The 72089-nt window shown below is 39.3% G+C and overlaps 1 long non-coding RNA gene across 2 annotated transcripts; it reads left to right on the top strand.

Moving 5' to 3' along the window:
* The first annotated feature begins 27517 nt into the window (after positions 1-27517).
* Positions 27518-70986, top strand: LOC137653635 (uncharacterized). Of its 2 annotated transcripts, none has more exons than XR_011046529.1 (5): positions 27518-27584; positions 55516-55621; positions 56644-56772; positions 69075-69232; positions 69700-70986. It is a non-coding gene; the product is annotated as an uncharacterized lncRNA (long non-coding RNA). The 2 variants fall into 2 exon arrangements; XR_011046528.1 differs by having other exon boundaries at positions 27527-27584; positions 69075-69192.
* The last annotated feature ends 1103 nt before the right edge of the window (positions 70987-72089 follow it).

Below are 72089 nucleotides of genomic sequence, written 5' to 3'. Positions count from 1 at the left end.
TTATTATTATTATTATTATTATTATTATTATTATTATTATTATTATTGCAGTTGTTGTCAATTACTTATCTTTTCAAAGTATTTGGTATCAATTTTCACCAACCGATTTCAGTTATGTTTAATTAATGATAATTTTTATTCATCCTTTTTTTTTTTCAAATACTTTGGTAATCATTATTTGATGCTTCTGCTGATAGTGGAGAAGATATCAGAAAATTTTCCGGAGAATCTTCCATATCCGGAACCAGACACCAAATTTAGCACACAGACTCGTCGGGGATTGCTCTTTTTAATAAAAAGGATGCTATTGAATTTACAGAAATATTGCATTTCGCAATAAGATCGCAAAGACTTCCCTTATCCGAATGCTCTTGATGTCAAATCATACATTTTTTTTTTTTTACTACGTAGAGTCCGAATTCAGAAATATGTACTTACCCATTGACTTCCTCATTGCAGTAGAGCAATGTCAACGCTCAATCAGGACACGCTGGATGGCACCACTGTTGTGAACCTCAGTAAGGGGCTCAGTATCAGCCGAATGATTATTTAGTGTGCCTAAATCATTATTTTAGCGTCCCAGATGCTGTCTAATAAGCCCTGGATCAATAAGCAACCATATATTACCGGTTGTACCAGCGCAGGAGAGCCGAGCTAAGATTAACATGTCTATAGCCCTTTGCACGTAGTGTCTTGGTTGCTGAACAGACTGCAAAGGACTTGAACGATACTGCATGAACGATCAAGCTAGATGTAAGTCATATATATTTATTCTCGAACCTACTATGGGTTTCACAGACAGTGCAAGTGCGATTTTTTGCAATTATTCTGTAACGAACAGTCGTATCAATACGAGATGATGCTATATGGTATTACACCCAGTGAGGAAATTTATAGGGGTATAATGAATCGTTAATTATTAATTATAAAGACACTTGCCCCTATACCAAAGGGCAAAATCTCAATCATCCAGTCACAAAACCGAACAATAATATACAGAACCTCTACCTCCACCCCCTCCCTCCCTCTCCTTTCATCCCTCACCTGCTCTCCCCCTGCTTCAAGCTATCTCTCTCCACCTCCACGCCATCCATCCCTCTCCGTTCTTTCCCTTCCCTTCATGCTCTCTTTCTGAAAAGGTAGCTTAAGTTGCAACTTATTTTGTATGATTTTTTTTTATATCAAGCACTCTATCTATCTATCTATCTTATCTAATTATGATATTTATTGTTGTAGATATGGAACAATTCAATCGGTTGTTACTTATCAGATGACTGACTGCTTTATTCACTGGTTTGCTCATCTCTCTCTCTCTCTCTCTCTCTCTCTCTCTCTCTCTCTCTCTCTCTCTCTCTCTCTCTCTCTCTCTCTCTCTCTCTTTCTAGGGTATTGGTTATGTAAATAATTGTTAGATTGATAGAAAAAAAATCGTAAAAAAATATGTTTAAATCAAAGCAACATTCAGAGAGAGAGAGAAAGAGAGAAGGAAAGACGTAGGGCAGGTGAGGGAAGAAAGGAGAGGGGAGGAAGAAATGGGGGTTGGAGGTGAAGGGGGTTGTAGGCAGGCGGAGCTCTTCCAACCTGGTGTTCGTTTTCTTGCTTGGCTAATGAGTTTTGCCTCTTGGTATAGGTACAAAAGTCTTTATTATTTACAATAAATGATTCATGATACTCCTATAAATTTCCTCACTGGGTGTAATACCCTATAGCAACATCTCGTATTGATACGACTGTTCGTTACAGAATAATTGCAAAAAATCGCACTTGCACTGTCTGTGCAACCCATAGTAGTTGTATCTCATACCTTATTCTAAATGATTGAGATCAAGGTGGTAAAAGGATAAATCCTCGGCTTCGATTCACGGAATAAAGATAATTACCATAGTATGATACCTTGAATGCCATTCACCAAGATGGCAAGTAACAGACCCAGGGCTGTAAATTCCAGACTGACTGAAGCAATTGTTGTTCTTGCCAGAAGAAGAAGAGTGAAGAGCTCAAATCACCATGTGCATAACAACCACAAAAACATAATGGCTACACTATGTGACTAATATTTCCCTCTTCCATGCAATAAATGAGATGCTTTTTGTTCTGGGTCCATCACTGTCATCAAGGCAGGCGGGAGTGCAATGGGCAGGACTGAGATGGTTGATGGTAGCTGGTCCTGAAGTCAGCCACTTGGGTACACAGTATGAGGCAAGAAGTGGGATCAAGGGGGTTCTAAACACACCATCCAGCATGACAAAACAGAATGAGCACAGTGTTCCTTGAGAGAATATAAAAGCTCTCACAAGGCATGCAAGATGTGAGCAATCTTCTCCAGGCTGAGAGTTGAGACCTGCTTTCACTTGATGCAAAGAACATTGCTCACTGAAGTTTTTTCAGAGCTGGTTAGCGCACACTTTGAGAAAGGAAATGTCAATTTCCAGGAGTTTATTAAGAGATGGGGAAGAAAAGAAGAATCCACCATCTATGAACAAATCAAAAGGAACAGGGTTGACTTTTTACTACAGGTATCAGTATCTGTTGACTCTTCAAAGCAAACAATCGTCTGTTCTCCAAGCTGTTCATATCATGCCAGGGCAGAGAGTATGACTGGAAGGAGTTCTTCCGTCATGAGAACCAATCACAGACTTCTTCCCTCCAATGATAGCAGAAAGCTCCACACATGTCAAAAATCCCACCTCATTACTATTCTTGAGAGCCAAGTTACAACCCTGGTGTAGCATTAGTAGGTGATTGGCCCTCGTGAAGTTCAAAAACTTTTGAAGAGTAACCAATGCTCGATGTACTTCTTACAATACAAGCACACTCTACCAAATACAAGAGAGCAGACATTGTTTTTTATTTCTACTGGCCATTTAGTATGAAAGCTGAAACTAGATCAAAGCGAGGATGTGGGGTGAGACTCAGGGTGACAAGGAAAGGAAAAATTCCCTTAAACTTGTGCTAGACTAAGAAAAGATAATTTGGACAAAGCTTCCACCCATTGCAGAGAGTTGTCGGTAGCAGACTAATTGTAGGTGCAAGTCGGAATGCTGCAGTCGACGAGAATGCTACTGTTTTGGTGTGACCTACACAGCACTGTGCGGCTACAGATACGAGGCTTAGAGTGTACTATTTCAGGCAGCAAGCTGAATAATATGTGGCAATTAAGTATAGTCTTACTGCCTATATGTACAGTATACAGCTACACAACCGAAGAAGGAAACAAAGAGTTAACTCATTTTTATAACCAAGCGTTCATTTTCATAATCGTTTCCCGTTCGCAATAGTAGACAAGCAATCATAAGCGAATGCTTATCATCTTTGGAGTCTGTGCGTGAGGAAAATATTTGTAATAGATTGCTTGACATTATTCCCAGGAGGATAAACAACTATATATATATATATATATATATATATATATATATATATATATAGATAGATAGATCGATAGATAGATATATATGTATGTATATATTATATATATATATATATATATATATATATATATATATATATATATATATATATATATATATAGTTTGCCTAAGTATATTATACCTAGAAAATAATGACGTCTTTTAAAAGATGAAATTGTCTTTATTCTAATTGCTTTACTGGAATTTGCGTGTTTTATTATTCACATAGGCCTATGTATTACAAAGAATTATACATATGTTTTAATGAATTGTTGCTGTCTACTATTTACTTAAACAATAATATTTGTATTATCAGTCTTAATCATTGTCTATTACCCGGTTCATTAATGTCTTTAGAAAGTTTCGTCTTTTGAGATTTACTTATTATTTAGTTAGCCCTGACTTGTGAAGCTTTGAATGCTCAGTTTGCCCCTTCTCGCCTTACTGTTATGTGACTTGAAGTTCGCACTTCTGATTTTATCATTCTTATTAAGCTTATAGGCCTAAAAATAAAATGATGAAGAGACTGTGGAGAAATTTCACAAATAGCAACTTTATGCCCAGATAGACACCTTTATTAAGTTATAAGATTTGATGCAAATATTTATTGTTGCCATCTGACATATAGCCATGCCCTAGTATGTTATAAAGCCAAGACTACAGAGCCATATTATTATTATTATTATTATTATTATTATTATTATTATTATTATTATTATTATTATTCGCGATACGTTTCTATTGTAGAATCTGCACATTACAGCTTTGGGTTAATATGTCTGACCCTATTATAGACTTCCATTCGTGAAGTAAAATTAAATAATAGAGGTAGAATTAATTATAGTTTTATTTGTTTATCATCATTTCTTCTCCCTGAATAAACCCCACGAGAGATTGGACCTACAGAATATAGGCAGCTTTGACTATAACCTGAAATTTGGCTTATAATGATTTATTGCAAGTTTCAAAACCACGTCCCCAACTAACTTTTGCTTTATACACAAAACGACACAAGCAAAATTAAATAATAACTTTGAATTCATAACCCAAATGCATATATTGTTATTATTAGACAACAGGACTAAGCTTGAATTATTTTCCCTCTTGACGCCCTCTTTCCCACTCAGTTCCAGGAATCACGGTATTTAGAGGGATTCGGGCTACATTACCGTATTTATTTTTTGTTCTGAAATACTCTAGCACGATTTCTTTAATGATCCAATATTTTTCAATGATAGAATTTTTCATAGCAGTTGACCACCGTTGTTTCATACATACACATATCTCTTAAGTGAAATATAAGGTTTATTACTAAGTGGCAACTTACGAACAACGCTTGCCCAATGCAAAAATAATTATAAGAGAGAGAGAGAGAGAGAGAGAGAGAGAGAGAGAGAAGAGAAGAGAAGGAAGAGGAGAATTCAACACCAGACCACAGAAAGCCTGTTGCTGTTTTGCTGGATAACCGGGGGACGTCAGTGGCAGGATACTCTCTTTCTATCCTGCCTGTCTCGGAACCCCAAACCGAGAGGTAGTCCTGAATCGGAAGACACCTAAGAGGAAGGATCCTCAACGGAGTCGATTTCTTAGGGCTTGACCCGACCCAGGACTCTCGGAAAACCCGAGTCTCTTTACTTTAGGTTATCCAGGAAGATACAGACATCACTGCCATTACTTATCGGAAAATATTCTCTATTTAAGAAGACTCAAACATTTTATGCAAAGTTTATAGATTTGTTGATAAATTCATAATTTCTTATAAAGGTTAATAATTAAGAATCTAGTTGCCTTTAACAATAATCATTATTATAGTTATTTATGAATTTTTGATATTTTTTTTAGCAAATAAATCAGTAGTTTTATGGCCGAGGGTAGGCACCCATTGATACTATTGCGAGAGTTATTGGGTACTGTGACGACCGCAAAATAGTACTATATCAGATTCCTCTCTGGTTAAAGCTCATTTTTCCTTTGCTTAATTTTCGAGTCAACATAATATGAATCTCTCTATTAACTTTTAAAGGACAAAATTGAATAATACTATTTTATTTTGATATGATTTCAAATGAATAGTTTATTTTTAAAATCATTTATCAAAATTTTGTGTTTAGGTCCTGTACAAAAGAGGAAAATCAAATAAATAGATGGAGAGAGTTAACTCGAGCGGCCGACCCTGCTATACAATGGGAATAATGAGGTTGAAAGATGCAGACAGTTACTTGAATAGCTAAACCCGTCTATAGACGATCCTTTGTAATGAGAGCATAGCTGTTAGGAACCTTGTTTTCAATTACGGCTCAGCAATAGCTTATTTGGAAGCAACGGGTTCTCTGGTGTTGCAATAAGTATAAAACGATTGAAACATATCTACAAATACAATATGAAGTACATCTTTCAGGGGTCGGAAATTTATTCTGAACACTGTGTCACTGAGATGTGCTTTAAAAATGAAATACTTTTCACCCCCAACTTCAGTACTCCATATTTGTTAGTCCTATGAATCTTTCCATTCCCTAACTTGAATATCCAACCTAGAATATCCATCGAACAGTCACAAATAGTTTCAAAGATTTCACTATAACTGTTATTTGTTCGTAATTATAACTGTCTAAAGTCCAAAAAATATTTATAGACCATGTTTGATACAATTCTTTGGACACTTCCATTCTACAAAATGTGAAGTGTGAAGTAGGAGATGACGAATGATGATGAAAAGAGAAGTATTGATTTAAAAACCCGAGATAGAGACGACTGGTGAAATGTAACCGTGGCTTAGGGTCAATAGGCCTAGGAAGAGATGATGACCATATATATAATGAATTTTAATTCAAACTCTATAAAATATGAAAATATTAAAACTGGTCAGTTTAATTCATGAAAAGTAACTTCACCAAAATAGTTTCTTTTAATTATTTTTTTCCCTCGGAATCTGAAGTTATCTAAATTTATGGGAAATTGCGTAATCGTTTGTACACTGAAATATATCATATTTGCTGCTACTGAAGAAACAGGAAGAATACAAATGCTGGATTTTAGAATAATGCACAAAAGCAACGATGTTCCTGCTGACTGTAATGTCAGATATGCCTACAATGCAACGTTTAAAACATGTAGATGCAGAAGCTGTAATGTCATATAGGCCTAAAATGCAACGTTTAAAACATGTAGATGCAGAAGCTGTAATGTCATATAGGCCTACAATGCAACGTTGAAAACATGTAGATGCAGAAGCTGTGATGTCATATAGGCCTACAATGCAACGTTTAAAACATATTGATGTATTGCAGAAGCCATGACTCCGTTTTCTCTCTTTACTCGGATGTTCGAATGGTATTTCTTTTAAAAAATACTCCTTTCATTATTGACTTTTTTCTTATTTTCTGAAAGAGAGATAAAGAGAACTGTTCTTGATCACTTTATTCAAATTTAAGACTTAGAGAGAGAGAGAGAGAGAGAGAGAGAGAGAGAGAGAGAGAGAGAGAGAGAGAGAGAGAGAGAGAAAATTTGCCTTCACTTAAATGAAAACTTACTATGCAGCAAATGTAAATTAAGTTAATCTGCCTTTAGGAGATATGGTTATTGTGACAGAGACTAAAAGAAAAATAGCATCTCGTCCGTCCAGGAATTTGACGCCACGAAGGAAACCGCTATCTCTTAACACTGACTTTCTTTCTTCATAATTTGGGTCATTTCACGTAGCTCATAGATAATGCCAAGGTCTTGATTAAGGTCTACAGATCTTGGTTAAGTAAAGCTTTTATGTTTAATACAGGAGGATCATCGGTCCCGTGATGGTTGAGGCGGCTCTAGATGTTGCTTTTGCTTTTGTATCCTCACTTAATCTGCTGCAACCCCAGTTCGAAATGATGATAATAATAATGATGGAAAAAGTGAAAAAACAAAATTGAAATCTCGTCGACGTAGCCTAATCCTTGGCCCAAAAGAGTTGAAAGCATTTAAAAGGAAAACATGACTAGGTTTTTATGCTTTGATATAGGAGCATTTGAAGAATCTTCTTCAACCGAACGAGGTGGCAAAACAGTCCTACTTTATGTCAGGCAGCTGACGCTTAACTGAATGTTGTAAGCTATTTTCTAATCTTTCTTTCTAGTTTGGCGCTCTGCCTTGTTTCCTTATCTGTGGCTTTCATCTAACTGATTTTATTCTTTAATTAGCGTATTTAAATTGTCTATAGATTCTTGAAACACTTGGGATTACCTCTGCTCCTCTCACTTTAGAGCAACTTGCACACAAGCAAATTACCTCCTCGATTTCAGGGACAAAATTGCTTATACAATTAGTTATCCCATATAATATGAATAATAAAATCACCTAATAATTATTATATGTTATTTCTACAAACGTACCATTCACATTAATTTCTGAAAATAAATAAAATTTTGATGGTTTTATAATTTTAAAAAATCACATAGAATTTTCTAATATCGATTTATTATGAAATTATTTTGATCGGTATTTTGCGTGTAGTTTTCAATGCATAGGTTTTACTCTAAAAATTTCCAATTTCCATGTCTGTTATTTTTGGTATCAACCATCATCATTTTTAATAAAAGCTACATTTTATGCATAGCCTAAAACAATGATAGTGGTCTTAGACCTCTTTCCAAGACTTCATTCCGTTCTTTGACCATAAACAACTGCCTTTCATGGTGTAAGTTTAAGAGTAATTTTATTATTCCCATTAACCCTGAATTCGGTTGTGATGAAATTAGTTATGACAACATGTTTTGCTTTTCCAACCATATCCTTGATTCCTGGCCGTCCTCTGAAGTTCTCATCATGTTCCAAAATGTTCTGTATTACTTTCTTTGCACAGGTCACAAACATCATCCCTGCAAGTTTATTTTGAGCAACTTTACCTTTGCTCTCATAATTAGAGATAAATTTGAAAATACCTATATTGGAAAGAAACTTTTGTTGGGCTATTTGTCAGTATGTGCGCATTGGGATGGAAGCCTACATGAAATGAGAGCATGTAATCTAGTGGTTCTAATTTTTTTCTAATTCTCGACAGTCGACTCTTTATGATTATATATATATATATATATATATATATATATATATATATATATATATATATATATATATATATATATATGTATATATATATATAGGTGTGTGTGCACTTATATAAATATGTAACGTCTTAATAGGTTTGCTGAAGGTAATCATCTACCCCCTAGTTTGCAATTTGATTTTCGTAAAGGCCTTGAAGCATGTGATGCCCTTCTTACAATCTCCAATGCTGTACAGAAATTCCTTGATTGTGGTCGGGAAGTTCGTATGATTGGCCTTGATTTTAGTGCTGCCTTTGACCGTGTTAATCATGAGGCCCGTGTTTTCAAACTGAAACAGTTGGGAGTGGGTGGGTCGTATCTTAGCATTATTATTGATTTTTTAAGTAATAGATCTCAAAGAGTTGTTGTTGATGGGCACCATAGTGATTATAGGAATGTGATATCCGGTGTTCCACAAGGTAGTGTTCTTGGCCCATTACTTTTCATACTAAATACACATGACATGTGGTTTAGCCTAGAAAACAAGCTTGTTGCATATGCAGATGACGCTACTCTCTTTGCATCAATTCCATCCCCTGAATGTAGATCTGGGGTTGGTGAATCCCTTAATAGGGATTTAGCTAGAATTATGTGCATGGTGCAAATTATGTGGTATGAAGTTGAATCCTAACAAAACTCAAAGTATGATTGTAAGTAGGTCAAGGACGGTGGCTCCTCAACATCCTGATCTCAGTATTAATGATATTTCTTTAAATTTGTATGACTCTTTCAAAATATTAGGTGTGATTCTCGACAGCAAATTTGCTATTGAGAAACATATAAGGTCTGTGTCTTCTTCAATTGCACAAAAAATAGGCTTATTGAGAAAGTCTTTCAAGATTTTCGGTGATCAATCTATTCTGAAGAAGTGTTTTGATTCTTTCATTCTACCTTGTTTTGAGTAATGTTCTCCTGTATGGTCTTCAGCTGCTGATTCTCATTTTAATTTGTTGGACAGAAACTTACGGTCTATTAAATTTCTTATTCCTGGTCTAGATATTAATCTCTGGCACCGTCGTTCAATTAGTTCATTATGCATGTTGCATAAGATTTTTCATAACTCTGACTATCCTTTATATTCAGATCTCCCTGGACAATTCTATCCTGTTCGTAATACTAGGCAGGCAGTTAATTCTAATAGCCAGGCCTTCTCCATCATGAGGCTCAATACTACGCAGTACTCTAGAAGTTTTATTCCAGCTGTTACCAAGTTGTGGAATGATCTTCCTAATCGGGTAGTCGAATCAGTAGAACTTCAAAAGTTCAAAGTTGGAGCAAATGCTTTTTTGTTGACCAGGCGGATATGAGTCTTTTTATAGTTTATTTATGACATATTTGTTTTTGATGTTGTTAATAGTTTATATATGACATGTCTGTTTTGACGTTGTTACTTTTTTTAGAATGATTTATTGTTAATTTGTTCTCTTCATTTATTTATTTCCTTATTTCCTTTCCTCGCTGGGCTATTTTTCCCTGTTGGAGCCCTTAGGCTTATAGCATCTTGCTTTTCCAGCTATGGTTGTAGCTTGGATAATAATAATAATAATAATAATAATAATAATAATAATAATAATAATAATATATATACAGTATATATATATATATATATATATATATATATATATATATATATATATATTATGTGTGTATGCACTTATATAAATATGTGTGTATATATATATATATATATATATATATATATATATATATATATATATATATATATATATATATGTGTGTGTGTGTGCACTTATATAAATATGTATATATATATATATATATATATATATATATATATATATATATATATGTGTGTGTGTGTGTGTGTGTGTGTGTGTGTGCACCTGTATGAATATGTATATATATATGCACTTATATAAATAAGTAAATATATATATATATATATATATATATATATATATATATATATTATTACTATTATTATTATTATTATTATTATTAAATGCTAAGCTACAGCCCTAGTTGGAAAAGCAGGATGCTATAAGCCCAGGGGCCCCACCAGGGAAAATAGCCCAGTGAGGAAAGGAAACATGAAAAGTAAGAATAGTAACAACATTGAAATAAATATTTCCTATATAAGCTATAAAAACTTTAACAAAACAAGAGGAAGAGAAACTAGATAGAACAGTGTGCCCGAGTGTAACCTCAAGCAAGAGAACTCTAACCCAAGACAGTGGAAGACCATGGTACAGAGGCTATGGCACTACCCAAGACTAGAGAACAATGGTTTGATTTTGGAGTGACCTTCTCCTAGAAGAGCTGCTTACCATAGCTAAAGAGTCTCTTCTACCCCTACCAAGAGGAAAGTAGCCACTGAACAATTACATTGCAGTATTTAACCCTTTGTCTGAAGAAGAATTATTTGGTAATCTCAGTGTTGTCAGGTGTATGAAGTCAGGGGAGAATCTGTAAAGAATAGGCCAGACTATTCGGTGTCTGTGTTGGCAAAGGGAAAGTAAACTGTAACCAGAGAGAAGGATCCAGTATAGTACTGTTTGGCCAATCAAAGGACTCCATAACTCTCTAGCAGTAGTATTTCAACGGGCGGCTGGTGCCCTGGCCAACCTACTACCTATATATATATATATATATATATATATATATATATATATATATATATATATATATATATATATATATATATATAGTTTGCCTAAGTATATTATACATAGAAAATAATGGCGTCATTTGAAAAATGAAATTATTTATTACCTGGTTCTTTAATATCTTTAGACATTTTCGTCTTTTGAGATTTACTGAGGATTTAGTTAGACCTTTACTTGTGAAGGTTTAAATGCTGTTTGCCCCTCCTTGCCTTATTGTTATGTGGGACTTGAAGTTGACACTTCTGATTTTATAATTCTTATGAAGCCTATAGGCCTAGAATTAAAATAAGAAGAGACTGTGGAGAAATTTCACAAATCGTAACTTTATGCCCAGATAGACACCTTTCATAAATGACAAGATTTGATGCAAATATTTATTGTTGCTACCAGACATATAGCCATACCCTAGTGTGTGTTAAAGACAAGACGACAGAGCCATATTATTATTATTATTATTATTATTATTATTATTATTATTATTATTATTATTATTATTATTACTGTTGTTGTTGTTGTTATTCGAGATACGTTGCTATTGTAGAATCTGCCCATTATAGGTGTGGGAGAATATGTCTGACCCGATCATAGCTTTCCCTTCGTAAATTAAAGTTGGATAATATAGGTAGATTTAATTGTATTTCTGGTACCGAAGATAACACACCACTTCGCTTATTCACTTATTCATTTATCATTATTACTTCTCCCTTAATAAACTCCTCAAGAGATTAGACCTATATAGGCAGCGTTGACTGTTATCTAAGCTTTGGCTTGAAATAATTTATTTTAAGTTTCGAACCACGACCCTAACTACCTTTTGCTTCATACACAAAACGACATAAGCAAAATCAAGTAATAACTTTGAATTGATAACCCAAATGCATAGATGGTTATTATTATTAGACAACAGGACTAAGCTTAGATTATTTTCCCTCTTGAAGCCCTCTTTCCCACTCCGACTATCTACAGACACAGTTCCAGGAATAGTCTCACGGAATCAAGGTGTTCAGAGGGATTCGTGTTTCATTAATGTATTACTTTTTTTCTGAAATATTATTGTAACACAATTGTTTTAACTATCTAATATTTTTTCAATAATAAAATTTTTCATAACAGTTGAGCAACTTTGTGCATTCATACTAATGTTTACAAAGTGAAATATAAGATTTATTACTAAGTGACAAGTTATGTTCAACGCTGTGCAATGCAATAATAAATGAATAGCAACAGTCTGGCTGCATACTGTAGACGGGAATTCCCCCTCCCCCCCCCCCCGACCTCGTGCCCTTTATTAGTAGAGGAAGAGAAGAAGGAAAAGGATAAGAAAGGGTTACTAATGAGAGAGAGAGAGAGAGAGAGAGAGAGAGAGAGAGAGAGAGAGAGAGAGAGAGAGAGAGAGGGGGGGGGGGGAATTCAACACCAGACCAAAGAAAGCCTGTTGCTGTTTTGCTGGATAACCGGGGGACGTCAGTGGCAGGATACTGTCTTTCTATCCTGCCTTTCTCGGAACCCCAAACCGAGAGGTAGTCCTGAATCGGAAGACACCCAAGAGGAAGGATCCTCAACGGAGTCGATTTCTTAGGGCTTGACCCGACCCAGGACTCTCGGAAAACCCGAGTCTCTTTACTTTAGGTTATCCAGGAAGATACATGCATCACTGCCATTACTGGTCGGAAAGAATTCTCCATTTAAGAAGACTCAAACATTTTATGTAAAGTTTACAGATTTGTTGATAAATTCATAATTTTTCTATAAAGTTTGATCATTAAGAATTTAGTTGCCTTTCATAATAATCATCATTATAGTTATTTATGAATTTTGAATATGCTACATATTAAGTGAGGATAGAAAAGCAAAAGCACCACCTGTAGAGCCTCCTCAACCATCATGGCACCGATGATCCTCCAGTATCAAACAAAATTTTTACTTAACCAAGATCTGTAGACCTTACTAAGACCTTGGCTTTATCAATGAGTTACGAAAAAAAATGAAAAAAGAAAATCACTATGAAGAGATAGCGTTTCCTTCTTGGTGTCTAAGTCCCAGACGGATGAGATGCCATTTTTCTTTTAGTCTGTCACAATAATCATATCTCCTAAAGGCAGATTATCTTAATTTACATTTGCTGCATAGTAAGTTTTCATTTAGGTGAAGGCATACTCATTTTTAAAAGAAATACCATTAGAACATCCGAGGAAAGAGAGAAAACGGAGTCATGGCTTCTACAATACATCAATATGTTTTAAACGTTGCATTGTAGGCATATCTGACATTATAGCTTCTGCATCTACATGTTTTCAACGTTGAATTGTAGGCCTATATGACATTACAGCTCTGCATCTACATGTTTTAAGCGTTGCATTGTAGGCATATCTGACATTATAGCTTCTGCATTTACATGTTTTAAGCGTTGCATAGTACGCCTATATGACATCACAGCTTCTGCAACTATAGAGCCTTGTATTGTAGGCCTACCTGACATTACCGGCACATCGTTGCTTTTGTGCAGTATTCTAAAATCAAGCATTTATATTCCTCTTGTGTTTCTTCAGTAGCAGCAAATATGATCTATTTCAGTGTACAAACGATTACGCAATTTCCCAGAAATTTAGACAACTTCAGATTCCAAGAGAAAAAAATAATTAAGAGAAACTATGTTGATGAGTTACTTTTCATGAATTAAACTGACCAGTTTTAATATTTTAATATTTTAAAGAGTTTGAATTAAAATTCATTATATATATGGTCATCATCTTTTCCTAGGCCTATTGACCTTAACGGCCCCGGTTACATTTCGCAGGCCGTCTCTATCTTGAGCTTTTAAATCAATACTTCTCCATTCATCATCTCCTACTTCATACATCACATGCTGTAAAATTGAAGTTTCCAAAGAATTTTATCAAACATGGTCTACTGATATTGTTTGGACCTTAGACAGTCTTAATTACGAACAAACAATAGTTATACTGAAATCTTGGAAACTATTTGTGACTGTTCAATGGAAATTCTAGGCTGGATATTCAGGTTAAGGAATGGAAATGTTTATAGGCCTAATAAATACGGAGTATTGAATTTGAGGGTGAAAAGTCTTTTTATCTTTAAAGCACATCTCAGTGACACAGTGTTCAGACTAAACTTCCGACCCCTGAAAGGTCGACTTGATATTGTTCTTGTAAACAATATGTTTTAATCGTTTAAGACTTCTTGCAACACACCAGAGAACCCGCTGCTTCCTAATGAGCTATTACTGAGCCATAATTGAAAACAAGGTTCCTAACAGCTATACTCTCATTGCAAAGCATCGACTCTAGAAGAGTTTAGCAATTCAAGTAACTGTCTGCATCTTTCAACCTCATTATCCCCATTGTATAACAGGGTCGGCCTTTCGAGTCTACTCTTCGAATCTATTTATTTGATTTTCCTCTTTTGTACAGTACATTAAAACAAAATTTTAATCAGTGATTTTATAAGTAAACTATTTTTTTGAAATCATATTTAAATAGGATTAGTGTTATCCAGTTTTGTCCTTTAAAAGTTAATAAAGAGATTCATATTGTGTTGACTCGAAAATGAAGTAAAGGGAAAATGTGCTTTATCCAGAGAGTGATCTGACAGTACCCAATAACTTTCGCAATAGTATCAATGGGTGCCTACCAATGGCCATCAAAATACTGATCTATTTGCTAGAAGAATATTCAAAATTCATAAATAGCTATAATGATGATTATTATGAAAGGCAACTAAATTTTTAATTATCAAACTTTACAAAAAAAATATGAATTTATCAACAAATCTATAAACTTTACATAAAATGTTTGAGTCTTCTTAAATGGAGAATATTTTCCGACCAGTAATGGCAGTGATGTCTGTATCGTCCTGGATAACCTAAAGTAAAGAAACTCGCGTTTTCCGAGAGTCCTGGGTCGGGTCAAGCCCTAAGAAATCGACTCCGTTGAGGATCCTTCCTCTTAGGTGTCTTCCGATTCAGGACTACCTCTCGGTTTGGGGTTCCGAGAAAGGCAGGATAGAAAGACAGTATCCTGCCACTGACGTCCCCCGGTTATCCAGCAAAACAGCAACAGGCTTTCTTTGGTCTGGTGTTGAATTCTCTCCCCTCCCCTCTCTCTCTCTCTCTCTCTCTCTCTCTCTCTCTCTCTCTCTCTCTCTCTCTCTCTCTCTCTCTCTCTCTCTCTCTCTCATTAGTAACCCTTTCTTATCCTTTTCCTTCTTCTCTTCCTCTACTAATAAAGGGCACGAGGTAGGGGGGGGGGGGATTCCCATCTACAGTATGCAGCCAGACTGTTGCTATTTATTTATTATTGCATTGGACAGCGTTAAACATAACTTGTCACTTAGTAATAAATCTTATATTTCACTTTGTAAACATGTGTATGAATGCACAAAGTTGCTCAACTGTTATGAAAAATTTTATTATTGGAAAAAATATTAGATAGTTAAAACAATTGTGCTACAATAATATTTCAGAAAAAAAGTAATACATTAATGAAACACGAATCCCTCTGAACACCTTGATTCCGTGAGACTATTCCTGGAACTGTGTCTGTAGATAGTCGGAGTGGGAAAGAGGGCTTCAAGAGGGAAAATAATCTAAGCTTAGTCCTGTTGTCTAATAATAATAACCATCTATGCATTTGGGTTATCAATTCAAAGTTATTACTTGATTTTGCTTATGTCGTTTTGTGTATGAAGCAAAAGGTAGTTAGGGTCGTGGTTTCGAAACTTGCAATAAATTATTTCAAGCCAAAGCTTAGGTAACAGTCAACGCTGCCTATATAGGTCTAATCTCTTGAGGAGTTTATTAAGGGAGAAGTAATAATGATAAATGAATAAGTGAATAAGCGAAGTGGTGTGTTATCTTCGGTACCAGAAATACAATTAAATCTACCTATATTATCCAACTTTAATTTACGAAGGGAAAGCTATAATTGGGTCAGACATATTCCCCCACACCTATAATGGGCAGATTCTACAATAGCAATGTATCTCGAATAACAACAACAACAACAACAGTAATAATAATAATAATATGGCTCTGTCGTCTTGTCATTAACACATACTAGGGTATGGCTATATGTCTGGTCGCAACAATAAATATTTGCATCATATCTTGTCATTTATGAAAGGTGTCTATCTGGGCATAAAGTTACGATTTGTGAAATTTCTCCACAGTCTCTTCTTCATTTTAATTCTAGGCCTATAGGCTTCATAAGAATTATAAAATCAGAAGTGTCAACTTCAAGTCCCACATAACAATAAGGCAAGGAGGGGCAAACAGCATTTAAACCTTCACAAGTTAGGTCTAACTAAATCCTCAGTAAATCTCAAAAGACGAAAATGTCTAAAGATATTAAAGAACCAGGTAATAAATAATTTCATTTTTCAAATGACACCATTATTTTCTATGTATAATATACTTAGGCAAACTATATATATATATATATATATATATATATATATATATATATATATATATATATATATATATATATATATAGGTAGTAGGTTGGCCAGGGCACCAGCCGCCCGTTGAGATACTACTGCTAGAGAGTTATGGAGTACTTTGACTGACCAGCCAGTACTATATTGGATCCTTCTCTCTGGTTACGGTTTACTTTCCCTTTGCCCACACAGACACCGAATAGTCTGGCCTATTCTTTACAGATTCTCCCCTGACTTCATACACCTGACAACACTGAGATTACCAAATAATTCTTCTTCAGCCAAAGGGTTAAATACTGCAATGTAATTGTTCAGTGGCTATTTTCCTCTTGGTAGGGGTAGAAGAGACTCTTTAGCTATGGTAAGCAGCTCTTCTAGGAGAAGGTCACTCCAAAATCAAACTATTGTTCTCTAGTCTTGGGTAGTGCCATAGCCTCTGTACCATGGTCTTCCACTGTCTTTGGTTAGAGTTCTCTTGCTTGAGGGTACACTCGGGCACACTGTTCTATCTAGTTTCTCTTCCTCTTGTTTTGTTAAAGTTTTTATAGCTTATGTAGGAAATGGGTAAGTACATATTTCTAAATTCGGATTCTACGCAATAAAAAAAAAATGTATGATTTGACATCAAGAGCATTCAGATAAGGCAAGTCTTTGCCATCTTATTGCGAAATGCAATATTTCTGTAAATTCAATAGCATCCTTTTTATTAAAAAGAGCAATCCCCGACGAGTCTGTGTGCTAATTTTGGTGTCTGGTTCCGGAAATGGAAGATTCTCCGGAAAATTTTCTGATATCTTCTCCACTATCAGTAGAAGCATCAAATAATGATTACCAAAGTATTTGAAAAAAAGAGGATGAATAAAAATTATCATTAGTTAAACATAACTGAAATCGGTTGGTGAAAATTGATACCAAATACTTTGAAAAGATAAGTAATTGACAACAACTGCAATAATAATAATAATAATAATAATAATAATAATAATAATAATAATAATAATAATAATAATAATAATAATAATAATTTTAATAATAATAATAGCTATAAATTCAACTGAATGATAAAGCAAGCAAAGAAGTAAAAATTATAATAAGCAAAACTTGAAGTACTCTTAAACTGTGCATGAATATCGCTCAAAAGAAGAAAAAAACGAAAGGATTTTGTGCTTTGGCCGACTATGGCCAATCCTCAGCCTATACATTACATTCCTCCCAAGAGCTTGACTCTGACATGTTTAGTTTATTAAATTAATTTCCAAAAATACATCATTTCCCCATGCCCGCAAAGTCCTTCGCCATTACTACCAATATTACTAACAATGGGATTTAATTTCTGTGTACTGCTTGGCACAACCGGGTTCAAGTCCCATTGATTTCGATCGTGGCGTTAGATAATTGAATTTCAGGATATCAAAAATTATTTCTAGGGTGGGTGTAAGTAGTGTGGAATGACAATAAAGATCCTAGCATTTGGCATAATGGTCTAAATGACACAGACAGCTGCTAACAATGTGAGCCTGTGCAAATCAAATCAGGCTTCCAATGGAATAGTTTAATGAACAATCCTTTTTCAGAGAGTCAAGCTTTATAACAGAAGACTAGCAGTGCCCATTTAATCCAATTTTGAAAAAGGGAAAAATCATACATCTTAGCATTTTTTTTAATGAGTCTGGAAAAAAAATAAGATTCAGAGGGAGGTTTTTTATGGTATGCTACAAAATTCTCCATCCACTGTCATGAAATACTTCTTGTTGCTAATTATTTCTGGACTGGTCCACCATCCCATCTAATTCACCCTGACTACAAGTAGAAAGGCGAGAGAAAAACAACAGGGCAGAAGAGAAGGAAAGAACAGAACCTCTGTAATATATATCTACGTGGAAAAAAAAAACAGATCAATAACATACTCGTAAAAGTTAACAATTACTACAGCAGAGTTAGGTAGTTCAATATTCGACTGGTCTCGCACTCCCAGACACCTGTCGTCCAGAAAGGGGTGAAATGGAAATCTCTCTCAAACACCCGGACATCCATCAATTTATATGAGTGACTGTACCTCTTACGGTAACCCTTCTCGCCAGGGTATGACTACATCTCTCCTCCCTGAGCGAGACAGAAATATATATATATATATATATATATATATATATATATATATATATATATATATATATATATATATATATATATATATATATATACATATATATATATACATATATATATATATATATATATGTATGTATATATATATATATATATATATATATATATATATATATATATATATATATATATATATATATATATATATATATATATATATATATATATAAAATCATCATCTCCTCCTACACCTGTTGACGCAAAGGGCCTCAGTTAGATTTCGCCAGTGGTCTCTATCTTGATCTTTTAAATACATACTTCTCCACATATCATCTCCCACTTCACGCTTCATAGTCCTCAGCCATGTAAGCCTGGGTTCTCCAATTCTTCTAGTGCCGGAGCGTAGTTGAAGGTTTGGTAAGCTAATCTCTCTTGGGGTGTGCGAAGAGCATGCCCAAACCATCTCCATCTACCCCTCACCATAATATCATCCACATATGGCACTCGAGTAATCTCTCTTATAGTTTCATTTCTAATCCTGTCCTGCTATTAAACTCCCAATATCCTTCTGAGGGTTTTGTTTTCAAATCTGAAAAATCTGTTGGATATTGTTTCATTGTCATACCACGACTCATATCTATACAGTAACACTGATCTCACTAAACCGATATATAGCCTGATTTTTATATGTAATGTCATGCGATTTGATTTCCAAATTTTACTTAACCGAACCATTGTCTGCCTTACTTTTTTCAATCTTTTATTAAACTCAAATTCTAAAGCTTATTAGAGATCATAGTTCCTAAATATTTAAATGAGTTTACCTTATTAATCGTTTCTCCTTCCTTCTTCTATTTATCGTGAGCCAAACCTCGTATGGTATTTCATGCATTCTGGTAAGCAAGCTTTGCAAGTTCTGTGATGTTCTGCTAACAAGGACACCGTCTTCAGCATACTCTAGGTCAGCTAATTTTCTGTTACCAATCCAGTCTAACACTTCTCCACCATCTCCAACTATTCTATGAATTACAAAATCTATAAGGAGGGTAAACAACATAGGTGACAACACATTCCCTTGGAATACTCCACTGTTCACTAGAAATTCATTTGATATGACTCCAGTGACATTAACTTTGCACTTGCTATGCTCATGAACAGACTTAATCAAATTTACATATTTAAGAGGAACTCCATAATAACGTAGGGCTCTCCACAAAATTGGACGAAAATTTCCCAACATAAAAAATCTGCAGTGGCCAGAACAGATTGGATAGCTGTACTAGTCATGGCCACCCATACTAGGTTGGTTTGCTGTGAGCGATCAGACCATTTTACGATGTAGTAGTTTGGCTAATCCGATGCAAGCCAGTTATAAACACGTATTATGTTTTTTATTAGTTACTTAGGCGTAAGGCTTAATTAAAAGCCATAACATTTTGTATATCCTGAGCATTATCGACCTTAGTTACTGTGTCTGTGGTACAAAGCATAGTTGTAACCCACATCGATAAGTTGATGCTCCTATATATTGGCCTTGACTCATGCTAGACCAGTAAATTGCATAGCGAAGGTGATTCTGTTTTTATTACGAATCAGTAAATTGGTTTATAAGTGTGACCTGATTATATATGTTAATTGGCAGGTTATATTGAATTGATGGTCCAGAGTTTGAGAGAATAAACAATCTATACTCTCTATGTCTTTACCTAGGAATATCTAAGTTAGAGAGAGAGAGAGAGAGAGAGAGAGAGAGAGAGAGAGAGAGAGAGAGAGAGAGAGAGAGAGAGAGTTTGATCATTCATACTATTACTAGTGTACGCTACCCGTCAAGAATGACGGCTATATAGCCACGCAAGCGCACCCCACTCTCACTAGGCTATGATAACCATCTCTCCCCTACCCGAGGGACGGGGAGAGCTGAGCACGTGACCGTAAAGGTATATATAGTTTGTTATATAATATTCTTTGAGCCTTTTTTCATCAAGTGGCGGCTAAAGCCATTTTTCTGTAATCTATTTTCTATTTGCAGTTTTTGTTATATATATATATATATATATATATATATATATATATATATATATATATATATATATATATTTATATATATATATATATATATATATATATATGTATATATATATATATGTATATATATATATATATATGTGTGTGTGTGTGTGTTTGTGTGTGTGTGTCTGTGCGTGCATTGAAATACACAATTTCCCGTGTTATATGATAGATAAAATAAACCCACAATTTAAGAAAAATTAAATTTGTTTTATAAATATAAATGTCATAATTTGTGGGTTATATACCAAGTGCAAGTGCAAAGTTAATGTTAATGGATTCTTATCAAAAGAATTTCCAGTGAACAGCGGAGTGCTCCAAGAGAATGTTTTGTCGCCTATGTTGTTTATCCTCTTCATGGATTTTGTAATACATAGAACAGTCGGAGATGGTGGAGAAGGGTTGGACTGTATTGGTGATAGGAATTTAGCAGACCTAGAGTATGCTGATGATGCTGTCCTTGTTAGCCGAGCACCACAAGATTTGCAATGCTTGCTTACCAAAAATGCATTAAATATCATACGAGGTTGGGCTGCAGATAAAAAGAAAAATGACTGAGATGATGAGAACGGAGTATGCAATTGAAGATGAAATATCATTGGAGGGAGAAAAGATTAATGAGGTTGAATCATTTAAATATTTAGGAACTATGATCTCCAATACAGGGTCTTTAGAATTAGAGTTTAGTAAAAGATTGAAAAAAGCCAATCAGACAATGGCTAGGTTAAGTAAGATTTGGAAATCAAATCTCCTGAAATTACGTATAAAAATCAGACTATATATCAGTGTAGTGAGATCGGTGTTACTATATGGACATGAGTCATGGTATGACAATGAAACAATCTCCAATAGATTTAGTAGATTTGAGAACAAAGCCCTCAGAAGGATATTGGGAATTAAATGGAAGGACAGGATTAGAAATGAAACTATAAAAGAGATTACTCGAGTACCATATGTGGATGAGATCATGATGAGGGATAGATGGAGATGGTTTGGGCATGCTCTTCGCACTCCCCAAAAGAGATTAGTTCACCAAACGTTCAGTTGGAAGACCCAGGCCTATATGGCTGAGGACTATGAAGCGTAAAGTAGATGATGATGTATGGAGAAGTATTGAATTGAAAGCTCAAGATAGAGACGACTGGCGAAATCTAACCGAAGCCCTTTGCGTAAATAGGCGTAGGAGGAGATGATGATGATGATATATATATATATATATATATATATATATATATATATATATATATATATATATATATATATATATATATATATATATATATATATATATATATATATATTTGTGTACAGATAATATCATATTTCCCTTTTTACGACTTTTTGTATAGAATTCATGGCATTTAAAGAAGCAAATTCAAGCTTAGTAATTTTAACATCCATACCAGCTTCGTATCCAGGATATTTCGTAACATCTACATGACCATCACCCTATCTGGGTCACACAAAACCTATCATAATTATTTCACCTTTAAATACAATAACAAATGTAATTTTCACAATAGTTCGCGTATTATCGGGTCTTTTTTTCCACTCGAAGATATTTTCAAATAATAGCTCTCTCTCTCTCTCTCTCTCTCTCTCTCTCTCTCTCTCTCTCTCTCTCTCTCTCTCTCTCTCTCTCATTTGTATTCAATATGAATTCTTTTACTATAAAGATGTGAACAATATGACTGTTACCATGTACTCGTATGTCCGGTGCCAATAGGCGCAATAAATTGGTTAAAACAATATCTCTCTCTCTCTCTCTCTCTCTCTCTCTCTCTCTCTCTCTCTCTCTCTCTCTCTCTCTCTCTCTCTCTCTCTCTCTCTCTCTCTCTCTCTCTTCATTTTTATTCAATATAAATTTTCTTAGTATAACTTACTATATAAAGATTTAAGCAATATGATTGTTACTATGTACTCGAATGTCCGATGTCAATAGGCGCAATAAATTAGTCAAAACAGAGTTCTCTCTCTCTCTCTCTCTCTCTCTCTCTCTCTCTCTCTCTCTCTCTCTCTCTCTCTCTCTCTCTCTCTCTCTCTCTCTCGATAAGGCCAAAATCGCGACAGTTGTCGGTATGTTCAAACAGCAAATCATAAGCGAGGGAAACTCCCGAGTTCCGGTTCAGTCTGTATGAGAAATGTTTACTTGAGTTAATTCAGATCGAGTTGTGAGGAAAACAAACCTATCGTATGCAAGACGAAGGGAGAATGATGCCTATTCTTTGTCTAATGAAGAATGTTATGATCAAACTTAATTAAACTAATCTTCGTGTGTATATGGTGCTTTAGTGTAAAGGTAATTTTATATCAATGTTTAAGGTTTAGCAGTCATGAACGTAAAGATAATCTTATATCCATATTTAAGGTCTAACATTCGTTATGAACATAAAGATATGATAAATACATAATGAAAGAAACTCTAATTAGGCTACTGTATATCATTTGCGGACTGTTGCTCGCATACTTTAACTCTACGCGCAAAATGAACATAAGTAATAGTTGCGTTTGAGCGAGAGAAAAAAAAAAAGTTGTTGGTCTTCATTGAATTCTTAAGGCTCTAATGATTTTGTAAAACTCTCACTTAATTTCTGTCACTACTTATGGTATCACATCAAATGATAGATCGCAAAGGAGAGAGATATACGAGATTAGGATTGCTTAGTTATAAACTGGTACTCGACTTAATTAAGTAATGAGTTTTCTGTAGTTATGGGTAAGAGGAAAAAGAAAGAAAACGGGATAACCATATGCGGTGGAAGCAACAAACATGATAATAGATGGTAACAAGCAGTGATTATTATTATTATTATTATTATTATTATTATTATTATTGCTAGCTAAGCTATATCCCTTGCTGGAACGGCAGGATGCTACAAGCCTAAGGGTTCCAACGGGGAATAATAGCCCAGTGAGGAAAATTTAATATTGTAGATAGATATTCGTGAGGATACAGATTATTAATGGTGATATAGATTGCTTTTATTCAGAAACTTATAGCCACCTTTAGTTTGGTACTGAAGACGATTTAAAGAAACTTCTGATTTCTTTAATAGTCTTGCCATGGATCTTTTGTAATTTGCAGTGCGCGATTAGGTTATATATATAAAAATAAACATTTTGATATTTAGGTGTTATTCAAAGACTTTAAATATTCGATATATAATTAAAAAGGTCACTGTGCTACCAATATATTTCAATACATTTCTTTGGAGTATTTTAAGTGTAATATGTAAAGAAAACTAACTTGTAGTCTTTCATGTTCTGGTTTAAATAAACCCTGAATTATTTGTGCCAAACAGCTTGTTTGGAATAATGAACGATTGATTAATGGAAAGAATATAGCCTCTTGAAAATCATTTGAATGCTGTATTCCTTCATGTGTATAGAGAAGAATGTTGAAGTCTATTAGTTGCAGCAAGTGTGACTATAACCACTTTCTCAGATTTAGGAAGCATATGCCTACTATTGTAAATATGTTAGAAAGACAAGAAACGTTTTCTACTCCGATTATTTTGAATATTGACATCAGATTAATAGCACATTTTCTTTTCTTTGCTCCCTTAATAATCCTAATGACTTAATTTTTAGTCAATGTTAAATTAGTTGAATTGTATTTGTGTATCTATTACGGCACCATTCCGATATGGAATACCTGTAAAAGACAGTTATATTTTCTATATTTTCTTTTTTTTTAATAATTCTAGAGATTTTTTACTCAGTTCTTGGGCGCTACACTCATCCGGGAGAGTTTTTTTTATTTACATTTCCCATCACCATGATTGCGTCATTTATTATTATTATTATTATTATTATTATTATTATTATTATTATTATTATTATTATTATTATTATTACTTACTTACTTACTAAGCTACAACCCTAGTTGGAAAAGCAGGATGCTACTATAAACCCAGGGGCCCCAACAGGGAAAATAGCCCAGTGAGGAAAAGAAACGAGGAAAAATTAATTATCTTAAGGATAGTAACAACATTAGAATAAATATTTCCTATATAAACTATAAAAACTCAACAAAACAAGAGGGAGAGAAATTAGATAGAATAGTGTGCCCGAGTTTACCCTCAAGCAACAGAACTCTACCCCAAGACAGTGGAAGACCATGGTACAGAGATTATGGTACTACCCAAGACTAGAGAACAATGGTTTGATTTTGGAGTGTCCTTCTCCTAGAAGAGCTGCTTACCATAGCTAAAGAGTCTCTTCTACCTTTACCAAGAGGAAAGTAACCACTGAACAATTACAGTGCAGCAGTTAACCCCTTGGGTGAAGAAGAATCTTTTGGTAATCTCTGTGTTGTCAGGCGTATGAGGACAGAGGAGAATCTGTAAAGAATATGCCAGACTATTCGTTGTATGTGTAGGTAAAGGGAAAGTGAATCGTAACCAGAGAGGAGGATTCAATGAGACGATATAACTAATTCATGTATGTTGTTGCTTCGTGGATGTTTTTATAGTATTCACTTTTTTTTCCTTATTATTGAGTATATTAGCACTTTTCTATTTTGTACTCCACCCATGCACTTTCAATTTTAACAAACTCCACGAATTTTTTCTTTACGTCTTTTTGTTCTCCTTTTTCTCTAAAATCTTCCCCCCATAGAACCAAGATCCATCCAGGGACAGTTGGTACAGTTGGGTTAATTAATTCCGGTACACTTTACGAGAAGATAAGGAGACGTCAGTGTACCGGAATTAATGAGGCCAACTGTACATGCTAACATACTAATTTTTTGCTCTCCCTAATATATATAGTTATAAGGCAATCCACACATAATAGAGCCTAATAAACTTTGTCGTGTCCACGGGGAATATTAATAACATCCTTTATCTTTTTGTAACTTTGTCAATAAATATACAAGGAGAGAATTTTGATTTATTTCTAAGGTTTATTTTCTTTAGCACCGCGTGTTTCCGTAAAATTAATCTGTAAGTTATAAGCTTGTGCACTGGAGTAATGGTGCACTTCTCTTCCACATTAATATCTGATATAATATTATTAATTTCATCACTTACAACTTGGTCCAACTTATTCCCAGTCATATTGCACAATCAATGTTTTTAACTAATTGATATGGTTCCAATAATTCGCTAAAATCTGAAGCATCGCGATCTAATGTGTTATCCGTTTAAAGATTGAAATATCCACAAATAACTAATTTAGTTTTATCCTTGTCAGTCATCTCAATGAGCCTATTGAACTCCTAATTAAGAAATTTAAATTTTTTCTCGGAGGTTTGTAAACTATTACTCTAGATATTTTGATTTTGTGTGTGAAGTTATTTCCATATATTCAAAACTTGTTACACCAGTTCTGTTTTATCATATTGAGATTAGAATAGCATTTGCAAACGAAAAGCCCAACTCCCCCCCCCCCCCCTCCTTAACATGCCTTATTTCTCGGAATATGTAAGAAAGCATGTGTATTTACTGTAGGTAGGCCTATTAAGCTTAGTTTGTCATGGTCATTTTGGCCATGTTCCAGACATCGCTAATATGTGGAAACATTTTGCATTTATCAATTCTTTAACTTGAATTGACGACCATATTAGGTAATACAAATACTATTTTTATTTGCAAAATATTTCTTTAAATTGCTAATGAATATTTAAAGACTTTGGACAATATCTTTTTCCTTTTAAATGGAAAACTAGTTTTCTATTATTGTTCTTTAATTTACGGAAGTCATTTTCTATGCATAGATATTGCGTAAATTATGCCTAACTATGGTAATTACAGCTATTATCCTTTGGACGCATTTCCTTATTTCTGAATCGTAAGACGGAATTTAGATTTTTATATAACTAAAACCTCTTCAAAAAGACAATTTGAGAACAAACTAATATAGATATCTTATATATAAGCCGAATTATTTTTAATTAATTTTGTTATAGAAATTGGATGTCTTGCAATAACTTCTCAAGCAGCAACAATTAAACGAAAACATGATTTCGAAAGTTTTATTTTAGTCAATTCAATTATCCAGTGAGCTATTCGAATTCACTGCCACAATATATTTTATTCAAACAAATCTTTTAAACTCCAGATCGATGGTTTGCTATGAAATCTATGAAATACATGTTTCGCTTTTAAAGAACGTGAAATCATAGAATATGAAATACGGTTATGAATATAGCTTGTGTTGCGTTAAAACAATAATAAAAACACACGGCATATACTTTAAGTTACGAATTATTCAAGTAACTGTAATAAAATTTCATTGAAATTCCTTTTCTTGTATTTCTTTTAACAATAGATGTCAGCACTTATTAGTTGTGATGACGTAAGTGACACCATTGTTTGTGTCTTGACCAATCAGAAACCGAATTTTCCCCCTTTGGTGAAATAGCTGTTTATGATTGGGTAGCAGACGCTGGAGGCAGTGGTGCCAGATATGGGGATTTATCTCTAGATTTGTAGATTTATTCCTAGATTTGGGAATTTATCCTTAGATTTGGGGATTTTGGATGACGTGACGATATTTTGTGCGTATTTTTATGAAGAAACAGAGATGAGTAAACCTTTATTTTGTTGCAATTAGTTTACTTACAATTACATGTAAGGATAGTGAGTAATTTTTTTATTAGAAAATATATTTCTGGAAATGGGGATTTTGGGTGGGTTTAGGAATTTTTTTATCACGAGTATTTTATGGATTTTTAGACTAACCCATCTGGCAATACTGGCTGTAGGTATTTTCTTAGCGAAGTCTCTTATCCTGTGGCCTCGTAATAATCGTATCGTCTATCCCTGCTTCTTGTTATTTGTGACGTTTGTGGATGCAAGGTATAAAATAGGTCTGGTATTTGATCGGCTACGAATTAGGTTGGTTAATGAAAGTTTTCAAATAGGTGGTAATCAGGTTATTGTGAATGTTAGCTGCTGCTTTGACCGTGAATGATAGGGTGGCAAATGACTTTTGATGTAAGCTTTCGCTGTATTTACTTAATTGTGTGCCGGTGTAATGGTCTATTTTTTTCCCCCGTCCGAAATCCCCCCCCCCCTGGGAAATATGCGCCCAGGATATATCCCCCCCCCCCCGGAACTGTCCCAGGATAATAATGCCCCCTCTGGGCCAAGATTCCCCAATTGCTTGGTGGAGGTAACCATTATTTCGGACGGGGGGAAAACAGACCCTTACATCGGGTCATAAAAGAAAGTCATTAATTTGTTTAATTTTAATGTTTTTAGAGTGCGCAGTTCAACATTACCCCTCACCAGTACAAGTTTGTGACCTGGGAATGGGGTCCGGTGGCTTTCCCCCGGATATGGGTTGTGACCTGGGAACTTCTAGGTTAGGTTAGGTGGGTTTGTTAGGTTCTGTACCCTTTTGTACCTGTTTATATTTTGTGTTAAGGGTGTAATGGAAAAGTGCGTTAAAATACACCCGGGGGGGGGGATATCTTGGGGCTGAAATTTCGGTTTCATTGAAGTTTATTCCATGGCAATGTAACCTAGGATTCCAACTACATTTTCTTATAGGAAAAATTACGCTCCCTTCGAAAATAACACTCGTTCCCGTCGCAAATTAATAGTTTCAGAAATATATATACATCTATATCCTCCGATAATGGGGGACCCCCAGTGGGAACTCGGTGTTTTGGGTGGGGAAATCATACTGGGGAACCGATATATAACCGTAAATCAGTCCTTTTCTTCTCTATACATTTCCTTCTTGTGTTTATTATAACCGTAGGAAAATACAAAACAGTATAACTGGATATATTTGGGAGGAGCCGTTTCAAAGCTTATTTCTTGTAGTAATACAGTAACCAGTGCTGCCAACGCCTGTTGTAGTTTAAATGTTAGCATTCCATACCTGATGTAGATCAAATGTTAGCATTCCTTGCTAACATTAGCACCCATTTGTACGTACGTTCGTGCGACAGTTTCCGACCTGCGCATATATAACCCCCCTGCGCAGGAGTTTCCTCTCTCCAATTACTCTTTTTATTACCGTGTTATTTTCTCATTTTATATTCCCATTTAATATTATTTATCATTCATTCCATTTTACCTTCCTATATTGGGTTTATTTGTTTGGTTATTTCTTTATCTCTTCCTGGTTGCACATAAATACTTACTCTGGACTAGTTTTTTTATCCAGTTAATTCTCGGTGTGATCATCTCATTTTATATTCCCATTCAATATTATTTACCGTTCATTCCATGTTACCTTCCTATATTGTTTTTAATTATTTTTGTTGGTTATTTCTTTTTCTCCTCTGTGTCTTATAAATCCTTTCTCTGGTCTAGTTTCCGTATTTAGTTCATTCATGTTTACCCGCTAGAGTTCTTTGTTTTTCCCTTAACCAATCACCACCCTAGGCCTATACAGATATCTCCCTACCCCCCCACTTCCTTTATCCCTATTAGCGGTGTTTTCAGACCCTTTGTTCCAATGCCTTTCCTGTTGTAACGTTTGTCCTGGTGAGGTGTTCTGCATTACAAGTGCGGTTTCTTTATCTTATAGGCAAGACATTCACGTGTTTTATTGCAATTCTGAATCCATCATTCGTAAAACTAAGAAGAAACTCCGTTGTGGTTATACCCTTACTGCCTATAAAGGTACTTTTTTGGACAAAAGTCGTCTACCCCCATGGAAGATATTATGTGCCATCCACTTTTTGCATAAACATTCGGACCATGAGACCCTCATGGATGGTATCGACATATCTTCGAAAACTAGTGTCGATAGGTGAAGTTTCTGTTCCGAGGTTACCGAATACTTCGACGTTTTCTTCATAAAAGTAAGTCATTCCTCAATAGCCATTATACGTGTTTTGTGACCGGGGTACTTCTAGGCAAGGTTGGGTGGGTTTGTTAGGTTCTGTGGTCTTTCTGTACTATTTATATATTGTGTAACAGTTATATGGAAAAATTATTTAATATTCGAATGGAAATATTTATCATTTCTGCCACTAGTAATGTCATCGTGTCGTTGGTAGTTCTGTGTTCCATTCGTCACCGTTGTTAGTACTGTGAATCAAAGTTAGTCATTCCCCTATGCTTATTATGAGTTTTGTGACCGGGGTACTTCTAGGCAAGGTTAGGTGGGTTTGTTAGGTTCTGTGGCCTTTTGGTACTTTTTATTTATTGTTTAATAGTTATATGGAAAAATTATTTAGTTTACGTATGGAAATATTTAGCATTTCTATCTCTAGAAATGTCATCGTGTCGTTGGTAACACTGTGTACCATTCGTCAACGTTGGTAGTTCTGTCAACCATTGGTAACGTTGCTAATGTTATCGTCCCCTACATCTGTTGTTTATATATTTTAACTCGCTATATATGTCAACAGTGTTAATATTTATATGGTTCATTTGTATTGTATTTCATTGTGTGATTTCGCACTGGAAATATATGATTTCCTATAGTAGATATCGTGATTTAACTGGTTTTCTCATTCATTTCATCCGTAATAATATCAACCAATTCGTCAACTTATAACTTATAATTGATTGATCTGTTTGTTTGCGATTGAAATGATCATCAAAATCGGTTAAATCACGTTATTTGCTATAGGAAATCATATATTTCTTGTGCGAAATCACACCTTGGAATAATATACAAAATTACCGAAATTTCAATTGGGGGGAAAAATTTCCTGCTACACCAGTTTAGTATGACTTACAAAATTCTATCTGTTTTAGTATGTGGCCTAACCTAACCTAACAAGCCAGGTAGGCCACATATTAAACCTTAATAAACTTATTTTGAAGCAAAGCGAAAAATCTATTTTTGGGTGAGATGGCCATGTCGTCCTGATGGAAGGTTCCTTTGGGCAGCTTTCTAAGGGATATTTGGCTACAGTGATACTCCCAGAGAATTGACCATAGGTCTCCAGAATTCTAACTCCTGGCGCGAGTATCCTTAAAAATTTTCTTGAGGATATCGCATAATATCGGGGGACGTATTTCATGATACGACACAGGGCAATCTTCACCCCGAATAGAGTTTTCGCTCTGACGGGAAAAGTGTCGAAATTGAAAGGTCTAATATGGCTACCCATTCCTTGTAGCAATTAAGCATGGTGCCACAGATAGAGTAATTTCGGGTGGGTATTGTTATACAATCGTTTTCTTAGAAAAGGAGGGTGGGTCCATCAGGACGACATGGCCATCTCGCCCAAAAATAGATTTTTTTGCCTTGCTTCAAAATCCGTTTTTTGGGCTCTAAAGCCATGTCGTCTTGATGGAAGCTTGCCAGAGAATTACTTGAAAGTACTGTATCTGTGGGTTTGTATAACTGCCTTGACCTTGGATCAGCTTCTATATGGTCATCCAGACCACAGAAATGTGTGACGATACCGTTATACATCATATCCACTAAGCATGCAACAATCTTGGGGCTTCCTGCCCCCTGCAGGGAAATGTCCTCATCGACAATAGAAGCAGCAAGGTTTGTATATATATAGGAACAAATGTAAATATCATTAATTTGTTCACCTATATAAGTACCCTCAAGCATATAATTTACTTAGGAAATAAGTAAAAAACTGTAATTTTATTTAACTACTTTTGGGGCGAATAAGACACAAATACACGTTGAACATTTATTTAAATATGTAACAATTGGTGTATTAAAATTAGTATCAGAATTATACATCCAACTTATAATTATACATCCAACTTATTAAAGATGTATATATTTTCTACCTGAAAGGGAAGAAAAGTCATGAGCCACTCCAAATTAGTTGAAAAATTAAGATAATTTCACTGTAAATGTTGGATAATTATCAACACTCTGTACAAGTGTACACATGGCCCTGGTGTCATTGGTATGATTCTGCACCTATAAAGAACAGTCTTAGTGTCACCAAGGTGACATTTGATAAAAGGTATTGCACTGCAGGGTGTTAACACCTTTTCACCCAAACTGAAACTGTCCCAAACAGTTCACTTCATCGCAGTACTAGACAACAGGTTTCACAACACTACTTGCCGCCACCACAAAATGTTTTAAGTCGTGCACTTTCCAACCAGTGTATGTGCAGTGTCTCAAAGTCCATATACTGAAAAAAGTTAAGTAAGGAAGCAATCTTTCTCGGATCATGACCTGCGGGTGTACTATCAGGATCCACTCTGCGAATGTAGGAGGTGACTTTCGCCCTCAGTTGTTTTAGGGATAAGTTTGATTCTGAGGTTTCGCCTTTGAAGAGCTATCCTCCCCTGAAGTCTGAAGTTCTTTGAAGATAGACCTTTAGACACTCTACTAGACATAGAGAGACATCTTCCTTCAGAGGGCAGATTCTCCAGCGAGAGAGGTAGGATCAGGAAAGAGATTCAGTTCTCCCACTTCTGTGAACTGAATATGGCCCTCATCTCATGATAGGGCTACTATTTCACTAACTCTATAGCTAACAGAAATATCACTTTTTGTGTTAAATCCTTTAGAGAGCAATCTTCATTGTTCAAGGTTGAAGCATAGTGTAAGACTTTGTCCAGAGACCATGAAATGGGCTTCGGAGTGGCTGCTGGTTTGTCTAGCGCATGCCTTTGGAATCTTGTTGAAGATTCGTTCGCCAGGTCCACCTGGAAGGCGTATAGAAGAGGTCTAGTCAAAGCTGACTTACACGTAGTTATCGTGGTGGCAGCCAAGCCTTGTTCGTGAAGGTGGGTGAAGAAGGACAGGCAGAAGTCTATTGAGATTTCCTTCGGCTTTTTTGCCTTTACAAAAGCAACCGACTTCTTCCAAGACGATTCATTTTGTCTTCTGGTTGACTTTGACTTGTATTCTTCTAGAAAGTCTATACTGTCTTTCGAGATCCCAAATCTTTTCTTGACTGCTAAGGCAAGAAAATCATGAGATGAAGGTTTTGGGTTCTCTGTGATGAAGGGAAGACAGTCGACTTCTGAACCAACTGGAGAATTGATGAACAATTAAAATTAAATTTGTTCCAACACGAATACTTACCTCGAACTACTTTCTTAGGAGTTACCTGTAACCTCCTCTCTACCAACCAGAGTTTTGTGTAGTGTACCCTCACCCCGTTTTCTATGGAGGCCTACCCCCGGCATTAAAGAATCTGCCCCAAGGGTAGGCTTATCGTAGGTCGATGTCCGCCCGGGTCAATAGCTTCAGTAAGTTCTCTGGTCGCGACGTGTCAACACGTCGCCCTCGTTCTCTATCGATCCTTTGTGTGCATTCTGAGTGTCCCACGTGTTCCCCGCGCGGTAACTTGTGTTTCCTGTGTACTTTACCCGGGTGTTCCTGTGTGTTCACCCTCCACCCGTGTGCTTACCCAGTGTATTCCTTGATTCCCTTCGTGCTTGTGTCTTGCGTGTGTGCATTATGGAGCAAATCCGCCGTTGTCCGGGGCCTAGGGCCGGTAAATCGTGTGGAGCGTTCCTCTCCAATCCTGAAGTGGAACCTCACTCCCTTTGCTGCTCCTGTAGGGGAAGGGTTTGTTCGTCAGCAGATACGTGCCCCGAGTGTGTAGGCTGGAGTGATATCCAATGGGTACGTTACGGTACTAAAAAGAGAAAATCGGCGAAACGTTCCCCCAGAAAAGCTAGCGTTACTTCGCCGCTACCATCACCCAGTGAGCGGTCCGACGGGGCCTCTGTTTCGCCGTCCCCTACACAGAGTAGGGGCCGAGGTAAGTCTGTAGTGGAGAAGGAACAAAGCAGCCTTCCCCAAGAGTAGTGAAAGTGCAGTGCCGGTTGCGGGCCCTTCTAGGGCTAGTGAAGAACCCAGTAGTGCGTCCGGAGAGTCGGCCCTTGTGCTCGTGGGCCTGTGCTTCAGGGTCTTTGGTAGGCGGAGACAACCAGAATAAGTTACGGTCTTCGGGTAATGATGCCTTCGGTTGGAAGCTTCCGAAGACACCAGGTAGGTCCCCGTTACGAATGGAAGAGGGCCTGGACCCCTGGCTCCCTAGCATGGAACGCCTTGAATCGTTCCCGGCCCCCCTCACGGAAGTCCCCTTAGACTTCCTTCAGCCGTCGACCTCGGGCATTCAACGCGTGAAGAAGTCCCCCGCAGTCCCCGCTACCGCCCGACATACGATAAGTACAGTGTCGTCGGGTTCGTCGGAAGATTATTTCTCGTTGGGGGAAGAAGTCAGGAGAAAACACCGTCGTCGGAGAGAGCGGTCCAGGAGCAGGCGTTGCCGTTCTAGGTTGCGCTCCAGGTACAGTAGGAAGCGCTCCCGCTCCCCAGGGCGTAAGTACAAAAGGAGTAGGTCTCCCGGTGGCGACTGGGTCTTCGTACCCCAGGAGTCAAGGGTGCCTTGTTCCCCGGACCGCCGGTCCAGAGAGTTCTCGCCAAGGATGCCGTCCTCCAAACACGACCTTGACCCTCGCAACCAAGCTCGCAGGAAGGACTCTACAGGAAGGCGTAAGTCCTCAAAGCCTCCGGTTCACCCCGCCCAGCGGGGGGAAACGCGCTTCTTTTCGGGCAGCCTGGCCGAACCAGCCCAGCTGGTGCGGCCTTCGGGTCAGCCCACGGGAACTGCGTCCTCGGCACCCAGAGCCCTTGAGCGGACGAGAGTCCCCGCTGAATCGGCGATGCCTGCATTAACCCAGGCCCCTGGTGCGGACGTCCCCGCCGATGAAGTCCAGTACCTCGGTAGGACGGCACCCCTGGCTCCAAGAGCTAGACGTCCGGTCGGTGTGCCCGGTAACCCAGCTCCCCGGTCCCAAGCCGAGACCTCGGCTAACGGGAGGGAGGGTTCCCCAACGGAGGACTTGGCCTATAGGAGGGTGGTTGGCCTTATCAGGAGGCACCACAAGATTGAGGAACCTACAGCTACGGACGAGGACTACTGGAGGTCAAGCCTGTTACGGATTATGCAGACCCCTACCCAACCTAAGACGTCTCTAGCGCTTCCTCTAGCCCGAGATCTGGTCCTAGGGCAGGAGTATGTGGACAAGGTAGTGGCTAGTAATGCCGAGGCCCCCAAAACCCAGAGTTCCTCAAAATTGCTCCAGTGCCTCAAGACTCAGAGCAAAGTATATGTGCCAGAGGGGCGTCGCCCAGGCCCCTGTAAAGTGGAATCATACATTGACATCCTGAGTCAGGGCGTCTCAGAGGATAGAGCCTCTTCGGCCCCAGTTTGTTTCTCGCCATCGGAGGCCTCCATGATGGAAGAAATGTCAAGGGATCTAGTGAACGTCTCCTCTTGGCTGGACTGGTGGGCTTCCACCTTAGTAGGAGTACAAGCCTCGTTCGACCCCGCGGACCCTGACCAGCAGAGCCTCCTGAGGGAACTTATTACCTCCGGGGGTAAAACCCTAAAGTTTTTAACATACCAGTCGCTCGCCTTGACAGCTAACTGGGTACTCCGTAAGAGAGACACCGTACTGGCTAAGGTGTCCCGGAAGGTGCCAGACAGGGAAGCGCGGGCCATGAGGAGCTTACCCTTGTGGGGGGAGACCATCATGGAGAAGGTCTTGAAGAAGGAGTCTAACAACCCCAGGCATACGCCTTCTAGGAGACCGCCCTACAAGAGGTCCGTCTCGGATAGTGCCGCGACGGCCCAGGCCTCTCCCAGCACGACAAGGAGAGAGGCTCCCTCTTCCTCCTGGTCCTCAACGCCTCAGCCCTCCTGTAGGGGAGCTCCAGCTTCCTCAAGCTCCTTCAGATCAGGTTACTCTGCCTCTAGGAGAGGCCGTTCAGGCCGCTCCTCCAGAAGGAGATAGTGGGAGGCCCCCTATCCACGCCCAAGCCTCGGGTTGGGGGATGCCTCAGACTACATTGGCAAGCATGGAAGGCTCACGGAGCGGAGCCTTGGCCAGTGTCCGTACTAAAGGAGGGCTACAGACTACCGTTCTTAGCAGAACCACCCCCTCTTATCCCGGCCAGCCGGGCGGAATGGCTAGCTCCCAAAGACCCGTTGAAGAAGACCGCCCTTCAAGAGGAGGTGTCCTCCATGTTAGAGAAGGGCGCCATGGAAGAAGTTCTTCTCCCAGGCCCGGGTTTCTACAGTCTTCTGTTCCTAGTAGAAAAAGCGATGGGGGGGGGGGGGGGGGGGGCTGGAGACCAGTTATAGATCTGTCGGCTCTCAACAAGTTCATCAAGAAGACGGACTTCAAAATGGACACTCCGAAGTCAGTCCTGCTGTCCTTGAGGGAGAAAGATTACATGATGACCATAGACCTCAAGGATGCCTACTTCCAAATTCCGGTCCACCCCTCGAGTCGAAAGTTTCTCCGGGTGAAATGGGGTTCCCAGATCCTGCAATTCAAGACCCTTTGCTTCGGATTGTCAACAGCGCCCCAGGTGTTCACGAGAGTCTTCACGACTGTCTCAGTGTGGGCTCACGAACGAGGCATTCGCCTCATCCGATACCTGGATGACTGGTTGCTACTTTCCTCCTCGAAGGACCTCTTGGAGGAACAAGGGATGAAACTCCTCCAGTTTTGCAAGGATCTGGGCATCGTAATCAACCCGGAAAAATCAAACCTATCCCCATCCACCAGAATGAACTACTTGGGAATGACGATAGATACCATTCTGGGAAAAGCCTTCCCTTCGGAGGACAGAATAAACAACCTCATGAATATCATTCGGCCGTTCCTGTCGGGGCGCCCCAGGAGAGCGAAAGACTGGCAGAAACTGATAGGTCACCTGGTCTCATTGGAGAAACTAGTTCCCCAAGGGAGGGTAAGGCTCAGAGCCATACAATGGAACCTGAAGAACCTCTGGTGCCAACTGGACTCACAACAAGTCCTAATCCCAGTTCTACCAAACACGAGACCCTCCCTGTAATGGTGGCATTGCCGGTCGAACTCACTCAAGGGGATGCCCTTCGCGAGCGACCCCCCCGAGTTACTACTGTTCACAGACGCCTCCAACCAAGGGTGGGGAGCCCATCTCCTCGACGAAACAGCACGAGGGACCTGGTTGGACGGGGAAAAGGAACTCCACATCAATGTCCTGGAGTTGAAGGCAGTCCAGAAGGCTTGCCTACACTTCGCAGATCTTCTAAAGGGAAACACCGTGGCGTTGATGTGCGACAACGCCACGGTAGTAGCATACATAAAGAAGCAAGGAGGCTTGAAGTCGAAGGAATTGTGCGATCTCACCATAAAAATTCTAGATTGGGCAGAAGAGAACCAAGTGGTGTTGTTAGCGAGGTTCATTTCCGGGAAGAAAAACGTGCTGGCCGACGGTCTCAGCAGAGTGGGCCAGATAGTAGGGACAGAATGGTCCCTTCTTCCAGAAGTAGCCAAGCTCATCATCCAACGTTGGGGTTCCCCGGTGATGGACCTCTTTGCAACAAAACTCAACGCCCAACTCCCCGTATATTGTTCTCCGGTACCAGACCCGAAAGCAGCCTTAGAAGACGCCTTTCAGCACAAGTGGGACAATCTAGACGTGTACGCTTTTTCCCCTTTCACGTTGATAAGGCAAGTGCTCAACAGAGTAAGGACAACCCGAAACCTAAAGAGGACTTTGGTAGCGCCCTGGTGGCCAGAGAGAGAGTGGTTCGCGGACCTAAAAGACTAGGCTGTGGGCCTCCTTCACGAAGTGGTGCTCTGAGAAGCACATTAAGCCTCTTAAGGCCTCTGTCCCAGACATAGCAGATTTTCTGGTGTTTCTTAGAGACAAGATGGGAATGTCAATCCCAGCCATAAAAGGGGTTCGGGCCGCCTTAGGCCAAGTCTTCCTCCTGAAGGGCACCGACCTGGGGGCCTCGAGGCACATAGCGATGCTTGTCAAGAGTTTCGAGCAGTCCTGCCCCCCACAGGCGAGTAGGGTGCCCCAGTGGGACTTAGCCAAGGTCCTGAAGATGTTGTGTGGCCCCCCCTTTGAACCTTTGAAAGATATCGTGGACAGAGATCTCACTCTCAAGGCCGTCTTCTTGCTGGCCTTGGTGTCCGCTAAGAGAGTGGGTGAGATCCATGGGCTGTCATTTGACGTTTCTCATTCGAAGGGGTGGAAAGAAGTATCTTTCAAGTTCGTCCCTTCTTTTGTGGCTAAGACTCGGAACCCAGCAGTCTGGGATCCGAGGTTCGAAGGTTTTTCAATACCTGCCATCCCTAGGACGAGTAATTCAGAGGATTTGAAATTATGCCCTGTACGAACCATTAGAAAATACCTTGAAAGAACGGCTCATCTCCGCCCAGGCATCAAGAGCCTCTTCGTATCCACGGGTATTACTAAGAAGCAAGTGTCCAAGAACACCATTTCCTTCTGGTTGAGACAAGTTATTGCCAGAGCCTACAAGGAAGAAGGCATAGCAGTGCCAGGCACCCCCAGACCTCAGGACATCAGAGGCCTGAGCACGTCCTTAGCCTTTGAGAAAAACATGGCAGTAGGTCAGATCCTGCGAGCAGGTACTTGGTCAAACCAGTCAACCTTTACTGCCCATTACCTCAAGGACTACTCGAGGAAGTCCTTAGACGGGTTCTCCATTGGAACAGTCATCTCCGCCCTCCAAGCGGTGTAACGGTAAAAGCCCCAGGCTCAATCACGGCTAGCAACCGGGAGACACAGGTGCGTTTTCCTTCCATCCTACCCAGTTGCTTCCTAGCCTCATCGGGGAGTACCAACTTATACCATTGGATAACACATTCTTCACGGCTACGCTACTGGAGGCAACATCAGAAGAAGTTTTTTCAAAGGGCGAGTACTTAGACACTAACGTGAACTCTGTGTAGTTACCCTCTCATCCGTTTTCTAGTAGGTACCGTTATTCCTGGGCCTCTTGGCCTCCGCTTACCGGGTCAGGGGGTCAGAATAGCACTCCCGCCTCCTAAAGTGTAAGTCTCCTGAGAAAGTAGTTCGAGGTAAGATTAGTGTTGGAACAAATCAAAAATTTTAAGTAATTTTTATTTTTCCCAACATACTTACCGAGAACTACTTTCGGGTAATGGCCCTCCCTTCCTTCCCCGAGTGCCTCTCTTCCCTTGCAAGCATTGTGCTAATCCAATAGAACTTACTGAAGCTGTTGACCCGGGCGGACATCGACCTACGATAAGCCTACCCTCGGGGCGCATTCTTTAATGCCGGGGGTAGGCCTCCATAGAAAACGGGGTGGGGGTTACATTACACAAAACTCTGGTCGGTAGAGAGGAGGTTACAGGTAACTCCTAAGAAAGTTCGAGGTAAGTATGTTAGGAAAAATAAGAATTACTTAAAATTTTTGATATTTTAAGATCAGAAACTACAATGAATTTGATCTATAATAATATACGCTGTAAAAACTTTAAAGAAAAAAAAAGAGGAAGAGAAATAAGATAGTGTCTGTGTACCTCAAGATAGATTAGCAGAATCTGGCTCTTTACCAACTTAGCAGAATCTGGCTCTTTACCAACTTAGCAGAATCTGGCTCTTCTACCAATTTAACAGAATCTGGCTCTTCTACCAACTTAGCAGAATCTGGCTCTTCTACCAATTTAACAGAATCTGGCCCTTCTACCAACTTAGCAGAATCTGGCTCTTCTACCAATTTAACAGAATCTGGCTCTTCTACCAACTTAGCAGAATCTGGCTCTTCTACCAACTTAGCAGAATCTGGCTCTTCTACCAACTTAACAGAATCTGGCTCTTCTACCAACTTAGCAGAATCTGGCTCTTTACCAACTTAGCAGAATCTGGCTCTTCTACCAACTTAGCAGAATCTGGCTCTTCTACCAACTTAGCAGAATCTGGCTCTTCTACCAACTTATCAGAATCTGGCTCTTCTACCAACTTAGCAGAATCTGGCTCTTCTACCAATTTAACAGAATCTGGCTCTTCTACCAACTTAGCAGAATCTGGCTCTTCTACCAACTTAGCAGAATCTGGCTCTTTACCAACTTAGCAGAATCTGGCTCTTTACCAACTTAGCAGAATCTGACTCTTATACCAACTTAGCAGAATCTGGCTCTTTACCAACTTAGCAGAATCTGGCTCTTTACCAACTTAGCAGAATCTGGCTCTTCTACCAACTTAGCAGAATCTGGCTCTTTACAACTTAGCAGAATCTGGCTCTTTACAACTTAGCAGAATCTGGCTCTTTACCAACTTAGCAGAATCTGGCTCTTATACCAACTTAGCAGAATCTGGCTCTTCTACCAACTTAGCAGAATCTGGCTCTTCTACCAATTTAACAGAATCTGGCTCTTCTACCAACTTAGCAGAATCTGGCTCTTCTACCAACTTAGCAGAATCTGGCTCTTTACCAACTTAGCAGAATCTGGCTCTTTACCAACTTAGCAGAATCTGACTCTTATACCAACTTAGCAGAATCTGGCTCTTTACCAACTTAGCAGAATCTGGCTCTTTACCAACTTAGCAGAATCTGGCTCTTCTACCAACTTAGCAGAATCTGGCTCTTTACAACTTAGCAGAATCTGGCTCTTTACAACTTAGCAGAATCTGGCTCTTTACCAACTTAGCAGAATCTGGCTCTTATACCAACTTAGCAGAATCTGGCTCTTCTACCAACTTAGCAGAATCTGGCTCTTTACCAACTTAGCAGAATCTGGCTCTTCTACCAACTTATCAGAATCTGGCTCTTCTACCAACTTAGCAGAATCTGGCTCTTCTACCAATTTAACAGAATCTGGCTCTTCTACCAACTTAGCAGAATCTGGCTCTTCTACCAATTTAACAGAATCTGGCTCTTCTACCAACTTAGCAGAATCTGGCTCTTTACCAACTTAGCAGAATCTGGTTCTTCTACCAATTTAACAGAATCTGGCTCTTCTACCAACTTAGCAGAATCTGGCTCTTCTACCAACTTAGCAGAATCTGGCTCTTCTACCAACTTAGCAGAATCTGGCTCTTCTACCAATTTAACAGAATCTGGCTCTTCTACCAACTTAGCAGAATCTGGCTCTTCTACCAACTTAGCAGAATCTGGCTCTTTACCAACTTAGCAGAATCTGGCTCTTTACCAACTTAGCAGAATCTGACTCTTATACCAACTTAGCAGAATCTGGCTCTTCTACCAACTTAGCAGAATCTGGCTCTTTACCAACTTAGCAGAATCTGGCTCTTCTACCAACTTAGCAGAATCTGGCTCTTTACAACTTAGCAGAATCTGGCTCTTTACAACTTAGCAGAATCTGGCTCTTATACCAACTTAGCAGAATCTGGCTCTTCTACCAACTTAGCAGAATCTGGCTCTTCTACCAACTTAGCAGAATCTGGCTCTTCTACCAACTTATCAGAATCTGGCTCTTCTACCAACTTAGCAGAATCTGGCTCTTCTACCAATTTAACAGAATCTGGCTCTTTACCAACTTAGCAGAATCTGGCTCTTTACCAACTTAGCAGAATCTGGCTCTTCTACCAACTTAGCAGAATCTGGCTCTTCCACCAATTTAGCGGAATCTGGCTCTTCTACTTATTTAGCAGAATCTGGCTCTTCTACTTATTTAGCAGAATCTGGTTCTTCTACTAATTTAACAGAATCTGGCTCTTCTACTAATTTAACAGAATCTGGCTCTTCTACCAACTTAGCAGAATCTGGCTCTTCCACCAATTTAACGGAATCTGGCTCTTCTACTTATTTAGCAGAATCTGGCTCTTCTACTTATTTAGCAGAATCTGGCTCTTCTACTTATTTAGCAGAATCTGGCTCTTCTACTTATTTAGCAGAATCTGGCTCTTCTACCAATTTAGCAGAATCTGGCTCTTCTACCAACTTAGCAGAATCTGGCTCTTCCACCAATTTAGCGGAATCTGGCTCTTCTACTTATTTAGCAGAATCTGGCTCTTCTGCTTATTTAGCAGAATCTGGCTCTTCTACCAACTTAGCACAATCTGGCTCTTCCACCAATTTAGCGGAATCTGGCTCTTCTACTTATTTAGCAGAATCTGGCTCTTCTACTTATTTAGCAGAATCTGGCTCTTCTACCAACTTAGCAGAATCTGGCTTTTCTACTTATTTAGCAGAATCTGGCTCTTCTACTAATTTAGCGGAATCTGGCTCTTCTACTAATTTAGCGGAATCTGGCTCTTCTACTAATTTAGTGGAATCTGGCTCTTCTAATTTAGCAGAATCTGGCTCTTCTACTAATTTAGTAGAATCTGGCTCTTCTACTAATTTAGTAGAATCTGGCTCTTCTACTAATTTAGTAGAATCTGGCTCTTCTAATTTAGCAGAATCTGGCTTTTCTACTAATTTAGTAGAATCTGGCTCTTCTACTAATTTAGTAGAATCTGGCTCTTCTACTAATTTAGTAGAATCTGGCTCTTCTACTAATTTAGTAGAATCTGGCTCTTCTACTAATTTAGTAGAATCTGGCTCTTCTACTAATTTAGTAGAATCTGGCTCTTCTACCAATTTAGCAGAATCTGGCTCTTCTACTAATTTAGTAGAATCTGGCTCTTCTACTAATTTAATAGAATCTATCTCTTCTACTAATTTAGCAAAATCTGGCTCCTCTACCAATTTAGCAGAATCTGGCTCCTCTACCAGTTTAGCAAAATCTAGCTCTTCTACAAATTTAGCAGAATCTGGTTCTTCTACCAATTTAGCAGAATCTGGCTCTTCTACCAATTTAGCAGAATCTGGCTCTTCTACCAATTCAGCAGAATCTGGCTCTTCTACCAATTTAGCAGAATCTGGTTCTTCTACCAATTTAGCAGAATCTGGTTCTTCTACCAATTTAGCAGAATCTGGTTCTTCTACCAATTTAGCAGAATCTGGTTCTTCTACCAATTTAGCAGAATCTGGCTCTTCTACCAATTTAGCAGAATCTGGCTCTTCTACCAATTTAGCAGAATCTGGTTCTTCTACCAATTTAGCAGAATCTGGCTCTTCTACCAATTTAGCAGAATCTGGCTCTTCTACCAATTTAGCAGAATCTGGCTCTTCTACTAATTTAGTAGAATCTGGCTCTTCTACTAATTTAGTAGAATCTATCTCTTCTACTAATTTAGCAAAATCTGGCTCCTCTACCAATTTAGCAGAATCTGGCTCCTCTACCAGTTTAGCAAAATCTAGCTCTTCTACCAATTTAGCAGAAGCTGGCTCTTCTACCAATTTAGCAGAATCTGGTTCTTCTACCAATTTAGCAGAATCTGGTTCTTCTACCAATTTAGCAGAATCTGGTTCTTCTACCAATTTAGCAGAATCTGGCTCTTCTACCAATTTAGCAGAATCTGGCTCTTCTACCAATTTAGCAGAATCTGGTTCTTCTACCAATTTAGCAGAACCTTACTCCCTACCAGTTTGGCACAACCATATTGTTTACAAGTTTAGCAGTCTTACTCTTCATCAGTCTAGCAATATGTTACTCTTTCATCAGTCTAGCAGTATTTTATCCATCTAGCAGCATCTTAAAAGTTAAGCTGTGTAGTTTTATATTTAGCTTTTTTTACCAGGATAAAAGTGCTAACTTTGGACTGGTGACACTCTTACATTCTGTTCCTGCTTCCTTTGCTCAATTTTACAGTTCAACCTCTTCTAACTTCAGCTTTTACTAATTACAGAGTTTTCATCCAGTTGCAATTAGATGCTAAATGGTCTGGCTGGACTAGATACTGTATGTTGCCCCAATTCATAAATCAAATCCTATCGTTGAACTGGTGAAACATATTCGGGAATCCAGACATACTGTACTGTACTTACATATACCAAGGCACTTCCCCCAATTTTTTGGGGGTAGTCGACATCAAACAAATGAAACAAAAAAGGCGACCTTTCCTCCCAGCCTGACAAGGGACTCAACCGAGTTTGGCTGGTACTGCTAGGATGCCACAACCCACCCTCCCCCATTATCCACCACAGATGAAGCTTCATAACGCTGAAACCCCCTACTGCTGCTACCTCCGCGGTCATCCAAGGCACCGGAGGAAGCAGCGGGGCCTACCGGAACTGCATCACAATCGCTCGCCATTCATTCTTATTTCTAGCACGCTCTCTTGCCTGTCTCACATCTATCGTCCTATCTTCCTGAGCTTTCTTCACTCCATCCATCCACCCAAACCTTGGCCTTCCTCTTGTACTTCTCCCATCATCTATTGCATTCATCACCTTCTTTAGCAGACAGCCATTTTCCATTCTCTCAACATGGCCAAACCACCTCAACACATTCATATCCACGCTAGCTGCTAACTCATTTCTTTCACCCGTGCTGACCCTTACTACATAGTTCCTAACCCTATCTACTCGAGATACACCAGCCATTCTCCTTAGACACTTCATCTCAAACGCATTCAATTTCTGTCTCTCCGGCACTTTCATTCCCCACAACTCCGATCCATACATCACAGATGGTACAATAACTTTCTCAATACAGAACTCTCTTTACATTCATGTCCAACCCTCTATTTTTTACTACTCCCTTAACTGCCCCCAACACTTTGCATACTTTGCATCCTTCATTCACTCTCTGATGTACATCTGCTTCCACTCCACCATTTGTTGCAGTAACAGACCCCAAGTACTTAAACTTATCCACCTCCTCAAGTAATTCTCCATTCAACATGACATTCAACCTTGCACCACCTTCCCTTCTCGTACATCTCGTAACCTTACTCTTACCCACATTAACTCTCAACTTCCTTCTCTCACACACCCTTCCAAATTCTGTCAGTAATTGGCTAAGCTTCTCTTCCGCGTCTGCAACCAGTACAGTATCATCCGCAAACAACAACCGATTTACCTCCCATTCATGGTCATTCTCGTCTACCTGTTTCAATCCTCGTCCAAGCACTCGAGCATTCACCTCTCTCACCACTCCGTCAACATACAAGTTAAACAACCACAGCGACATCACACATCCCTGTCTCAGCCCCACTCTCACCGGAAACCAATCGCTCACTTCATTTCCTATTCTAACACATGCTTTACTACCTTTGTAGAAACTTTACACTGCTTGCAACAACCTTCCACCAACTCCATATAACCTCAACACATTCCACATTGCTTCCCTATCAACTCTATCATACGCTTTCTCCAGATCCATAAATGCAACATTCACCTCCTTACCTTTTGCTAAATATTTCTCTCATCTGCCTAACTGTAAAAATCTGATTCATACAACCCCTACCTCTTCTAAAACCACCCTGTACTCCCAAGATTGCATTCTCTGTTTTATCCTTAATCCTATTAATCCTATTACACTTTTCCAACTACACTCAACAAACTAATACCCCTTTAATTACAACACTCATGCACATCTCCCTTACCCGTATATGGTGGTACAATACACGCACAAACCCAATCTACTGGTACCATTGATAACATAAAACTCATATTAAACAATCTCACCAACCATTCAAGTAGAGTCACACCCCCTTCCTTCAACATCTCAGCTCTCACACCATCCATACCAGATGCCTTTCTTACTCTCATTTCATCTAGTGCTCTCCTCACTTCCTCTCTTGTAATCTCTCTCTCATTTTCATCTCCCATCACAGGCACCTCAACGCCTGCAACAGCAGTTATATCTTCCTCCCTATTATCCTCAACATTCAGTAAACTTTCAAAATATTCTGCCTACCTTTTCCTTGCCTCCTCTCCTATTAACCCTGGATAGGTACGGTCCTCGGACACCCCTTTAAGGGTATACTCGGACGCGAACGACCCCGACGCCAAAAAAAATTCTTGAAAAATCAGTTTTTGCAGTAACCTCCTTTTTTCTTTTGCCAAAAAAAACTTCAATGAATGCTTAAAACAACTGTAAAGATAAATACTACTCATCTGCAGAAAAACTATTTATTATAAATATTTTAAAAAATTAAGTAGAAAAAAAAAAGACCTGACATAAAAATTCATAAAAAAAAAGTTTATACATATATACACAAATCCTTTTAGGAATTGATTCTTGAATGTTTAGGACACATCTTGATGTATTTTGGATGAAGTCAGACACATGGAGGTGAAGATCTGAAATGAGAAAAAAAGGGTAACTTTTTTTGGCCAAAAAAAATTGTCCAAATTTCATGAATTTTTTTGGGTACCCAAATGAAATAGGAAGTGGCTAATTTTTTTAGGGAATAAACATATGTTATCCTAAAATAGAAATATGTAAAAAAATCTTCATTATTTTGTAAATAACATTTATATCAGGGGCCATATCTAAAGGTAATTTTTTGAGTACTTGGAAATTTCGTAAAAAAATACATATATTTAATATATAATATGATATTTATGCAGGTAAAAATATACCAAAATATCACAAATTCTATAGGGAACAAGAATATATATAGATAGGGCAGCTTACGCTTCGGATATGTCCACAAAATGGCCGCCAACCACACTGACTCAGACTCCCTAATCTGCCACTTGAAATGTAGGAAGGGTATGTCATTTTCAAGGTGTTATTTACTAATCTAATTATTATTGGATATGCATAAAAATTGTATGGTGGGTTGCTGGATCATTGTCGATTATTTTACGACTATAAAATTAAAATTCTGACCCAAAAAACTTTTTTTGAAGGGAAATAAAATCGAAAAAAAAATGTAAAACAATATTTTAGCTAAAAAAATTTGATGATATTCAATCAAAAAAAAGTAAACAAAATTTTCCGACAAATAAATATCTAGAGGAATCATTACTCTGTGATAGTTCCTTAGTACGTAGTAATTTTGAAAGAATTGGGAAAAAACGAAAAAATGGCAATCACAGGAAAATCGAACACATACCTATATATACGCCATATCTGGCTAAAAAAAAGATAGGCATGGGTAGCCAGATCATCTAGAAACACTTTCCAACACTATAAAAATATAAGTTTTGCGACACTACTTGCCAATTCCTTACGGTAACATGACTAAGCAAAAAAATGCAAAACAAATAAAAAGGGGCACTCGTGGAAAAATGGCCATTCTAATATACGGCATTTCAGAAAAAAAAAATTTCAGCCACGTGCTAGGCAAACCATCAAGGCATATTTTCCGACAAATAAACATATAAATGAAATATTACTCTGTGATAGTTCCTTAGTACGTAGTAATTTTGAAAGAAATGGGAAAAAACGAAAAAATGGCAATCACAGGAAAATCGAACACATACTTATATATACGCCATATCTGGCTAAAAAAAAAAATAGGCATGGGTAGCCAGATCATCTAGAAACACTTTCCAACACTATAAAAATATAAGTTTTGCGACACTACTTGCCAATTCCTTACGGTAACATGACTAAGCAAAAAAATGCAAAACAAATAAAAAGGGGCACTCGCGGAAAAATGCCCAACATTCTAATATACGGCATCTCAGATAAAAAAAAAAGACATGCACGTGTTAGCCCAACCATCAAGGCACACTTTCTAACACATAAACATGAAAAAAAATCAATAATATACGGCAATTCCTTACTACGTAGTAAATTTTTACAAATATTGAAAAAAAAAACAGAAATTGGCAACCGCAGTTAAATACCCAATATACCAATAACTACGTCGTATCTGACAAAAACAAAATCACGCATGGGTAGCCAGATCATCTAGACACACTTTCCAACATTAAAAAAGCAAAAGTTTTACGACACTATTTCGCAATATCTTACGGAAAAATGACTTGGCAAAAAAATTAAAAAAAATTAAAAAGGGATACTCGCGGTAAAATGCCCGACATTCTAATATACGACATCTCAGATAAAAAAAAAGACATGCACGTGTTAGCCCAACCATCAAGGCACACTTTCTAACACATAAACATGAAAAAAAAAATGAATAATATACGGCAATTCCTTACTACGTAGTAATTTTTACAAATATTGAAAAAAAAAACAGAAATTGGTAACCGCAGTTAAATACCCAATATACCAATAACTACGTCGTATCTGACAAAAACAAAGTCATGCATGGGTAGCCAGATCATCTAGACACACTTTCCAGCACTAAACAAGCAAAAGTTTTACGACACTATTTGGCAATATCTTACGGAAAAATGACTTGGCAAAAAAATGAAAAAAAATGAAAAAGGGGCACTCGCGGTAAAATGGTCCTCGTGGTGATGAACGACATTTTAACTAAAAAAAAAAACATGCACATGGTAGCCAAACAATCCACCAAGACTTTCCACAACTGATAACCTATACAAGTTGCACCATTCTATGACAATTTCATAATACGTAATAACTTTGATAATTATGCAAACTACCTCAGAAGGGTAAACTCGGACGCGAACGACCCCGACGCGTCTCAGAAATCGAGGAAGGAGTACAGCTACAGCAATGCACATCTGGATACTACTAGAGCGTGTAGGGGAGACACCTCCTGCAGGTCGATCACCCACAAATTCAGTCACAGGGGTGAGTCACGTGAGAAAAACCTGTTTTTTTTTGACGCTCGGGGTCGCAAACGACCCACCGTACCTATCCAGGGTTAACAGCCTTCCATTTCCATCTTTCACTGTCTCTTCAATTCTTCAACCAGCCTTCCTTACTCTCTTAACTTCTTTCCAAAACTACTACTTATTCTCTTCATATGAATGACCCAATCCCTTACCCCACCTCAGGTCAGCTACCCTCTTTGCCTCGCTTACCTTGCGCTTTACTTCCACATTGTTCTCTCTATACCTTTCATACTTCTCTACACTATTACTTTGCAGCCATTCTTCAAAAGCCCTCTTTTTCTCTATATGTAAATTACATATAAATGGCAAATTTTACCTGTTTAGTTTTAGTAGCAGACTATCCAATGAATTAGTCTTTTAAGTTTAAAACTGCATTTTCTTGCAAGAGAAAAAAAATGTATAATAGATTATAAATGTAGTTTTTTTATTGAAGCTCAAAAGGGCCAGACGGACGAAGAAATTTTAAGTCGGTTTTCAATGCAAACGTTAGAGCCTATCGTACTGATCTTTTAACACGTTTTCATAACAGGAACTAAAGTACAGTAGTGAGAACACTACTGATTATTTTCTTGTGGATGACAATGTGCAGTATTCAGACATTCTTGATGCATGATAGTTGTACAGTATTGTTGGGTTGAATGATATACATTAAGCAAATTTTAATTACTTGGCAAATGTTCATTTTTGTGTGCTGTAGTTTTAATGGAAAGTTTTATGAATAGAACTTACCTGGCAGTTATATATACATAGCTAATTATCTCTATTTCGGCAGAATTTTTCTAAAACTAGGCAACCGCCTTGTGGTGGTTGGGTGGTAACACCCGTTAAAGGGTGGTAGGAGGAATCATTCCCGTTTTCTGTTCTTCAGTTCATCTCTGCCGGCCGGATCAACAACACGTTGGTCTGTCATTAAGAGTTTTTCTTCGCTTTCCCTGCTCGGTGTACCAGTCTGCTTTTTTGGTGAAGTACTCTGATTTGGGGTTTTGGCAATCGTATTTTGTTTTCTCTTAGCTTTTTTGCTGTTTTTCATTATGAGTGAAAAGAGTCATTACCGTATCTGTGCGAATGAGGAATGTAAGGTGAGACTACCGAAAATGGCGGTAGACCCTCACACCGTTTGTTCTAATTGTAGGGGTTTTGTTTGTGCCCTTGATAATAGGTGCGGGGAATGTAAGGTTTTGGTTGAGAAAGATTGGTTAATTATGAAGCGCTATGTGCGTAAGCTAGAGCTCGATAGAGTTAGGAGAGCTTCTAGGTCTAAGTCTAAGTCTGTTAGTGGTAAGGAAGACGAACTTAGCGTAGATTTATCTATTGATCCTATTATTGATTCCTCTTTGGAAGTTGATCCTTCCCTTGAGGTAGTAACTCCTGCACCTCCTACAGGTTCCGTATCTACGGATGACCCTCGGTACGCTAGCCTGGCGGCCGAGTTGAAGGCCATTAAAGAACAACTGGAGGCCTTTAAAGGTAAGGAAAGTGAAAGTGCTTGTGTTAGTGCAGTGGAGGTGGCGACTGACCGAATCTGTTATACCCCTAGGCCTAGACCTCTACCAAGCTCCCAGGACCAAGGGAGAAGGTACGTCGATGACCGAAAGGGGGTGAGAGGTACGTACCCTCGGTCAGCCGTCGCCTCAGACAGTCCTGTTGTCGATTCCCAGGCTGCTCTTGACCGTCACGGGAAAGACGTGTCGTATGTGTTGTTTTCTTCTCCGAATTCGTCCAGACGTAAATGGAAGTTTGAAGCTTCAAGACCTACTAAGAGGAGATGGAACCGCGACGAACGGTCTCGTTCTTTCTCTCCCGGTTCTAGCAGTTATGAACCTTGTCCGTCGGAGGATGATTTCGACTCCGTGCCTGTGAAAAGGGCGAAGCCTGCTGCCGAAGATCCTCCCCCTTCTACGAGTGTTATTCGTCAGCCCCCCCCTTCGGGGCCGCAAGACCCAGCTGATGTTGCTAAATCCTTTATGTCTGTCATGCAGGAACAACTTTTGACTTTAGTACAAGCCTTTAGCCGCCCTCACGTCCAGTCTGACAGACGTAAAGACGACTCGTTGCCGATTAAGAAGTCTGCTTCTAAGAGAGAACGGAGTTCTTCTTTAAAGAAAACTTCTCCCTCTCTACGCCAGGATGAGGAATGTGTGCTTTCGCCAGGCGATACTTCTTCGCGATACCAGGGCGATACGTTTTCTCGTTCTCGATACCGGGACGATACCTTATCGAACGATGCTGCTTCTCGTTCTCGATGCCAAGACGATACCGCCTCCCGTTCACGTTACCAGCACGATACCTCCTCTCGTTCGCTTCGCCACGACGATGCCTCTCGTTCGCTTCGCCACGACGATACCTCCTCTCGTTCACGACGCCACGACGATACCGACCCTAGTTCTTGACGCCACGATGATACCGCCTCTCATTCTCGCCGCCACGACGATACCGCCTCTCGCTCTCGACGTCAGAACGACTCTGCCTCTCGTTCTCGGTCCCAGGGCGATACCACCCTGCCTCTTCGGGACGATACTGCCTCTCGTCCCAAGGATTCTTCTAGCGCGGGACTCCAGGATGCAACCCGTCTTTTGCAGGATGATGCCTTTGATTTGCCCTTGTCGGGTTCTAAGGATCCTTCTTCTCTTTCGAAGGATATTGCAGATGTGGATCAGGACCTCGAGGATGTTTCTGATGACGATCATAATCCTGCCGACGCTGTGGGAGATTACAAAGTTCTCTCTCGCTCCCTTCTTGAACTTTTTGGAGAGGAATTCCAACCTGCTGCCCCTCAATCTCCTCAGTCCCAATTTAACAGAAAGAAGGCCAAGAAACAGTCGGCCTTCATCAAGATGAAGTTGTCTATCTCCGCAAAGAAGGCTCTCACGAAGATTGATGACTGGATGATGGAGCGGAGACAAACAGGTAAGACTTCCTTCTCGTTTCCACCAGCTCGTCTTGCTTCAAGAGCGGGTATGTGGTATGCAACTGGAGAACCTTTGGGTCTGGGAGTGCCTTCCTCCTCCAAGGGTGACTTTTCTGGTTTAGTGGACTCTGCTAGAAGGCATGCTCTCAACTCAGCCAAGGTCATGTGGTCGATGTCGGAGCTGGATCATCTCGTCAAAGGTATTTTTAGAGCCTTTGAGGTTTTTAGTTTCCTAGACTGGTCGCTTGGGACTCTCGCAAGGAAAACTGAACAGATGGAAGGATCTAGGGACCTTACCAGTATTATGTCCTGTATGGATAAGGCCCTCAGAGATGGGGCGAATGAGTTGGCTGCTCTGTTCTCAGCTGGGGTCCTAAAGAAGAGAGCTCTGCTTTGCTCTTTTGCTTCTAGGTCTGTTACCAATGCACAAAAGTCCGAGCTTCTTTACGCCCCCCTGTCTCAACATCTTTTTCCCGAGTCCCTGGTTAATGACATTACGCGTTCTCTGGCCCAAAAAGCCACCCAAGATCTTTTATCTCGTTCTGCTCGTAAGCCCTTGGCAGCCCCTCCTTCTAATTTGAAACGGGAGGAAAGGAGATTCCAGCAGCCCTTTCGGGGCAGGACTACTTCAAGACCAGATTTTAGAGGGAGAAGGCAAGAATCAGGACCAAGATCTATCAGGGGTTCTTTCAGACCTCGCTCCAGAAAATGAAGTTCGTCTCCTCCAGACAGTAGGCGCAAGACTGTCAGGTTTTTGGCAGTCTTGGAAGAGGAGAGGGGCGGACACCTGGTCCCTCTCAGTCATCAAGGAAGGATACAAGATCCCCTTTCTGAAAAAACCACCTCTCGCAGATGCTCCGCTGGCCTTAGTAGCCCGGTACTCAGATCCGGGGAAACAGAAGGCCCTAGTAGACCTTGTCAACCAAATGCTAGACAAGGGGGCGATAGAACCGGTTCGGGATCTATTCTCCCCAGGCTTTTACAATCGCCTGTTTCTGGTCCCCAAGAACTCGGGCGGATGGAGACCCGTCCTGGATGTCAGCGCTCTCAACGTATTTGTGGAGAAGACAAAGTTCTCCATGGAGACGACTCAGTCGGTGCTGGCGTCAGTACGTCCAGGGGACTGGATGGTGTCCCTCGACTTGCAGGACGCATATTTCCATGTCCCCATCCATCCGACTTCGAGGATGTACCTGAGATTTGTAATGCAGAGCAAGTGCTTCCAATTCAGAGCTCTTTGCTTCGGTCTCAGCACGGCTCCTCAAGTCTTCACCAGGGTAATGGCGAATGTGTCAGGTTGGCTGCATCAGGAGGGGATAAGGATATCCTTCTATCTGGACGATTGGCTGATTCGTTCACGATCGAGGGAGAAATGTCTGGAGGATTTACGGAAGACTTTTATGATGGCTCAAGATCTAGGCCTGGTCATCAACAGAGAGAAGTCTCAGATCAGACCAAATCAGACTATTCTCTATTTGGGGATAGTTCTGAATTCAGTTCTTTTTCGGGCTTCTCCCTCTCAGGAAAGACAGACCAAGTGTCTCGTAAAAGTCAGAACTTTCCTGGACAAGAAGAGATGCACAGCGAAGGAGTGGATGAGTTTGCTGGGGACTCTATCCTCCCTTGAACAGTTTGTCTCTCTGGGGAGACTCCACCTAAGGCCTCTTCAGCACTTTCTTTCGAAGACGTGGAACAGAAAGATGCAGGAAGACTCCTTTTCCTTCCCCATTCCAATAGAAGTCAAGACTTCTGAAGTGGTGACTGGACCCAACCTTGTTAGGGGAAAGGATCTCCTTACACAAGAAGAACCCAGACCTAGTGTTGTTTTCAGACGCATCAGAGTCAGGCTGGGGGGCAACACTAGGAAGCAAGGAGGTCTCAGGCTATTGGGAAGGAATTCAGCTGGGATGGCACATCAACAACAAGGAGCTGATGGCCATTTTTCTGGGGCTAAAGGCCTTCAAGGACTTGGTGTCTGGGAAGATTGTGGAGGTCAACTCAGACAACACCACAGCTCTTGCTTACATCAGGAAGCAAGGAGGGACTCACTCTCTGTCTCTGTTCGAGACAGCAAGAGAGCTCCTTCTTTGGGCGAAGGAGAACAGGATAAACCTGCTGACGAGGTTTGTTCGGGGACAGAAGAATGTGAGGGCGGACATGCTCAGCAGGAAAGGGCAGGTCCTTCCCACAGAATGGACCCTCAACCAACAGGTCTGTTAGAGTCTCTGGAGGCTGTGGGGGAGACCCCTCATCGATCTTTTCGCCTCCAACTTATCCAAGAGGATCCCCATCTATTGCTCCCTAGTTCCGGACAGAGAGGCAATAGCAGTAGACGCCTTTTTGATGGATTGGACGGGGATGGACACTTATGCTTTTCCCCCGTTCAAGATCATCAATCTGGTAGTCAGGAAATTCGCCCTCCTCGATTCGGGACGGATGATCCTGATAGCTCCGTTCTGGCCGATGAGGGAATGGTTCACGGAGGTGGTGGACTTGTTGATGGACTTTCCAAGAAGCCTCCCTGCAAGTCCAAATCTGCTCAGACAACCCCACTTCGAGAGATATCATCAAAACCCCCTCGCTCTCAATCTGACTGCCTTCAGACTATCGAGAAGCTCGTCAGATCGAGAGGCTTTTCAGCGCAAGCTATCGCCAGAGCGAGGAGGGTCTCTTCGCAGAGGGTCTACCAGTCCAAGTGGGAGACTTTTAGGGCTTGGTGTAGGAAGCACAAGATTTCCTCATCCACTACCTCTGTGAGCCAGATTGCGGATTTCTTGTTGTACCTCAGACAGGACGCTAAGCTAGCTGTGTCCTCTATCAAAGAGTACAAAAGTATGCTCTCTTCCGTCTGTCGGCATAGAGGCTTGGACTTGTCTTGCGATAAGGACTTGCATGACCTCTTGAAGTCTTTTGAGACGACCAAGCAGACCCAGTTAAAGCCCCCTTCTTGGAACCTTGATGTGGTTCTTAAATTTCTGTGCACCAAGAGATTTGAGCCCATCTCACAGGCTCCCCTTAGGGAGGTTACCAAGAAGACCCTCTTTCTTTTGGCCTTAGCAACAGCTAAAAGAGTTAGTGAAGTCCATGCAATTGAAAAACAGGTAGGCTTCAATCTGAATGGGGCAGTTTGTGCCTTGAGATTAGACTTTCTCGCTAAGAACGAGAACCCTTCTAAGCCCTGGCCGAGGACCTTTGAGGTTCCTAACTTGACCAACCTAGTGGGTCAAGAGCAAGAGAGGCTGCTCTGTCCAGTACGAGCCCTCAAGACCTACTTGTCTCGCACGAAAAGTGTGAGAGGCTCTTCTAGCTCCCTGTGGTGTTCTGTGAAAGATCCTCAAAAGCCCCTTTCCAAGAACGCTTTGTCCTTTTTCCTGAGGGAAGTGATAAGAGAAGCGCATCTCTTGTGTGAGGAGGAACACTTCGGACGTTTAAAAGTGCAAGCTCACGAAGTGAGGGCCATTGCGACCTCGCTTGCTTACCGCAAGAACATGTCGCTCCGTCAAATTATGGATGCGACATTCTGGAGGAGCAACTCTGTGTTCGCCTCTCATTACCTCAGAGAGGTGAGGGTGGATTATGAGAAATGTTATACCTTGGGACCATACGTAGCTACGGCTTCTGTATTAGGCAAAGGAGTTACTACCTCCCCTCAACCTTAGTTTTGTTTACTTGTGCATAGGTTGGTGTATTTTTTATTGGTTGTCTGAGGACTTCGACTTGTGTACAGTCACCTCAGTCTAGTTAGATAATTTTTATCTACTTTGCAAATGTTAGGTGGTTGGTTTGGTAAAGTTGCGGTTTTTTATTTTGGGCAATAGGTAGTCCTGAAGTCTAGTCAGATTGTTGGTCTCACCCCGTTGACAGACTCGATTGAGTGTTTTCAGCACTGCAGGTCACATCCTGGCTGACACTCCTAAGGGAAAGTGACTCAAGAGGCAGGAACCTTTGAAGTCAGCTACCTTAGCAGGTAAGGAATCAAGGTGTTTATTTATCCTACAGCTTTTTTGGTTGTTTCCCCAACGATGTTACTGTCTATCACCGTCCTCCAAGTGTGTTAATCAGCTATGTATATATAACTGCCAGGTAAGTTCTATTCATAAAAATGGAGTTTTTATGATAAAACAAAGTTTTATGAATACTTACCTGGCAGTTATATATACATTCGAAGGCCCACCCACCTCCCCTCAGGAGATAGGGCGGGCATAGATGAACTAAAGAACAGAAAACGGGAATGATTCCTCCTACCACCCTTTAACGGGTGTTACCACCCAACCACCACAAGGCGGTTGCCTAGTTTTAGAAAAATTCTGCCGAAATAGAGATAATTAGCTATGTATATATAACTGCCAGGTAAGTATTCATAAAACTTTGTTTTATCATAAAAACTCCATATTTTACTTCTGTGTACTGTAGTTAGTATACTTATGAAATATAGGATTTTAGGTTAGTTTTAATGTAACTCTATGCCATAGCATATGGGTATACTGTGTAATTACAGGTTATTACTTAGGTATATATTTCCTTATCTCAAAGTGCCCTATATAGAAAAGTACCCGGTAATATTCATACACAATTGATCTTATTAACCAATAAGACAAGATAGACTGATGCAATGTAAGAGGGATACAATGTAATAGAACTAATTTCTCAACAGAATGGCATCATAGCTCTTAAGCTTGAACAATGCGATTTGTGGAGTGCAGTTTGCTTACCATTCTGAGCAATTATGGTCTTTTGATATTCAGTATTAAATGCACAAGGTATGTACTTTGTCTTGTCTTATTGTTCTCCCCTGCGATATTTATTATTTGCTAAAACTGGAATTTTAAATTTTTTCACTCGGTTGCATTATAAACCGGGTGAATCATCCTTGTATACATTATGGGCAGCCTTATAAAATTTGTATACAGTATTTAAGAACAAAGTATCTAGTAAGAATAATGGCTTGCCAATGAGGATTTACTGAAAGTGTTTTGATGATTTCATTAAATAGACTTGGTTTGATGTTATTTTAATTTCTTCTTCTTCTTCTTTGTCTGCGTCTTTTCCTACCTTTATGTGGGGTCGATGTTTCTGACCAGCATTCTCCACCTAGCCTACCTCTGTCCCACACTTCATCACTGGTTAATCCCTTTGATCGAAGGTCATCCTTGATACAGTCCATCCACCTTTGCTTTGGTCTCCCTCTCCTTCTGGTTCCCTGTACCTCCATTTCCATCACTCTCCTCTCAATATACTGTTCATCTCTTATTTTTATTTGTTACTAATCTGCTATTTTGATATTTTGAGAGATGTTAAGTGTGGCTTTTTATTATGATTATACTTTTTTTTCACGTCACATTTAGCATTAAAGCTTTTCATACTTTATTTCCAGATCATTTGCATTATTCCAACAATCTTACTTGCTTGATTAATATTTGTATCTTGCTTAAACACAGCCATTATTTCCTTATTTATACTGTAGTTAACACTACTATTTGCATCTTGCCAATCTATTCCTTGCAGTTTTTCATCAATTATTTCTTCCTTCAGTTTCAAACAAATACAGTACTGTAAGTGACTTATTGGCGGACAAAATTTTAAAATTATTTAAATGTAATTCCGTTTATTAAACTACTCCATTTATAGTATAAAGTATCTTTTGCATTTATATTCTCATCATCATAGACCATTTATTACTGTTGTTACTTTACCTTATCTTGAGCACAGTAACATAAAGAGCTCTTGAGCAGATGAAATCTTTAGTCTTTGATTAGCGTAATTGATTTTTCTTTTCTTCCAGGCTCAAGAATATATGGAACTCCCGCATTAAGAATTTATCTTGAAATGTCCATAGGCTGTGGATTGATAGTCTATTGGTGGCAACTGTAATCTGAGAATTTAAAGTAATCATTATCATCCATTTTCAAATGTAAGTTACTTTGAACTGTTGAAAGGTGTTTTTGTTCCTACTTCATATTAAAGTTTAATTTATTTGTTAGTCAGGGTGTTAAAGATTTACTCCTTATGGAGCAATGAAATTAAATTCTTATTCTTAATGAAATTTGGAAAGGAAAGCATTTAAGGGAAAATTTAGTTTTAATATATAAATTGTTTATATCAAAGGGGAATTTAGAATATCAGTTTTGTTTTTAAGGGATAGAAATAGGGAATCTCAAGATTTAAATTTAGGATTTGTTTTTAAGGGATAGAAATATGGAATCTCAAAATTTAAATTTAGGATAGATATAAATTTTAAGAATCCAATTAATTAATTTTGAAACATAATGACCTTAAAGGCAGGGTTTGTAGTAAAAGCCGATAGTAAAATGGTGTCGGCATGTACCTTACGAATGGACTACAGTAGTTATGTGCAGGTACTAAAATTTTTGTATATAACCAAAGTGATTTGGATACACATACTTTATCTATCAGTCCATTGTCAGTTTTTTAAATATACTGTATAGTACTGAAAAGTTGAAAGGTGAACAAGCAGAATATAGAAACTGTACTGACCAAATTTTCACTTTTAAGACATGTTGTACGGTAATGTTTAGAATACAGAAATCCACTTTTGATGGCATTTGTGGACTATGAAAAATCCTTTGATAGTTTGCACCCACAGCCAATTTCGTGGCGAGTCCTTTGCAAAGTAATGTTAGTAGAGTCCTATCAAAGGAATTTCCAGTGAACAGCAGAGTACTCCAAGGGAATCTGCTGTTACCTATGTTATCCTCATGGATTTTGTAATGCATAGAACAATTGGGGATGGTAGAGAAAGGATTTGATTAGATTGGTAATAGGAAACTAGCTGACCTAGAGTATACTGATAATGGTGTCCTTGTTAGCAGAACACAGGATTTGCTTGCTTACCTGAATTATGAAATATCACAGGAGGTTGGGCTCGAGATAAATAGAAGAAAGACGTGATAAAAACCGAATATGCAATGGAAGATTGTGTAGAATACTCTAAATATTTAGGAACTATGGTATGATTTCTAATACAGGGTCTTTAGAATTAGAATATAATGAAAGATTGATAAAAGCAAATCAGACAATGGGTAGGAAGTTTTAGTAGCAGGCTATGCAATGAATTAGTTTTAAAATAGAAAACTGCATTTTCGTTGGAAAAAAACTGGCATGTCTAGTACCTGCAATAAAAGTCCCATGTTTATTTTAACAAAGCCCTAAAAGGGCCATACTGACAATTAGAAAGAATTTTTAGGTTGGTTTTCATACTGATTTCTTAACGTATGTTTTCATGATGGCAGGAACTTGTGTTGAGAAAACTGTATTTATTATTTGCTTGTAGATGACTTAATTTGCAGTTTTCAGATATTTTTTAAGTATAAGATTTTAGGTATTGTTGGGTTGTATGATATACATCAAGCAAATTCTAATTACTTGGCAAATGTTAATTTTTATGTCCTGTACCTTTAACAAGAAATATTTTAATGCTGTGTAATTATACTTCTGAAGTCTAGGATTTTAGTTTAGTTTTAATTCAACCCTTTGCTATAGCGTATAGGTATACTAAGTAAGTTATTCAAGTATAGATTTTCTTATTTGAAAGTATGTTTATATAGGAAAAGTAATATTCATATATAAGATTTGATTAGAACAATAAGACAAAAGATAGACTGATGTCATGTAGGATAGGTACAATGTAATAAGCTAGCTATCTTAACAGGATGGCAACATAGCTCTTACGCTTGAATAGTGTGAAGAGTATGGTGCGGTTAGCCATGCATTCTGAGGTATTATGGTCTTCTGATATTCAGTATTAGATGTTCAAGGTTCAATTATAAGTCCCACTGAGGACCTTTGGGGAGAGATTTGGGAAGTAGAGGTTTCTTTGATTTCGAGGATGACCCTGAAGAGAAGAATCCCTCTATGACTTCTTTTGCTGCCTCCTAAATCTCTCCCACTTGGACTTTGTCTAGTCTTAATGTTCTCCCTTGATGTTTTTTTATTTGCAAAAATGAATTTGAAACATGTCTTTTACTCTACTGCATTATAAACCAGGTAGTTTGTATAGAGTAAGAAAATGTCCAATGAGAATTTAAAACATTATTTTGATTTCACTAAATATGACTTAATTTGATTAATTTTTTATTTTCAATATTAAACTTACCCGATAATCATGTAGCTGTCAACTCCGTTGCCCGACAGAATTCTACGGAAGGGATACGCCAGCGATCGCTATACAAGAGGGGGGTGTACTCACAAGCGCCACCTGTGGCCAGGTACTGCAGTACTTCTTGTTGACACCACTCCAATTTTTCCTCTGTCGTGCTTCCGGCAAGACGTTCATGGATACGCTTATAATTTTGGAGTTTTGTTCATGGTTTTTGGTGAAGTATTGCTCTAAGATTTCAGCTTTCGCTATTCAGGAAGTTTTATTATTAGCTTAGCTAGCTTTTGGAATTAATTTGATTAATTATGGTGACGAAGAGAGTATGAACTCTCTTTCACCTTTTTAATGGCCGACCCTTCCCTTAGACGGAAGTGTTGGTGTCTAAGAGAATATAGACTCTCTTTCTTAATTTTGCGTAACAAAGTTATAGATTTATTTTATATCTCTCCGCCTTTTATAGGCCTCTTCGATTAACTTCCTTTTTTATAAGCTTATTAAAATTAATTTTTATATTTGTTTATATTCGACCTTTCCTAATAGTAAGCGGTCTTTTCTTGTACCGAAGTTAATTAACATTGAGCCCGTCATTTCGGTTTTACCTGTTAACATATTATGCTATTTTAATGTTTTTGAAAGAATTTCTTTGATAGTCTCGTACTGTTTCAAAGTGGAACTAACGTTTTGTTTTGTCTCTGCAGTTGTTGACGTTCAGAACGTTCAACTTGCGCTCTATCGTTACGATAGAGAGAGAATTTTCACGGTGTCACGTTGCAGTAAGAGTAAACCGTTTCTAACGTTTTGTTCATTCTTTCTTAGCTTAATGGTTTTAATTCTAATAAAGGAACTTTTTATTTGGGAAATCTTTGTTTTTTTCCTTTAACAATAATATGTTTTAACGATTTATATGATTGGGCTCTTCTCTCAGGTTCTCAGTCAAGAGAGAGAGAGAGAGAGAGAGAGAGAGAGATAGTGACGGAGGGAGAGAGAGCTGGATAAACGTTTCGTTCAAGCGAGTAACGTTGTTATCGTTTTTGCTCTTCTCCCTAGTCTCTTTAGGGGAAGAAGGTAAACGTTTCTAGAGTTTATTCTTGTTCTCAAGCTTTATGCGGTGAGAGATTTTAAACGTAGTTTATTTGATCTAGTGTTTAGTCTCTTTCCAGCCACTGAATTATTTATCTTTCATTAGATTTTTCTGTTACATTGTAATTCTGTTTTCGCAATTACTGTCTTTTGAGGAAGGATAGAATTGCGTGTTTCAGGTACAAACCACTTAAAGTTTCGAGTTCAGTGAAATAAGTGCAAACAGAAATTCAAAAGTGATAAGTGATTAGCGCAAAGTGTGTCAGTGTTGTGCGTGAGGGTACTTCTGTGCGTGCCAGTCGTCCTCCCAGTCCGGGACCTCTTGCAAGCTCCCAAGCCCAGGGGAGAAGCAATGTCGAAGGGCAAAAGGGTTCGGCAGGCCTTGATCGGCGCACAGAAGTATCCTCGGTGGTTGCGGGCGTGTCTTACAGAGACCGTCACTCCCACCCGCAGACGATTGAGCCCTTATTTTGCTCGTCTGCAGAAGAAATTTCGGGGAGAAAACGCTGGACTCAGGTCTCAAGACCTCTTAAACGTAAAGTCCAGACCTCTAGAGTTCAACAACCTGGATGCAGTCATTGGGTTAGCTCTGACTCTCCGCAGTCATCAGGTGACTGCACACCTCCTAAGAGAGTTAAGGCTTTGCCTCAACAGACCTTATCGTCTGTTGATCCCAAGACGACTTTGTTGCAGTCCATGCAGTCGCAGCTTGCGGTCTTAATGCGTGAGTTTCAGGCTGAGAAGGTTACACCTCCTCCGAAGTTGAGGTTCCTCAGGCTACCTTACCGCGTTCTGAGTTGCCAGTTACCAGCGGTGTGCAGCAACCTCCGCCTCCTCCTGCGAGAGCTCCGCCTCACCGCAGTCCAGTCTGCCAGGCGTACGAAGTTGAGGTTCCTCAGGCTACCTTACCGCGTTCTGAGTTGCCAGTTACCAGCGTTGTGCAGCAACCTTAACCTTCCTTAAGGCAACCTCAGCAATGGGAGCAGGAGTCTTATGCCTTACTTCCTCCGCTTCCTCTTGCGGTTAAACCAGCGAGGCAACAACCTCTTGAGGTACGACAACCTCTTCCATCCATGAGTCAGCCACCTCAGCACTCGCTGCAGCGACCTCAACTCTTGAGGCTAGCTCCTCAGGAACCTCAACTCGTGAGACAGGAACTGCGTTCTGCGCAGCCGCTACCTCAACTCTCGCAGCTCACACCTCAAGAACCTCAACTCGTGAGTCAAGAGCCTTTCTCTGCACAGCCACCTCAACCCTTGAAGCAAGCGCAACTCTTGAGGCAGCAACCTCATGCTATGAGTCAGCCACCTCAACGCATGCATCTGCCACTTTCTCCTCAACTTGAGCCTCTTCCCATTCAACTTGGAAATAACAAATGACAATAATAACACCTCATTACTTTCATAACTTGCATTTGTAATCATATACATGTATGCCTACACAAACATTATGATAATGGAGGTTATTTGTATTACTTAAATATAAAATATATATGTATTCCTTGCAATATATTTTTAACAAATCGCAAAATATGGCAAAAACAAAAATGAATCATGAGTTATGAATGTAAGGTAAATATTTAAACCCCATGCAAGCATGCATGAAGTAATGCAGTGTTGCCAACAGGGCGAGTTTCCCTTTCCTGAGTTGAAGTAGATTATAGTACATTTAGTGCAGCTTAATTCTACGATTATCATGCCGGCTATCAATTTCATCAACAAAACAGTCTAATCATTCCCTCGACACGTGCACTTTCAATGGACAGTAATGCGATATTACTCAATCTAGCACTGGTCATGGAATTTCTGAGAAATGTTACACGCCATGCAACATGCTCTGCTTACCTTACAGCATGCTCTACATACAGCATGCTCTGCATACAACATGCTCTGCATACCTTACCACATGCTTCTCAGTCACACATCTTTGGTTGTTGCCAACTCACTAGACTGTCTAGCAGTTTCATAACGTTGCCTTCTAGTCTGCTGCTTTTGCACCAGTGAAACCCTCACTGAGAGAACTTAGCTTTTCTCGGATATGGTCCCTGTAGATGAGAAAGTGCTTTTCTCCCTCCTTCTGATATTCCCTTGAGGACTCTGTCATTTGGAGAGGAGCCTTAGCTGCTTAGCCTCCTATGGACTTTTATTTAAGCATAACATGCTTCCAGGGAAGGTAATGGTTCCACTTCAGTCGCTAACCCCGTCTGTTACCACACCTGCTCCCATAGACCTTGAGCTGTGTTGCAAGACATGCAGTCCAAGCTTAGTCCTTGTTAGAGGATTTTTTGTTTACGGAGTCAGTGTGTCACTGGGAAGACGTTCAACAACCAGCAGAAGTTCTTGTTGTGACGCAGTGCGGCAACCTCAGCAACCCGATAAGGAGTTGTCTGTACGACCCAGACAGTCTAGACAGCTTCGGGTTGTCACTGTACTTCCTCGCTTCCCCATGGTTGACAGTTCACAGACTGTGCAGCAGTACCATGATCTTGTGTCCGGCTCCGTCAGACGACTGGCTTTTAAGAGCTCCCACAAGTCGTCGCTGTCTGGAGATTCTCAGATGGACTATGGATCTGACCAAGGAACTGGGCCTCCTGGTCAATTTTGAGGAGTCTCAGCTCTTCCCATCCCAGACCATTGTCTACCTGGGTATGGATCTTCAGAGTCGAGCTTTTCGGGCTTTTCCGTCGGCCCCAAGGATCTTCCAAGCCCTAGAATGCATCCAGAGCATGCTGAGAAGGAACCGATGCTCAGTCAGGTAGTGGATGAGTCTAACAGGGACACTTTCATCGCTGGCCCTGTTCATCGTGTTAGGGAGACTCCACCTCCCCCCCCCCCCCCTTCAGTATCATCTAGCTGCTCACTGGATAAAGGACATGACGCTAGAGACGGTCTCAGTTCCTGTTTCCGAAGAGAGGAGGTCTTCTCTCGCGTGGTGTAAGAACAGCTTTCTTCTCAAGGAAGTCTACCTTTGGCTGTTCAGAAACGCGACCGCCGTCTCCTCTCGGACGCATCAGACACGGGCTGGGGTGCGACTTTGGACGGACAGGAATGCTTGGGAACATGGAATCAGGAGCAAAGGACACTTCACATCAATTGCAAGGAGTTGTTGGCGGTTCTTCTGGCCTTGATAAACTTCAAGTCCCGCCAGCTTAACAAGGTGGTGGAGGTGGACTCTGACAACACCACAGCCCTGGCTTACATCTTCAAGCAGGGAGGGACTCTTTCGTGGAAGTTGTTCTAGATCGCAAGGGACCTCCTCTTCTGGTCTAAAGATCGAAAGCTCACGCTGGTAACGAGGTTCATTCAGGGCGGTATGAATGTCATGGCAGATCGCCTCAGCCGGAAGGGTCAGGTAATCCCCACAGAGTGGACCCTTCACAAGAATGTTTGCAGCAGACTTTGGGCCCTGTGGGGTCAGCCAACCATAGATCTGTTCGCTACCTCGATAACCTAGAGACTCCTGTTGTATTGTTCTCCGATTCCAGACCCAGCAGCAGTTCACGTGGATGCTTTTCTGCTGGATTGGTTCCATCTCGACCTGTATGCATTCCCGCCGTTCAAGATTGTCAACAGGGTGCTTCAGAAGTTCTCCTCTCGCAAAGGGACACGGCTGACGTTGGTTGGCTCCGCTCTGGCCCGCGAGAGAATGATTCATAGAGGTACTGCAATGGCTGGTCGACATTCCCAGGACTCTTCCTCTAGGAGTGAACCTTCTACGTCAACCTCACGTAAAGAAGGTACACCCAAACCTCCACGCTCTTCGTCTGACTGCCTTCAGACTTTCGAAAGACTCTCAAGAGCTAGGGGCTTTTCGAAGGAGGCAGCCAGAGCGATTGCCAAAGCAAGGAGAACATCCACTCTCAGAATCTATCAGTCTCAAGGGGAAGTCTTCCGTAGCTGGTACAAGACCAATGCAGTTTCCTCAACCAGTACCACTGTAACCCAGATTGCTGACTTCCTGTTACATCTAAGGAAAGTAAGATCCCTTTCAGCTCCTACGATCAAGGGTTACAGAAGTATGTTGGCAGCGGTTTTCCGCCACAGAGGCTTGGATCTTTCCACCAACAAAGATCTACAGGACCTCCCTAGGTCTTTTGAGACCTCAAAGGAACGTCGGTTGTCCACTCCAGGCTGGAATCTAGACGTGGTCCTAAGGTTCCTTATGTCATCAAGATTTGAACCTCTCCAATCAGCCTCTTTTTAGGACCTCACATTAAAAACTCTTTTCCTCGTGTGCTTGACAACAGCTAAAAGAGTAAGTGAGATCCACGCCTTCAGCAGGATCATTGTTTTCACATCTGAAACGGCTACATGTTCCTTGCAGCTCGGTTTTTGCTAAACGAGCTTCCTTCACGTCCTTGGCCTAAGTCGTTCGAGATCCCAAGCCTGTCCAACTTGGTGGGGAATGAACTGGAGAGAGTACTTTGCCCAGTTAGAGCTCTTAGGTACTATCTAAAAAGGTCTTAACCTTTACGAGGACAATCAGAAGCCTTATGGTGTGCTATCAAGAAACCTTCTTTTCCAAGTTCTAAGAACTCAGTTTCTTACTTTTCAGGCTTCTGATTAGGGAAACACATTCTCATCTGAAGGAAGAAGACCTTGCTTTGCTGAAGGTAAGGACACATGAAGTGGGAGCTGTGGCTACTTCAGTGGCCTTCAAACAGAACCATTCTCTGCAGAGTGTTATGGATGCAACCTATTGGAGAAGCAAGTCAGTGTTCGCATCATTCTATCTCAAAGATGTCCAGTCTCTTTACGAGTACTGCTACACCCTGGGACCATTCGTAGCAACGAATGCAGTAGTAGGCGAGGGCTCAGCCACTACATTCCCATAATCCCATAACCTTTTAACCTTTCTCTTGAATACTTTTTATGGGTTGTACGGTCGGCTAAGAAGCCTTCCACATCCTTGTTGATTTGGCGGGTGGTCAATTCTCTCTTGAGAAGCGCCGAGGTTAAAGGTTGTGATGAGGTCCTTTAGTATGGGTTGCAGCCCTTGATACTTCAGCACCTTAGAGTTGTTCAGCCTCCTAAGAGGAACGCTGCACTCAGTAAGGAAGACGAACTTATTTAAGGCAGAGTAATGGTTCAAGTCGACTTCCTTACCAGGTACTTGTAATTTCATTGTTATTTTGAATAACTGATAATATGAAATACGGGATACTTAGCTTCTTGATATACATGTACACTGGTTTTCACCCACCTCCCTGGGTGTGAATCAGCTACATGATTATCGGGTAAGTTTAATATTGAAAAATGTTATTTTCATTAGTAAAATAAATTTTTGAATATACTTACCCGATAATCATGATTTAATTGACCCACCCTTCCTCCCCATAGAACCAGTGGACCGAGGAAAAATTGAAGTGGTGTCAACAAGAAGTACTGCAGTACCTGGCCACAGGTGGCGCTTGTGAGTACACCCCCCTCTTGTATAGCGATCGCTGGCGTATCCCTTCCGTAGAATTCTGTCGGGCAACGGAGTTGACAGCTACATGATTATCGGGTAAGTATATTCAAAAATTTATTTTACTAATGAAAATAACATCTTTATGTATTTATTACACTATTTTGAAAAATGTTAGTTATGTGTGGTGTTATATTAATGATACTCTAATTATAGTATAAAGCATAGTTGTTCCTATGCAGTTACAAACTTAAGTAATTTAAATGGTTTACTTCTAGATCCATTTTCTACAACCAGATAGTCCAAAAAGAAAGGGTTCAATTGCATCATAATAAAATGCTAGCTAACCCCCACTGCATGGCAGTACTGTGCGCTGTTGTGCAGCTGGTGTCGCTCAGGTCTTCAGGTCTCCCCCCCCCTTCTATTATCATTGTCACTAATTGCACTTTAATGCTATCTAGCCACGGCCATGAGGGTCGCCCGTGCAGTACCTTCATGAGTTGACGATGTCATTCTCAACACAATAATAGATGAGCTGAGAGAGATCACTCAACTTCCTTGGCTTCTTCCAGCAATGGCAAGAAATGCAAACTAGTTTCTAAGTTGCAAGTAATTCCCTATTGTGCTCCTTCGTGTCGTGGACCTTTTAAGGCCATAATTTAATTAGGGATGAACATAATTTTGTTAATGTTTTAGTCGCCATGTTGAATGCGCCTAATGATCCCCGAGTCGATGCTTGTGATAGATCTTTTGTCTATAGCCATTGCGCTCCTTGAGCTGGATCCTATCCCAGTATCCTTGGTCCCTGATTACTCAGTCGTACATAGATCTCCCTTGCCTCCCACTAATGTTCTTAGTGGCGAGCTGTATATGACTGATTTTATTTAGGAAGACTGCTTTTGGAGGTATCTCTGATCAAAGCACCGAAAGTCTCCATTCCCATACACGGAACCCTAGACTGCTATTTCCCCCTGTACAGAAGCAGCCCTGTTGGAGGATCCTTTCTTATTCCAGCTGGTACTCACGAGCCAGCCTTGGCTTGTACCTTTACGGTTCCTCCGCACTGCTCTCTGACGAGTTAAATGTTCTCGGGAGTTACCCTAGAACACCCCATTACTATACCTTGAGGTTGGTCGGACTACTTTGGCTGTGTGCTCAATTGCAACTCTGGTCAAACCAAGATAATCAACCAGTTTTCTCCTTCCAAGCCAACTGCTCCAAAATAGATTGTAACTACTCTACCTTTGTTAATTCCATGTGTAATTGTCCATACGTGGCTTAGCCCAGACATGTGGTCAGGCAAACAAGTCTGTATGCACCGCTGTGCTTACTTGTGATGTAGCTAGATGTGCTTCAATTTCAACATCGTGATATTTCTCGTGTGATGGCCATGATATCATGTCACACGATGATGCTCATTTTAATCATACTACCACAACCCAGGCATATGCGAATGGAACCCCACACAGTGGTGTTCCATTGTCAGATAAGGCTTACAACCATCAACAACCTTGATCTTATAACACAACTACCAATGGCTATATGGATAACAAATCTGTTGATTTACCAAGCTGTACTCACACCAGTACTTTAATGTTCATAATGCTACATATTTTACATTCTTCAGAACAGCAAGAACATTATTATTCAGATGAATCTTCTTTGAAGGTTCAAGATGGAAAAAGGCGCCGGAATAATTTCCTCTTATGTTTCAAGAGACTCCCATCGGCAGCAGATGATGTCGCAGTTTTTAATCGTTGACATAGTCCTAATAGGAGATGTGCCAAATAAACTTGATTCGGAGAAAACTCACAGGTCGAGTTTGGAAAGGGAACTCTGTTATTCTCTTGCAATCTGCTAGAGGTAGACGCCTATATTTCAGGAGTGAGCACGACTCCTGTTCTTTCTCCGCCACCTCTTCCATTCACTGAATGTAGCGAGAGAAAAGAAGGACTTACTAGGAAAAATCAAATCTTCCAACTTGTCAATTAAGGTGGAGTCACCAATTTTGCAATTAAGGTGGAGTCACCAATTTTCCTTAAAATGACTCCACCTCTTGATCATATCACCATTAATGGGTCTCCGTAGAATGTTGCTGTGCGCGTACACCAGCTCAGCAAATGTAGCTCCCTCGAGGTTCCAATTTCTGGTTCGAAAGCATCGTATTTTATTAAGATCACGAGTTTAATCCGTTTATTGGATGCCTAGATAAGGCTCCTTGCGCCAAATCCGCTAATAGGTAGTGTTAATTAGATACAGTACCTTATTTCCAAAATCACAAAACCCTTAACATAGGTTTGACATGGCGAGCTTCAGTCGTACTTAAGATACGCTGAACTTGTTCAATGCCTAAGTCTTGGCCTTGGAGAATTCTCTGAAAGGTAGCAGGTTCTTCAAGTCGCCTCCCTTATCACTTTTACACCACAAGTGTTTTATACTTGCTGGCACATTTCCGAGCCCACTCCTTACTGATGCAGATGTTACCAACCTGGTACCTACTGTACCTAGTGACAAATTGTCTCATCCCCTCTATTTTATCAGGGCCCGAGATGCGAAACGTGATCAACAAGTCTGTTCTTGGCAGATTTAGACCACTGGTCAGGAGCAGTTTCATGCTTTGCGGTGGTAGAAAAAATGCAGGATGAGAGCACCCTAAAACAATTTGAAGTTCATGCTGCACCAGACAGTCTCCGGCCACTATATTCTAAAAAGACGTAATGCTGTTTTAGCCAGATGCCTGAGAAGTTTGTCTCCTAGGAAAACTCTACTTGAACTCCACCCTGGTGAGCTCTGTATCTAACCAATCATCAGATGTGGCTGCAGCCATAGAAAATCCAAGAAATTTGGCCAGGCTGTTCTTACGAGTAGTGGCAGCACCAAGGATGCAAGACACTCGATAACCTCAAATAATTTTGCAAAGTTGCCTACCAGAAGCCTTTTATTCCCCCCCCCCCCCCCTAGAGATAACACCATCTGGGAGAAAAGCCTCTCGACCCACCTTTTGCGGGAGAGGACACTCCTACGGCCATAAGGGTCGCAGTCGCAGAGGCCCAACTAGGAAAAATACAAATTTAATTTTAAAATTTGTATAAAATTATTTTTGGCCATAATTTTTTTGGCAGTAGTTTCCTTCGCGTCACATAAGTAGCATTGAAGCTTTTTGTAAATAATTCCACACTTGCTGTATTCCAACTATCTTGTGTGATTACTGCTATATATCTATTAATTTCTCTTGATAATTTAAAGTTTGGTTTGTGTTATTTCCTTGTTTTAAGACAACATTGTCTCTTGATAATTTAAAGTTAAACCTAGCGTTATTTCCTTGTTTTAAGACAACATTGCATCATGCCAATCCTCCCGCAATTCTAAATCCATTATTGCTTTAGTTTCAAATGTTAACTTTACTCTTGTCAGCTATTTTGTAAAACATCTGAATGTGATTCCATTTTTATAAACTAATCTGTTTAAGCAAGTATTAAAGCTAATTTGCTTTGTAAGACAATTTATTACTACTGTACTGTACTGCACATTTACAGTGACACGAAGAGCACTCGAGTAGATGAAATCTATGTAGTCTCTGCTAATAGTTGATTTTGTTTTTCCTCTTCTAGGTTATATTACTATGGAACTCCTGCTTTGAGTATTGGCTTGTAATGTCACCAGTTGTCGAATAGTATATAAATGACAATTGTTGTCCAATTATTTCAAGAAATCACGACATTGTGAAACGTAAGGTCACATTGAATTATTTGCTTTAGTTCCTAACTACGTAAGTTTTAATTGGTGCTTTTTGTCTGGTTAGTACAAACCAGTGATATTAAACACTTAGATTCTGAAAAACTTTGAACAAAATATTTAAATATGGGAGTTATCTATATTTTGTTTAAGGAGAAGTTGTAAGTCTTTGAAAGTGGAAATAGGGAATTATATTTTGTCTATTGAAAATTTTAAGGATTTTCAAGGGATGGACATAGGGAATCCTTAAGATTCATTTAGTGATGTATAAATGAGGGGATTATAAAGTATAAATGTGAGGGATTAAAAATCTAAACAAGGACATTTAATTGGTATTAAAGGTGGATTGATGAAAAGTTTTATAATGTAATTTCTTCAGCATATGGCATGGGAAGTACTGTACATTATATATTGTAAATATTGTAACTAAACTGAACAGTAATAAATTTTAAAACTTGCTCATCTCTTGCATCAACTAATGGCATTAATTTTTACTTACAGAGGTCATATAGTTCATGTTTGGAGTGATGAGAGAGATAAACGGCTGCATTGTGACAAGAGACTACAGTAACTGGTTAGGCCCGAGGAATGGAGTGGGAGATGAATGGTGACATTTTCAGTTGGGACACGTAAGGCTAGGAAGTCTACAGATGGGATGTAATGCTTGAAAGTCTACAAACAATCATTGGAAAAGTATCATATAAATGAGAACCACCTTCACTAAAAAGCACCGCAAGCTACTGAGAAAGAAGACCATCTGATTTCATCACTTTTTAGAGAATAAAACATAAAAATACAATTGGTAAAACTTTATTTTCATATTTAATAAATTACAGGTACAGTAATACATATTTGAGAGGAATGGGGGATGAACATGACTTATGAGGTAATTAGTTCATAAAATAAACATTAAACACGGCTACTTTTTTTTTTTTTTTTTTTTTTGTTCTGCCTACTCCAGCACTCCTACCCAATTAACTTTTCAGCAAATTATTCATATAATACTATGAATTAAAAAGTACTATCTTTGATTTCAGTTATGTTCCTCTATTATATTAAATATAATAAGTTAAATTTATTACAGACTTAGAGAACAGTAATGGGCTTAGAGAACAACAACAACATATGGTACACCTTACTTCGGTTAAACTTCACAGAAAGCTCGGAAGACATCTGACAGCAGTACATTGTAGCAGTAAGGCAGTTTAGCAATAGAACTACTCTGCAAAATTATAAGAAAAGCAATTGTTTATTCAGCTTCATAAAATTAACAATGCTTTTGACAATATTTAAATGTTCAGCAATGTTGCCAGGGAAATTTATGCAAAACTGAGTTACCTGCTACAATGTTCAGCAGTCAAAAACTACACTAGATTAGCTATTCACTGACCCTCAATGTAAAATACCAATTACTTCCTTTCTTCATATACCAGTATAATGTTAACCTTTTCAACGGCATAATTGAAAACCTGCTACACAAACTACGATTTTGAAATAGATTAATCTAGAATTGAAATAAGATGAAATTTTTTCTAAGAGTTCAGCTGAATTAATAACATGGAAAGCTACTTAATATCTCAATTGCAGAAGATTAATTCCTCAAATGTGGTAGATTACATATAACCTATTCATCAGTATTCAAACTAAAATAATTTATGTATAGTAAAACATTGTCATTACAACATTCAATTTTACTAAGATTCCACGATATCCACAATATTAGACCCGAAAACTTACTATTGTTACTTGAAAGGCGAATTTATTTTAAGTTATATCGAGTAAATTCTATTTCTTTAAACTGGTTGACATCCATGTGAAGCAATGTCATTTCAACTTCTGAAGCTACCAACGAACTGGATTCAACAAAATCTGTCAATTACAACATTAACTAAAATTTCAACATTGAACTGGAAATAGCAAAATGGTCAGTATATTTAATAAATCTCTCATCTTGATTGTACTTGAAAAATAATGTTACTGCTATCACTACACCAGGAAACAAAATGGTTAAAACTGTACAACAAAAACTCATATGCAACCCAAATGAATTCTTTTCACAGATGATAGGGCCAAATGATCAGTGGACTAGATCGTGCTATCAGGTGAAATTTTGGCAGTGGACTAGATCGTGCTATCAGGTGAAATTTTGGCTCTCGTTGGGTTAGAGGAAGGGGTGGTTAGGGAAAGAGAACACTTAAATGAACATTGACATTTCCTAATATTGGAGAGAGGTAAGGATGCAGGAAGGGTATTGGTCCACTAAAAGGAAGGTTCAATTAAGGGCAAAAACTAACATAAAATGTTTAGTTCTTGAATTTGTAATGGATTTACCATTATGAATAAATTTTTATTTTAATATCATGAGTACTCATGTATCCCTAACAAAGAGAAGAGCAAGGTGGTTAAAAATAAAAAAGTGGGTGGTGGTGAGTTTAGAGGCGGAAGAGTAAAGGCAAAGCCAAAAGGAATAAGACCAGAAAAAGGAAGAGCGCTTAGAGAGAAAATTGAAATTTCATGGCAAATTCAAAAGATTCTTCAAGGGGGGGGGGGGTTGAATAATAGAAAATTTTATACGTTGAGATTTTCTATATTTAGTTCAACAGCAAATTTCCCAAATGACAAATATCTTAAAATTTTCTAATTACCCCCAAGATTAGCTAAATACAGGTAAATCAAATGGTATTTCACATACCTTCAAAACTATGACAACAATCTATTTTTGAAAGCTTCGGGATAATCGCTATCATTTCTTGAATGGAAAGAATGTAAAAATGGAAATAAAGACTTCACGAGTACAAAAATAATCATAGCAAATGCGAAAGTTCAGATAACATTCATTAGACTGGGTTGCCAATAAAAATTTGAGTTAAGCTAGTACAAAAAAAACCTGC

Source organism: Palaemon carinicauda, chromosome 14 (assembly GCF_036898095.1).
Source record: "Palaemon carinicauda isolate YSFRI2023 chromosome 14, ASM3689809v2, whole genome shotgun sequence".
NCBI lineage: Eukaryota > Metazoa > Arthropoda > Malacostraca > Decapoda > Palaemonidae > Palaemon > Palaemon carinicauda.
Note: the sequence above shows the minus strand (reverse complement) of the source record. Positions and strands in the feature narration are given on the sequence as shown.